Here is a 72,089-nt window from a genome sequence, read left to right as displayed (position 1 = left end):
AGCGCGGCGGCCGAAGCCGAGGACGCGGGGGAAGGCGGCGGCGAGGGGTTTGCGGCGGAGGGGCTTGAAGCTGGTGGGATGGGCGGGGCGGAGGGCAGGGACCAGGACCTGGAAGACGCGGGTCTGGAGGTGCCGGTCATGCCAAGGTCCGACGACCCAGAGGAACGCGGGCGGTGGCGCTTGGCAGACGACGACGAAGGGGGTGCGCGGGGGTGCGTGCACACACGGGCGATGTGGCCGAAGAAACGGTAGCGTTTGCACCGCACGTCCTTCTGGCACTCCGACCTGGGGTGGCCATGGCCAAGGCACCACGGGCACTCAGCTTCTCCGGTGGGGCGCGGCTCTAAGGTGGGAGAGCGCGGGGCGCGTAGACGATGCCGTCGGGGGGGGGTATGGCCGGCGGCTTTGGACGACCACCCAGTCATTGTGCTCCTCTCGCGCGGGGGCCTTGGCGCGGCGGGCGAGTCGGAGGCGAAGGGAGGCGCTCGACGCGGGCATCGCCGGGGAAGAGGAGACCAAGGCGTCGCGGTAGGAGCCACGGCCGCCGGAGGAGCCAGCCGACGAGGGGCTGGATTCGAGCCATCGTGCCTCGCGGGAGCGGCCTCCGACAACAGCAGTGGGGGAGGGCATGGCGGCCAGGGACGGGCGGCGCGGCCTGGGGGCGGGCGCCGCGGCGGGGGGCGATGGACGCCGGGGCCGGAGTGGCCGCCGGCAGGGGCTAGGCGCGGGAGTGGGGAGCGGGAAGCGAGGGAGATTCCTGTGTCTCTAATCTGTTATTGATTTCATTTACTAGTTGATAAATACTACTCCACGCGTTGATGAATACTATTAGTACAGATCGGCACGATACGCACACGACTTGTTAAGTCTAATTGATGAAAAGTGCAAACTAGCTTTGCATTAACCGACGTTTTGTCTGTGTGCCTTCGTCTGCAGTCTTACGAACATTGCATCTGCAAACAAACCTCGGCTCTTAGGCTATATTTCTCTAATTATTATTTACTTTGATTAAATTAATATTTTAAAATTTATTATTAATTATTATTATATTTTAGGCTTGCACTATTTTTTGTGCGTAGGTAATCAGCTTTAACAGGCCAAGGCATCATCTCGGCATGCCGATGTCGTTGTCCCGCTCGCATCGCCAAGTTCTGTCACCACCTTGGCGCACTACCCTGTGTCGGCACCGCCGCGTCGTCACTTCATCAAGTCAATGTCCACCATGCCGACCTGTTTCGACACGTCGGTTGATATGGGTGCTTCGGTGTCGCCCTACCGACCCGCTGCAGCAAGCTCGACTGGACCTGGGACTTCGTTATCGCTTCATCAACTGTTCTCGTCGTATTCCTTGTTCCTATGGTCTAATGGGGCGTTTTCAATTTCATTATCTTTGTCATGTCATTTTCTTCAAGTTTCAACCTCTTAAGGTTCGTGGTTTCGCTCATTTGTCAAAGAAGCAACTTATTTTACCTCTTCCTCTTCTCTCCGTTTTCATCCCTAGATCTCGGGCCGAGATCTCTTATAAGTGGGGGAGAGTTGTGACGACCCGAGACCGACACTCCAGATACCTTTCAGTTATTTCGTTGTTGTCGTGTGTTTTATTTGCTTGTTGCATTCATCACGTCATCATGAGCATTGCACCCACATGTTTTCATAGAACTTGCATCCACTCGTAGTTGCCGCTTCTTCCTTGTCTCTGTTGACCTTCTCTCAGATCAACCGGACCGCTCCGTTCTCTCTCTTCTCTGAGTCCATCAAACCCCCTTATCTCCGTGGCCTTTCGTCAAACCCCTCGCGCGCGTCCGAAAGCTGTCCCGAACCCAAACCGGGCAGTCGTGACAGATGGGACTGGATCATCTCCAAACATCCCTAAAATATCTTCGGTTCATTTTTTGGACTACCTAACCTATTTATATCGGACCGTACGATTTAATCGGAGGGTCCAAATAACCCCTACCCTAACCCACTCGCAATATATACCCGTCCAACCCTAAAATCTAGGAGAGATGTCCCATCCATCCTTTCTCCCCTGCAGCCACCTTCCAAATCCTCCTTGGAGTCTGATAACCCACAAGTATAGGGGATCGCAACAGTTTTCGAGGGTAGAGTATTCAACCCAAATTTATAGATTCGACATAAGGGGAGCCAAAGAATATTTGAAGGCATTAGCACCTGAGTTGTCAATTCAACCACACCCGGAGATTAATTATCTGCACCAAATTGATCAGTAGCAAAGTAGTTTGATACTTTTGATAGTAGTGACAGCAGCAACGGTAACAGTAACAGTGATAGCAGTATTTTTTGTAGCAAGTGTAACAGTGATGATAGCAGTAGTAACTTAGCAGAAACAATATAAGATAAATTCGTAGGCATTGGATCGGTGACTTGTCGGATGATATTCATCATGTGACAGTTATAACCTAGGGCGATACGGCACTAGCTCCAGTTCATCGATATAATGTAGGCATGTATTCTGTAAATAGTCATACGTGCTTTATTAAAAGAACATGCATGACATCTTTTGTCCTACCCTCCCGTGGCAGTGGGGTCCATATTGGAAACTAAGGGATATTAAGGCCTCCTTTTAATAGAGAACCGGAACAAAGCATTAACACATAGTGAATACATGAACTACTTAAACTACGTTCATCACCGAGAGTGGGCCCGGTTGTTGTCACTCCGGGGTTGTCGGATCATAACCGTAGTAGGTGACTATAACTTGCAGGATCGGATCTAAAACATGGATATAATGATGAATTCATAAACGGTTCAGATCTGAGTTCATGGCACCCGGGCCCAAAGTGACAAGCATTAAGCATAGCAAAGTCGTAGCAACATCAATCTAAGAACATAGTGGATACTAGGGATCAGGCCCTAACAAAATTAACTCGATTACATGATGAATCTCATCCAACTCCTCATCGACCAGCGAGCCTACGAAGGAATTACTCACTCCCGGTGGGGAGCATCATGGAATTGGCGATGGAGATTGGTTGATGATGACGAAGAACGAAGATCCCCCTCTCTAGAGCCCCAATAAGACTCCAGATCTGCCCTCGCGAAGAAGAACAGGGCTTGGCGACGGCTCCGTCTTGTGGATCGCAATAATTCTTTCTCCCTGATTTTTTTTCTCTGAAATAGGAATTTATAGTGTCAGGGTTGAGGTCTGCGGGGCCATCAAGTGGGTACAACCCACCTGGGCACGCCAGGAGAGGGGGCGCACCCTGGTGGGTTGTGCCCACCCAGGGGCCCCTCTCTGGTCGGTCTTGGCTCAAGAAATTCTCTTTTATTCCAAAAAAATCCTTGCGAAGTTTCGTTCCATTCCGAGAACTTTTATTTCTGCACAAAAACAACACCATGGTAGTTCTGCTGAAAACAGCGTCAGTCCGGGGTTAGTTTCATTCAAATCATGCAAATTAGAGTCCAAAACAAGAGGAAAAGCGTGAGAAAAAAGTAGATACGTTGGAGATGTATCAATTCCCCCAAGCTTAAACCTTTGCTTGTCCTCAAGCAATTCAGTTGATAAACTGAAAGTGAGAAAGAAAAACTTTTACGAAGTCTTTTGCTCTTGTTTGCATAAATAAGCTTAAACAGCACACAGGTTTTCAGCCAACATTATAACTAACCATGTCAACAATAACTCTTAAAGATTATAATGATTCATATCAATGACATAATCAGCTAGTGAGCAATAATAAGATATCTCAAACAGCAACACGTTGTCAAAACAACCATGATATAATATTTCAATAGTGGTATCTCGCTAGCCCTTTCTGAGACCGCAAAACATAAATGCAGAGCACCTCCAAAGTTCAAGCAGTGACTAAACATTGTAATTCATGGTAGAAAAGATCCAGTCATGAGGCACTCAACATTAGCTACACACAATGCATAAATCATGACAGTTGTGCTCTACTCAGTTTCTGGCGCTTGTTTTTTAGAAGGTGGTGACACAACATAAAAGTAAATAGAAAGTCCCTTCGCAGAGGTAAGCAGTGATTTGCAGAGGTGCCAGAGCTCAATTTTTAAAACATAGATACATGATATTTTGAGACATGCACCCTTCTTATTCAGTTCACGACCATCAGTTATCAACATCTTCCATGCTAAGCACGCTAGTGGCGGTTCCCAAGCGATAAAGTAAAGGTTTACTCGCCTTCCACCATCAATCACACTCCATGGCTTGTCCGAAACAACGGGTGCCGTCCATACCAACATCAGTCCCGGGGGAGTTTTGTTTAACTATTTGCATTTTTTTAGTTCGGAACTGGGAATCCCTATTACCGCCCATTTTCTCGTGCGATGGCGAGTGAATAAACACTCGACCTGAGAATAACCCGCTTAGCACGGAAGATATCGACCACCTCCTGTCGTTCAATGAATGAACCAAGAACACAAAAGGATATTTTTTAGAAGTTTTTAGAGGTGGCACATGCAAATTTACTTAGGACGGCGGGATAATACCGTATATAGGTAGGTATGGTGGACTCATCTGGAATAACTTTGGGTTCAAGGTTTTTGATGTACAAGCAGAGTTCCCGCTTAGTACAGGCTAAGGCTAGCAATTTAGATTGAGAAGCGGCCAGCTAGAGAGCAACAACGATCATAACCATGCACTATGCATAAGTAACATTGGACACTAGCATGAGTAGGATATGAACACCATGAACATAAATATTATAGAGGCTATGTCGGTTTTGATTCAACTACATGCATGAACATGTACCAAGTCAAGCCACTCGAACATTCAGAGGAGGATACCATATCATCATACTACATCACAATCATTTTAACGCTGTGTTGATATCCGAGATAAATCATTATCCACTCCTAGCTACTTATGCATGGCATGAGAAACTATAATCTCTAATTGTCATTGCAAACATGTTTAATTATAATGGGCCTGTTGGGGATCATAGCAGAATTTTAAAATTTTCTACGCATCACCAAGATCCATCTATGGAGTCTACTAGCAACGAGAGGGAAGGAGTGCATCTACATACCCTTGTAGATCGCGAGCGGAAGCGTTCTAGTGAACGGGGTTGATGGAGTCGTACTCGTCGTGATCCAAATCACCGATGACCGAGCGCCGAACGGACGGCACCTCCGCGTTCAACACACGTACGGAGCAGCAACGTCTCCTCCTTCTTGATCCAGCAAGGGGGGAGGAGAGGTTGATGGAGATCCAGCAGCACGACGGCGTGGTGGTGGAAGTAGCGGGGATCCCGGCAGGGCTTCGCCAAGCACAAGCGGGAGGGAGAGGTGTTGCAGGGGGGAGAGGGAGGCGCCAGGGGCTGTGGTCCTGCTGCCCTCCCTCCCCCCCACTATTTATAGGGGCCCTGGGGGGCGCCGGCCCCCTGGAGATCCCATCTGGGGGGGCGGCGGCCAAGGGGGTGGCTTGCCCCCCAAGCCAAGTGGCCCCCCCCCACCCCCAGGGTTTCCAACCCTAGGCGCAGGGGAGGCCCATGGGGGGCGCACCAGCCCACCAGTGGCTGGTTTCCCTCCCCACTTCAGCCCATGGGGCCCTCCGGGATAGGTGGCCCCACCCAATGGACCCCCGGGACCCTTCCGGTGGTCCCGGTACAATACCGATAACCCCCGAAACTTTCCCGGTGGCCGAAACTGGACTTCCTATATATAATTCTTCACCTCGGGACCATTCCGGAACTCCTCGTGACGTCCGGGATCTCATCCGGGACTCTGAACAACTTTCGGGTTTCCGCATACTAATATCTCTACAACCCTAGCGTCACCGAACCTTAAGTGTGTAGACCCTATGGGTTCGGGAGACATGCAGACATGACCGAGACGCTTCTCCGGTCAATAACCAACAGCGGGATCTGGATACCCATGTTGGCTCCCACATGTTCCACGATGATCTCATCGGATGAACCACGATGTCGAGGATTCAATCAATCCTGTATACAATTCCCTTTGTCAATCGGTACGTTACTTGCCCGAGATTCGATCGTCGGTATCCCAATACCTTGTTCAATCTCGTTACCGGCAAGTCACTTTACTCGTACCGTAATGCATGATCCCGTGGCTAACTCCTTAGTCACATTGAGCTCATTATGATGATGCATTACCGAGTGGGCCCAGAGATACCTCTCCGTCATACGGAGTGACAAATCCCAGTCTCGATCCGTGCCAACTCAACAGACACTTTCGGAGATACCCGTAGTGCACCTTTATAGTCACCCAGTTACGTTGTGACGTTTGGTACACCCAAAGCACTCCTACGGTATCCGGGAGTTGCACGATCTCATGGTCTAAGGAAATGATACTTGACATTGGAAAAGCTCTAGCAAACGAACTACACGATCTTTGTGCTATGCTTAGGATTGGGTCTTGTCCATCACATCATTCTCCTAATGATGTGATCCCGTTATCAATGAAATCCAGTGTCCATAGTCAGGAAACCATGACTATCTGTTGATCAACGAGCTAGTCAACTAGAGGCTCACTAGGGACATGTTGTGGTCTATGTATTCACACATGTATTACGATTTCCGGATAACACAATTATAGCATGAACAATAGACAATTATCATGAACAAGGAAATATAATAATAACCATTTTATTATTTCCTCTAGGGCATATTTCCAACAGTCTCCCACTTGCACTAGAGTAAATAATCTAGTTACATTGTGATGAATCGAACACCCATAGAGTTCTGGTGTTGATCATGTTTTGCTCTAGGGAGAGGTTTAGTCAACGGATCTGCTACATTCAGGTCCGTATGTACTTTACAAATATCTATGTCTCCATTTTGAACACTTTCACGAATGGAGTTGAAGCGACGCTTGATATGCCTGGTCTTCCTGTGAAACCTGGGCTCCTTGGCAAGGGCAATAGCTCCAGTGTTGTCACAGAAGAGATTCATCGGGCCCGACGCATTGGGAATCACCCCTAGGTCGGTAATGAACTCCTTCATCCAGATTGCTTCTTGCGCTGCCTCTGAGGCCGCCATGTACTCCGCTTCACATGTAGATCCCGCCACGACGCTTTGCTTGCAACTGCACCAGCTTACTGCCCCTCCATTCAAAATATACACGTATCCGGTTTGTGACTTCGAGTCATCCAGATCCGTGTCGAAGCTAGTGTCGACGTAACCCTTTACGACGAGCTCTTCGTCACCTCCATAAACGAGAAACATATCCTTAGTCCTCTTCAGGTACTTCAGGATATTCTTGACCGCTGTCCAGTGTTCCATGCCGGGATTACTTTGGTACCTTCCTACCAAACTTACGGCAAGGTTTACATCAGGTCTGGTGCACAGCATGGCATACATAATAGACCCTATGGCCGAGGCATAGGGGATGACACTCATCTTTTCTCTATCTTCTGCCGAGGTCGGGCATTGAGCCGTGCTCAATTGCACACCTTGCAATACAGGCAAGAACCCCTTCTTGGACTGATCCATGTTGAACTTCTTCAATATCTTGTCAAGGTACGTACTCTGTGAAAGACCAATGAGGCGTCTTGATCTATCTCTATAGATCTTGATGCCTAATATATAAGCAGCTTCTCCAAGGTCCTTCATTGAAAAACACTTATTCAAATAGGCCTTTATACTTTCCAAGAATTCTATATCATTTCCCATCAATAGTATGTCATCCACATATAATATGAGAAATGCTACAGAGCTCCCACTCACTTTCTTGTAAACACAGGCTTCTCCATAAGTCTGTGTAAACCCAAACGCTTTGATCATCTCATCAAATCGAATGTTCCAACTCTGAGATGCTTGCACCAGCCCATAGATGGAGCGCTGGAGCTTGCAAACCTTGTTAGCATTCTTAGGATCGACAAAACCTTCCGGCTGCATCATATACAATTCTTCCTTAAGAAAGCCGTTAAGGAATGCCATTTTGACGTCCATTTGCCATATCACATAATCATAGAATGCGGCAATTGCTAACATGATTCGGACGGACTTCAGCTTCGCTACGGGTGAGAAAGTCTCATCGTAGTCAACCCCTTGAACTTGTCGATAACCCTTAGCGACAAGTCGAGCCTTATAGATGGTCACGTTACCATCCGCGTCTGTCTTCTTCTTAAAGATCCATTTATTTTCTATGGCTCGCCGATCATCGGGCAAGTCAGTCAAAGTCCATACTTCGTTTTCATACATGGATCCTATCTCGGATTGCATGGCTTCAAGCCATTTGTTGGAATCTGGGCCCGCCATCGCTTCTTCATAGTTCGAAGGTTCACCGTTGTCTAACAACATGATTTCCAGGACAGGGTTGCCGTACCACTCTGGTGCGGAACGTGTCCTTGTGGACCTATGAAGTTCAGCAGTAACTTGATCCGAAGCTTCATGATCATCATCATTAACTTCCTCCCCAGTCGGTGTAGGCACCACAGGAACATCTTCCCGCGCTGCGCTACTTTCCGGTTCGGAAGGGGTGACTATCACCTCATCAAGTTCCACTTTCCTCCCACTCACTTCTTTCGAGAGAAACTCTTTCTCTAGAAAGGACCCGTTCTTGGCAACAAAGATCTTGCCTTCGGATCTGAGGTAGAAGGTATACCCAATGGTTTCCTTAGGGTATCCTATGAAGACGCATTTTTCCGACTTGGGTTCGAGCTTTTCAGGTTGAAGTTTCTTGACATAAGCATCGCATCCCCAAACTTTTAGAAACGACAGCTTAGGTTTCTTCCCAAACCATAATTCATACGGTGTCGTCTCAACGGATTTCGACGGAGCCCTATTTAAAGTGAATGCGGCAGTCTCTAAAGCATAGCCCCAAAATGAGAGCGGTAGATCGGTAAGAGACATCATAGATCGCACCATATCCAATAGAGTGCGATTACGACGTTCGGACACACCATTTCGCTGAGGTGTTCCAGGCGGCGTGAGTTGTGAAACGATTCCACATTTCCTTAAGTGCGTACCAAATTCGTGACTTAAATATTCTCCCCCACGATCTGATCGTAAGAGCTTTATTTTCCTGTCACGTTGATTCTCAACCTCACTCTGAAATTCCTTGAACTTTTCAAAGGTTTCAGACTTGTGTTTCATTAGGTAGACATACCCATATCTACTTAAGTCATCAGTGAGAGTGAGAACATAACGATAGCCACCGCGAGCCTCAACACTCATTGGACCGCACACATCAGTATGTATGATTTCCAATAAGTTGGTTGCTCGCTCCATTGTTCCGGAGAACGGAGTCTTGGTCATCTTACCCATGAGGCATGGTTCGCACGTGTCAAATGATTCGTAATCAAGAGACTCCAAAAGTCCATCTGCATGGAGCTTCTTCATGCGTTTGACACCAATGTGACCAAGGCGGCAGTGCCACAAGTATGTGGGACTATTGTTATCAACTTTACATCTTTTGGTATTCACACTATGAATATGTGTAACATCACGTTCGAGATTCATCAAGCATAAACCATTGACCAGCGGGGCATGACCATAAAACATATCTCTCATATAAATAGAACAACCATTATTCTCGGATTTAAATGAGTAGCCATCTCGAATTAAACGAGATCCAGATACAATGTTCATGCTCAAAGCTGGCACTAAATAACAATTATTGAGGTTTAAAACTAATCCCGTAGGTAAATGCAGAGGTAGCGTGCCGACGGCGATCACATCGACCTTGGAACCATTCCCGACGCGCATCGTCACCTCGTCCTTCGCCAGTCTCCGCTTATTCCGCAGCTCCTGTTTTGAGTTACAAATATGAGCAACCGCACTGGTATCAAATACCCAGGAGCTACTACGAGTACTGGTAAGGTACACATCAATTACATGTATATCACATATACCTTTGGTGTTGCCGGCCTTCTTGTCCGCTAAGTATTTGGGGCAGTTCCGCTTCCAGTGACCACTTCCCTTGCAATAAAAGCACTCAGTCTCAGGCTTGGGTCCATTCCTTGGCTTCTTCCCGGCAACTGGTTTACCGGGCATGGCAACTCCCTTGCCGTCTTTCTTGAAGTTCTTCTTACCCTTGCTTTTCTTGAACTTAGTGGTTTTATTCACCATCAACACTTGATGTTCCTTTTTGATCTCCACCTCCGCTGATTTCAGCATTGAATATACCTCAGGAATGGTCTTTTCCATCCCCTGCATATTGAAGTTCATCACAAAGCTCTTGTAGCTTGGTGGAAGCGACTGAAGGATTCTGTCAATGACCGCGTCATCCGGGAGATTCACTCCCAGCTGAGACAAGCGGTTGTGTAACCCAGACATTCTGAGTATGTGCTCACTGACAGAACTATTTTCCTCCATTTTACAACTGAAGAACTTGTCGGAGACTTCATATCTCTCGACCCGGGCATGAGCTTGGAAAACCATTTTTAGCTCTTCGAACATCTCATATGCTCCATGTTTCTCAAAACGCTTTTGGAGCCCCGGTTCTAAGCTGTAAAGCATGCCGCACTGAACGAGGGAGTAATCATCAGCACGTGATTGCCAAGTGTTCATGACGTCTTGGTTCTCTGGGATGGGTGCTTCACCTAGCGGTGCTTCTAGGACATAATCTTTCTTGGCAGCTATGAGGATGATCCTCAGGTTCCGGACCCAGTCCGTATAGTTGCTGCCATCATCTTTCAGCTTGGTTTTCTCTAGGAACGCGTTGAAGTTGAGGACAACGTGGGCCATTTGATCTACAAGACATATTGTAAAGATTTTAGACTAAGTTCATGATAATTAAGTTCATCTAATCAAATTATTCAATGAACTCCCACTCAGATAGACATCCCTCTAGTCATCTAAGTGAAACATGATCCGAGTTAACTAGGCCGTGTCCGATCATCACGTGAGACGGACTAGTCAAGATCGGTGAACATCTCCATGTTGATCGTATCTTCTATACGACTCATGCTCGACCTTTCGGTCTTCCGTGTTCCGAGGCCATGTCTGTACATGCTAGGCTCGTCAAGTCAACCTAAGTGTATTGCGTGTGTTCCGAGGCCATGTCTGTACATGCTAGGCTCGTCAACACCCGTTGTATGCGAACGTTAGAATCTATCACACCCGATCATCACGTGGTGCTTCGAAACAACGAACCTTCGCAATGGTGCACAGTTAGGGGGAACACTTTCTTGAAATTATTAAAAGGGATCATCTTACTTACTACCGTCGTTCTAAGCAAATAAGATGCAAAACATGATAAACATCACATGTAATCAAATAGTGACATGATATGGCCAATATCATTTTGCTCCTTTGATCTCCATCTTCGGGGCGCCATGATCATCTTCGTCACCGGCATGACACCATGATCTCCATCATCATGATCTCCATCATCGTGTCTTCATGAAGTTGTCACGCCAACGATTACTTCTACTTCTATGGCTAACGCGTTTAGCAATAAAGTAAAGTAATTTACATGGCGTTATTCAATGACACGCAGGTCATACAAAAAATGAAGACAACTCCTATGGCTCCCGCCGGTTGTCATACTCATCGACATGCAAGTCGTGATTCCTATTACAAGAATATGATCAATCTCATTCATCACATCCTTTTGGCCATATCACGTCACAAGGCACATGCTGCAAAAACAAGTTAGACGTCCTCTAATTGTTGTTGCAAGTTTTTACGTGGCTTCTATAGGTTTCTAGCAAGAACATTTCTTACCTACGTAAAACCACAATGTGATATGCCAATTTCTATTTACCCTTCATAAGGACCCTTTTCATCGAATCCGTTCCGACTAAAGTGGGAGAGACAGACACCCGCTAGCCACCTTATGCAACTAGTGCATGTCAGTCGGTGGAACCTGTCTCACGTAAGTGTACGTGTAAGGTCGGTCCGGGCCGCTTCATCCCACAATACCGTCGAAACAAGATAAGACTAGTAGTGACAAGAAAAATTGACAACATCTACGCCCACAACTGCTTTGTGTTCTACTCATGCATAGTAACTACGCATAGGCCTGGCTCATGATGCCACTGTTGGGGATCGTAGCAGAATTTTAAAATTTTCTACGCATCACCAAGATCCATCTATGGAGTCTACTAGCAACGAGAGGGAAGGAGTGCATCTACATACCCTTGTAGATCGCGAGCGGAAGCGTTCTAGTGAACGGGGTTGATGGAGTCGTACTCGTCGTGATCCAAATCACCGATGACCAAGCGCCGAACGGACGGCACCTCCGCGTTCAACACACGTACGGAGCAGCGACGTCTCCTCCTTGTTGATCCAGCAAGGGGGAAGGAGAGGTTGATGGAGATCCAGCAGCACGACGGCGTGGTGGTGGAAGTAGCGGGGATCCCGGCAGGGCTTCGCCAAGCACAAGCGGGAGGGAGAGGTGTTGCAGGGGGAGAGGGAGGCGCCAGGAGCTGTGGTCCTGCTGCCCTCCCTCCCCCCCACTATTTATAGGGGCCCTGGGGGGGCGCCGGCCCCCTGGAGATCCCATCTGGGGGGGCGGCGGCCAAGGGGGTGGCTTGCCCCCCAAGCCAAGTGGGGCGCCCCCCCACCCCCAGGGTTTCCAACCCTAGGCGCAGGGGAGGCCCATGGGGGGCGCACCAGCCCACCAGTGGCTGGTTTCCCTCCCCAATTCATCCCATGGGGCCCTCCGGGATAGGTGGCCCCACCCGGTGGACCCCCGGGACCCTTCCGGTGGTCCCGGTACAATACCGATAACCCCCGAAACTTTCCCGGTGGCCGAAACTGGACTTCCTATATATAATTCTTCACCTCGGGACCATTCCGGAACTCCTCGTGACGTCCGGGATCTCATCCGGGACTCTGAACAACTTTCGGGTTTCCGCATACTAATATCTCTACAACCCTAGCGTCACCGAACCTTAAGTGTGTAGACCCTATGGGTTCGGGAGACATGCAGACATGACCGAGACGCTTCTCCGGTCAATAACCAACAGCGGGATCTGGATACCCATGTTGGCTCCCACATGTTCCACGATGATCTCATCGGATGAACCACGATGTCGAGGATTCAATCAATCCCGTATACAATTCCCTTTGTCAATCGGTACGTTACTTGCCCGAGATTCGATCGTCGGTATCCCAATACCTTGTTCAATCTCGTTACCGGCAAGTCACTTTACTCGTACCGTAATGCATGATCCCGTGGCTAACTCCTTAGTCACATTGAGCTCATTATGATGATGCATTACCGAGTGGGCCCAGAGATACCTCTCCGTCATACGGAGTGACAAATCCCAGTCTCGATCCGTGCCAACTCAACAGACACTTTCGGAGATACCCGTAGTGCACCTTTATAGTCGCCCAGTTACGTTGTGACGTTTGGTACACCCAAAGCACTCCTACGGTATCCGGGAGTTGCACGATCTCATGGTCTAAGGAAATGATACTTGACATTGGAAAAGCTCTAGCAAACGAACTACACGATCTTTGTGCTATGCTTAGGATTGGGTCTTGTCCATCACATCATTCTCCTAATGATGTGATCCCGTTATCAATGAAATCCAGTGTCCATAGTCAGGAAACCATGACTATCTGTTGATCAACGAGCTAGTCAACTAGAGGCTCACTAGGGACACGTTGTGGTCTATGTATTCACACATGTATTACGATTTCCGGATAACACAATTATAGCATGAACAATAGACAATTATCATGAACAAGGAAGTATAATAATAACCATTTTATTATTGCCTCTAGGGCATATTTCCAACAGGGCCGAAGCCTGGATACTAGGTTAAACATATTTACACAAACAGAACAAGTTGAGTTCATACCAGTTTCTCTCTGCCACGGCCAGCTCATCGAATATCGTCATTATTGCCTTTCACTTGCACGACCGAACGATATGAAAATAATAATTGTGCAAGAGTGCCATGGACTAAGTTGGAATCTGCAAGACATTTTATTCAACAGGAGAAGACAAGGTAAAATGTGCTCTTTATTAGTTCAACAATTATTCATATGAGAGCCACTCAACATTTTCATCGTGGTCTTCTCCTCGGTAAGACTCGAATAAAAAATAAAAGAAATTCAGAGAAACACACTAAAATATTTTTGGAGCTTTTGGTTTTCTTTGACAAGCAAATAAAAGGGAAAAGCAAAAATGAGAAAAACTGTTTACACGGGAAAGCTCCCAACAAGCAAAAGAAGAACAAGGAAATCTTTTTGAGTTTTCTTTTTAGTACTACTACTAAGCATGCAAAGAAAGTAAATTACTACAACTAATTTTTTTGGTTTTTCTAAAGTTTTTCAAACACACAAGTAGAAAGCAAGAAAATAAATCTAAGCATGGATAATACAATGAAAAAGTGTGAACGCCGACAAATAGAATGATATGTGAACATGAATATAATGTCGGTGAGAACACATACTCCCCCAAGCTTAGGCTTTTGGCCTAAGTTGGTAATCGATTAGTAGCCTAGAGGGTAGTAGGGATCCTGAGGAGCAGGCATCCACTCATCCCACTGCTGAGGTACCTGCGCAGCCTCTGCAGGAGCGTGAGCGTTCCAGTAGGTGATGATGTCTGCAGGCATAATCCTATATCCGCCCCTGGCAGCAGAATCAAACAAAGCAGGTGCAGGCAAGGGGATGACATCACGAGTTGTAACGCTATAGACCAGGTTATAAGGAATGGCAATATCAGGATGATCATGTGCAAGAAAGTGATGGTGATCCATGGCTGGGTAAACCTTGGTCAGACGGTAATCATGAGGGCGTATCTCAACCTCGAAGTGAGCCTCCAAACGAGTAGCAAAAATCCCACCATGTATTTTACCCTGGGATTTATTAAGGTGCAGGCGACGAACAACGATAGCTCCCAAGCTATACGTGTTGTCGCCCTCAAGTGCACGACGTAAAACAGCAAGGTCCGGTGAACTAAGTGCACCCACCTTCTCCCTAGCAAGCAAGCATTTGGTAATAAAGAGTGCAAAGTAACGAACAGCAGGAAAATGTAAGCCAGCGGCGATGGTGGCTGACACTCTTCTCTCATCACCCACTGTCAAAGTGCGACAAAAGTCCTCAAACTCGGCCGGCCTAGGCTCAGCCAAGCTCCCATCAGACGGGATCATGCATATGTTACAAAATTCAGTAAGTAGTATCTGATGGTTTTCAGCATATAAGTCAAAGCTCGCTTCAGGAGGATCATTTCTAGGAACGAAAGTAAAACTTTGAACAAAGATGTTTGTGAGGATTTGGTGTTGTTCACACTCATCTGCGATGAAGTCCGTGAGGCCAACATTAGCGATGTATTGCATGTCTCATGGATTCCAGCCTCTTGTGGGAACAGGATGTGCGGCCATTCGCACGGCCGTACCTCCGCCAACCTCCGAGGGTGGAGATCACTGTCAGAAGACTCCCCAATAACACCCTTGGAGTTCTTCTTTGAGCCAAACTTCCTGAAGATATTCATGTCCGCGTATAATTTTTCCTATGAACAAAAATCTGAATTTTTAGTTCACAAAATTTTCTCAACAAAACTTCACAAAATTGATAGCAACTACTCATAGGGATATATAGAGGCCATAGCAAGCATTCGAACTACTTAGAACACTAAGAATTCAACATGCAAGCACATCTACAGCAGCACCAAGAGTAGCTAATTATTCAAAGTATATACCACTAAAACAAAAGCTAATTGGACAAATGGTGGAGTCACATACCAAGCAACAATCCCCCGAAACAGTTTCGGAAACGGAGCTTCAAGCAAAGAGATCGATATCTGCGGGTTTGAGCTCAAGAACACGGGAGAGAGAGAGCAATGGGGATTTTTTTTTCTGGAGGTGAGTGATGATGTGGGCTAAAGAGATAAGTGAGGGGGCCCACGTGGGGACCACAACCCACCAGGGCGCGCCTGGGGGCGCGCCAGGTGGGTTGTGCCCACCTGGTGCACCTCCCTATGGTATTATTTGCACCAAAAATTCAGAAATATTCAGAAAAAATAATATAAAATTTTCAGGGCATTCTGAGAACTTTTATTTTTGGGTCATTTTTTATTGCACGGGAAATTCAGAAAACAGACAAAACATGGCATTTTATTTTATTTAACTACTAAAAACAGAACAAAAAAATGTAAGGATAGAAGGTAGTGTTTACTAAATTCATCAACTTCATACCACTAAAAAATGGTTCATTAATAAGGTTGATCAGGTCTTATTAACAACCACTTTCGATTAGCATGAAACCAAAGAACTTTCGTAAATCACTAAGTTACCTCAATGGGGATATGAATGTCCCCAACAATAAGCATTTCATATTTCTTTTTGACAGTAGGTAGAGGTATTTGAAAACTTCCAATAGTGATTGTCGGAGATTTTTCAATAACATTAATACCATTCACTTGGAATTGTTTCTTCGGAAAGTGCACCGTATGCTCATTACCATTAATATGAAAAGTGACCTTGCTTTTATTGCAATCAATAACAGCCCCTACATTATTCAAGAAGGGTCTACCAAGGATAATCGACATGTTGTCGTCCTCGGGCATCTCAAGTATAACAAAGTCAGTCAAAATAGTAACATTAGCAACAACAACAGGCACATCCTCACAAATACTGATAGGTATGGTAGTTGATTTATCAGCCATTTGCAAAGATATTTCAGTAGGTGTGAGTTTATTCAAGTCAAGTCTTTTATATAAAGAAAAAGGCATAACACTAACACCAGCTCCTAAATCACACAAAGCAGTTTTCACATAATTCTTTTTGATAGAGCAAGGTATAGTTGGTATACCCGGATCTCCAAGTTTTTTAGGTACTCCATCTTTAAAAGTATAATTAGCAAGCATAGTGGAGATTTCAGCTTCCGGTATTTTTCTCTTATTAGTGATGATGTCTTTCATATACTTTGCATAAGGAGTCATTTTCAAGATATCAGTCAAGCGAGTACGCAAAAAGACTGGCCACAACATTTCAGCAAAGCGTTCAAATTCTTCATCATCTTTCCTTTTAGTTGACTTGGGTAGAAAAGGCATAGGTTTTTGAACCCACGGTTCTCTTTCTTTACCGTGTTTCCTAGCCACAAAGTCTCTTTTATCATACCTTTTATTTTTGGGTTGTGGGTTATCAAGATCAACTGGTGGTTCTATCTCAACATCATTGTCTGGTTCCTTATCATTATTTGTTTGAGTGTCTTCATGAACCTCATCATTATCTTTTTCATTATCACTAGGTGAATGTTCATTACCAGTTTGAGTTTCAGCATCAGAGATAGAAGTTTCATTTTCATTATCAGGAGGTTTTTCTATTTCAGGTTCACTAGAAGTATGCAAAGTCCTATCGTTTTTGTTTTTATTTTTTTAGAAGGACTAGGTGCACTAATGTTGTTTCTTTGTGAATCTTGTTCAATTCTTTTTAGGTGTCCCTCAGGATAAAGTGGCTCCTGAGTCATTTTACCTCCTCTAGTTGCAACTCTAACAGCAAAGTCATGCATATTATGATTCATTTCATCAAGTAATTCTCTTTGTGATTTAGCAACTTGTTCTAGTTGAGTTTGAACCATAGAAGCATGTTTTACAACACCTCTAACATCATTTGATATTCTAAATAACAAGTCACTCAAGCGAGCAATCATATCAGAATTATATTTCAATTGTTTCATAAGATTTGCATTGAAGTGATCTTGTTTTCTAATGTAGTTTTCAAACTCATAAAGGCATTGACTAGGATGCATGTTATGAGGATTATCATTTTCATTAAACTTCATAAAGGCATTGGTGGTGTATTAAGCCCATGTATTTCTTCAATAGGAGGTAAAATTTTAACATCCTCAGCTTTAATACCTTTTTCCTTCATATATTTCTTTGCCTCTTGCATATCTTCAGGGCTGAGATATAATATACCCCTCTTCTTTGGAGTGGGTTTAGGCGGTGGTTCAGGAATAGTCCAATCATCATAACTTTTTAATATATTATTCAATAATTCTTCAGCTTGAGCAATAGTCTGTTCCCTGAAAACACAACCAGCACAACTATCTAGGAAGTCCCTAGAAGCATCGGTTAGTCCATTATAGAAGATATCAAGTATTTCATTTTTCTTAAGAGGATGATCAGGCAAAGCATTAAGTAACTGGCAAAGCCTCCCCCAAGCTTGTGGGAGACTCTCTTCTTTAGTTTACACAAAGTTAAATATTTCCTGTAAGGCAACTTATTTCTTATGAGGAGGAAAATATTTTTCAAAGAAGTAGTAAATCATATCCTGGGGAACGCACACAACCAGGAGCAAGAGTATTGTACCAAGATTTAGCATCACCCTTTAATGAGAAAGCAAATAACTTGAGAATAAAGTAATAACGAGTTTTCTCATCATGAGTAAAAAGGGTGGCTATATCATTCAACTTAGTAAGATGTGCCACAACAGTTTCAGTTTCATAACCATGAAAAGGATCAGATTCAACCAAAGTAATTAACTCTGGGTCGACAGAGAATTCATAATCCTTATCATCAATAAAAATAGGTGAAGTAGCAAACTTAGGATCACATTTCATTCTAGCATTCTGATATTTTTCTTCATACTTGCATAGTAATTTCTCTAGACCATCTCTATCCTTACAAGCAAGAATATCTCTAGTTGTCTCCTCATTCATAACATAACCTTTCGATACCTTAGGCAATTCATATTTAGGAAGGCTAGTTCTAGCAGGTGTTTCAGGAGTTTCAGTTTCAAGCTCATCATCAGATTCAACAACCTCATGTTGTATTACTCTAGCAATTTATTCATCCAGAAATTCACCAAGTGGCACATCATCATTTTCAAGCAAGGTACTAGCATCATCATAAGCATCATTCGTAGCTGAAGTAGCATCATTAGTAACTTGCGACATATTAGAATTGATAGCATGTGGTGGTGTTGCAAGTTTACTCATAACAGAAGGTGAATCTAAAGCAGAACTGGATGGCAGTTCCTTACCTCCCCTCGTCTTAGAGGGATAAATCTTAGTCTTTGGATCCTTCAGATTCTTCATAGTGATAATTTGATAATAATCCCAAGTGACTCAACAAATATTGCTATGCTCCCCGGCAACGGCGCCAGAAAAAGGTCTTGATAACCCACAAGTATAGGGGATCGCAACAGTTTTCGAGGGTAGAGTATTCAATCCAAATTTATAGATTCGACACAAGGGGAGTCAACGAATATTTGAAGGTATTAGCAGCTGAGTTGTCAATTCAACCACACCTAGAGATTAATTATCTGCACCAAATTGATCAGTAGCAAAGTAGTTTGATGGTTTTGATGTAGTGACAACAGCAACGGTAACAGTAACAGTGATAGCAGTATTTTTTGTAGCAAGTGTAACAGTGATGATAGCAGTAGTAACTTAGCAGAAACAATATAAGATAAATTCGTAGGCATTGGATCAGTGACTTGTTGGATGATATTCATCATGTGATAGTTATAACCTAGGGCGATACGGCACTAGCTCCAGTTCATCGATATAATGTAGGCATGTATTCCGTAAATAGTCATACGTGCTTTATTAAAAGAACATGCATGACATCTTTTGTCCTACCCTCCTATGGCAACGGGGTCCATATTGATAGTTCTGCACAAAAACAACACCATGGTAGTTTTGCTGAAAACAGCGTCAGTCTGGCGTTAGTTTCATTCAAATCATGCAAATTAGAGTCCAAAACAAGAGGAAAAGCATGAGAAAAAGTAGATACGTTGGAGACTCATGATCCCTCTAGATCCAGCCACCTACCTCCATCGTTTTCCCCAGTGGACCAACCAGTGCCCCGCTGCCTTCTCCTCCCTGTTCGATCCGGAGGAGAGAGCTCCTCCACGCCCCACCTCGTGCCGATGGCCGCCGGCCATCCAAGCAGCAGCAGCAGATGAGCACCGCCGGCCTCGTCCCGCTCATCTCCTCCCCTGTCTCCCTTCCTCCCCGTGCTTCTCTCTCTTTCTCACATCTCTCTCTCACGGGGAACCGCCATGGCCGACGGCCTCCTCAAGCTCCGTCGCCGCCTCTCCAGTGATGCCCCGCGCCGCCCCGTCGCGCCTCCCTCTATCTCTTCCCTTCTTTTTTCCTCTCTGGTGATCTCTCTCTCTCGCTCATGATCTCTCTCTCTCCTTTGCCTCGAATAGGGAGACCCCCCGCCATGGATGGCTGAGCCCAACGCCATGAGCTCTGTCGCGTCGTCGACCACATGGGGCCCAGCGCCCTCGTTCGTCGCCGGATCCGGGGACGCCATGCCCGGATCCATCCATTCCCGGCCTCCCCCCCGCCGAGCTCGCCGCCTGCAGCATTCAGCCGTGCTCCTGCCTTGCCATGGACGCGCCTCCCTGCTGTCGAGGCCCCACACCAAGTCCCAGCAAGCCATCGTCCCCTGAACCTGGTCGTCTTCCTCTGCATCGAGCCAAAACGCTCGTCCGCATCGACCAAGGCCCCGCGTTGACCTGCCGCCCCGCCAAGTCCATGGAGCCGCCTTGCCTGCTGTTGCTTCCTGCAACGCCAGCCACCGCACGCTTCGCTCGCCAAGTCCCGGCCTCCTCTGCTTCGAGCCGCGTTCTGCATCGAGCGAAGGCCAAATTCACTGTTTTGACCCTTTTTAAAAACTTTAGCGCGATCTGACCCCGATCTGATTTTTTTTCGTAATCTGACCCTTTTCCTACCGCCATTGTCCTTGGCGGTAGGGTAACACAGCCTACCGCCGAGGGCTATGGCGGTAGGACTTGACTGCCCCGTCACGGCCGTTTGAGGTTGAAAATACCCTACCGCCATAGTCCTTGGCGGTAGGGTCTGGAATATATATATTTGGCGTGGCGGCCATTAGATCTGAAGCACTTTGGTGGTGAGCTGGCTAGCGCGTGCACGAATACTTGGGTTGGTCTTGAGTTCGAGCCTTGCTCAAGCCATTTTTGTTTATTTTTCTTTTGCCCAATAAACTATAAACAATTTGTATAATTAATATTAGGATATGAATTATTGATAAAAATCTAGTTTTACTTATCTGTAAATGTTTTATAAAATCCCTGCAAAGATATAAAAGAATATGATGTGATAAAAAAATTGTCCAATTAATGTTAAGGTATGGATTATCTATAAAAATATTTTTTACTTATATGTAACTGTTTTATAAAATTCCCGCAAAGATTTGTTTTTCTGCAGTCTTTTTGCGGCTTATATCTGTAACATAAATGGGAGAGAGCATTTTTACTCTTTGCTCATCATGAAGATTACGCGCTCATCATACTTTACTTTGTTTAACTCTATTGTTGTCTGTCTCTGACTAGCTATGTTAATTATGAGTATTCTTTCATGTTGTTTTGCCAAAAGAGCTACATATGGTGTGTAATTAATAATTGTTTGCAACAAATTATCGGAATAAAAGCACTTTATGCTTGATTTTGAACTGTTTAATTAAAAGTAAATGTTTATTCTGAGCAGCAAGATTGGCCGGCTCTGCGCTCAAACCACTACACACACGCACCTCCAAGTCCTCCAGTTTAGTTGCTACTATGTTATAAATTTTGCGATACAAAGATGAGCTCTCCAGTAAGATCAAATACGATGTAAGTTCGTTCTCAGTATTATCATCCAAACACTGATACAAATCGTGGTGTGCAATGGTCTTCCGAACTTTAAACCAACTAAGAAATATAGCAGGAAGTAGTACAACCACTAGGTAAGCAAATTATTTTTGTTTAACTCTATTGTTGTCTGTCTCTGACTAGCTATGTTAATTATGAGTATTCTTTCATGTTGTTTTGCCAAAAGAGCTACATATGGTGTGTAATTAATAATTGTTTGCAACAAATTATCGGAATAAAAGCACTTTATGCTTGATTTTGAACTGTTTAATTAAAAGTAAATGTTTATTCTGAGCAGCAAGATTGGCCGGCTCTGCGCTCAAACCACTACACACACGCACCTCCAAGTCCTCCAGTTTAGTTGCTACTATGTTATAAATTTTGCGATACAAAGATGAGCTCTCCAGTAAGATCAAATACGATGTAAGTTCGTTCTCAGTATTATCATCCAAACACTGATACAAATCGTGGTGTGCAATGGTCTTCCGAACTTTAAACCAACTAAGAAATATAGCAGGAAGTAGTACAACCACTAGGTAAGCAAATTATTTTTGTTTAACTCTATTGTTGTCTGTCTCTGACTAGCTATGTTAATTATGAGTATTCTTTCATGTTGTTTTGCCAAAAGAGCTACATATGGTGTGTAATTAATAATTGTTTGCAACAAATTATCGGAATAAAAGCACTTTATGCTTGATTTTGAACTGTTTAATTAAAAGTAAATGTTTATTCTGAGCAGCAAGATTGGCCGGCTCTACGCTCAAACCACTACACACACGCACCTCCAAGTCCTCCAGTTTAGTTGCTACTATGTTATAAATTTTGCGATACAAAGATGAGCTCTCCAGTAAGATCAAATACGATGTAAGTTCGTTCTCAGTATTATCATCCAAACACTGATACAAATCGTGGTGTGCAATGGTCTTCCGAACTTTAAACCAACTAAGAAATATAGCAGGAAGTAGTACAACCACTAGGTAAGCAAATTATTTCTTGATATGGAAGAGGATAAATAAATGGTCATAGAGCCGTATTTCATCCTTTTTTGGGTTCCGGTGTCAGAACACAAGTTTCAAAAGAACATATACAAACTGCAAATTAGACGTCCGACTGATTCAAAAAGTGTTGAGCAGTTTCAAAAAAATATTTTTATAAATAATCCATACCTTAACATTAATTGAACACATTTTTATCACATCATATTTTTTTATATCTTTGGGGGGATTTTATAAAACATTTACAGGTAAGTAAAACAATATTTTTATCAATAATTCATGAACTAATATTAGTTGTACAAATTGTTTATTGTTTACTGGCCAAAATAAAAATAAACAAAAAATGCCCTTAGTAAGGCTCGAACCCAAGACCAGCCTAGTAAACCTGCACGTGCTAGCCAACTCGCCACCACAATGCTTCAGATCTAATAGGCGCCACGCCTAATATATACATTTCGGACCCTACCGCCAAGGACTATAGCGGTAGCGTATTTTCAACTCAAACGACCGTGACGGCGCAGTCAAGTCCTACCGGTAAGGAAGATGGTGGTAGGAAAAGGGTCAGATCATGAAAAAATTTCAGATCGAGGTCAGATCGCGCTAAAGTTTAGAAAAAGGTTCAAAACCGTGAATTCGGCCTCGAGCGAACGCTCGTCCCCGAGCGTTGACCGCACCCCTCTCTACTCGTCGGCCTCCCAGCCCGCAGCCCCGCGAGGCCTGCCTCCGACTGGGCCTTTAGCCCATGGTGAGCCGCGCGTGTACCTGTAGCTCAAGTTTCGGCCCGTATAGTTTTTTTCGGGTTCTGTGAATTTGCTAATTATCCAGAGAACGCCAGATTTGCAGAAAACCCCTCATTGTTCATGCATATAATAACTTCATAACCGTGCATCGGATTAAAATGTTTTGTATATGTAAAATGCTTAGAATTTCATCTGGTTTTATAATATGCAACTTTCATCCCTGTTTAAAATATTGTTTGCATTTAATTTGCTTAAATGACATGCTAAGTGGTTTAATTCATAACTAAATAACCGTAGCTCCGAATTAAATAAACTTTATATATAAATGAGGTAGAAAATGCATAGATTAATTTGGTGCACTTTACTTTGCATGTGTAGCAACTAAAAAATTGTGTTTAGGGCAGAACAGTACCAAATTCGAAATATGCATATGAGGATTTTCTAGAATTGTTGTTTGTTGTTCCGGCCTCATTTAAACTTGCCTAGATAGGTAGTTTTATCATGCACCTCTTGCCATGTTAACCAACATTTAATATTGTTAAGTAGATTAAACAGGAGCGAACTAAATAGTCGAATGTGGTGTTTCGTCAATATGCAACTCATTGTAAAGTGGGCTCCACTTAACTTGTAGTATTGTTTGTGCACTTTGCCATGCCATGCCTCATTAAACCGGACATGCATCATACTTGATTGTGCATCATGCCATGTTTATGTGATGGTTGTTTACCATGTTGTTTGCTTCTTTCCGGTCATGCCTCTTCTCGATAGTTTTAGTTTCGTTGCGATTGTGAGGATTCGTTCGACTACGTTGGTTCGTCTACTTCATGGATTCGGTCTTCTTCCTAGCGGGATTCCAGGCAAGATGATCATTACCCTGGATACCACTACTATCTTTGCCATGCTAGTTGTCTCGATGCTATCACTATGTCGCGCTACCTACCACTTATTTATCAAGCCTCCCAAATTGACATGATAAGCCTTTAACATTTTCCATCATCCCAGCAAAACGTTGTTTGGCTATGTTACCGCTTTGCTCAGTCCCTCTTATAGCGTTGCTAGTTGCAGGTTGTTCCATGTTGGGACATGGATATCATGGGATATCACAATATCTTTTATTTAATTAATGCATCTATATACTTGGTAAAGGGTGGAAGGCTTGGCCTTTTGCTTTGTGTTTTGTTCCACTCTTGCCGCCTTAGTTTCCATCATACCGGTGTTATGTTCCTTGATTTTGTGTTCCTAACACGGTTGGGGTTTATGGGCCCCCCTTGACAGTTCGCTTTGAATAAAATTCTTCCAGCAAGGCCCAACATTGGTTTTACCATTTGCCTAATAACAACTAAAACTTGCATAGGGACCGGCTAGCACCCGAGGATTCTTAATTAACAACCCGGGCCAGTGCTCCTCATGAGTGTTGGTCCAAAACAGAGTCGTTTGCGGCTTCCCCCGGGGCAACTCGGGTCTCAGTTGATGTACGCTGTGCTCATTTGATCACGACCTGATTTCGAGATACGCGCGGCCCCAATCGGGGTGTCGGCACGTCGGATGTCTTGCTATTTTTTTACCATTGTCAAAATGTCTTGTGAACCGGGATCCCGAGCTTGATAGGGTTGTTCCGGGAGGAGGATTTTCCTCCGTTGACCGTGAGAGTTTGTGATGGACTAAGTTGGGACACCACTGCAGGGTTTAAACTTTCTAAAGCCGTGCCCGCGGTTATGTGGCAGATGGGAAATTTTAATATCCGGTTGTAGAGAACATGACACCAAATCTGAATTAAAATACACCAACCGCGTGTGTAACCGTGATCGTCTCTTTTCGATGAAGTTCGGGAAGAGAAAACAGCGGGGTTATGTTTGAATGTAAGTAGTTCAGGATCACTTCTTGATCATTACTAGTTTGCGAACATTTGCGTAGTTTCTCATCTTATTCTTGTACTCGTAAGTTAGCCACCATACAATTCTTACTGCTTGCTGCAACCTCACCACTTATCCATTCCATACCCATTAAGCTTTGCTAGTCTTGATACCCATGGTACTGGGATTGTTGAGTCCTCATGGCTCACAGGTTACTACAACGACAGGTGCAGGTACAGGTAATGCGATGATCTGACATGAGAGCGATGCTTGCTTGTTTTGGAGTTCTTCTTCTTCTTCTTCGATCAAGGGATAGGTTTCAGGTCGGGGGCCTGGGATTAGTAGGGTGGATGTCGTTCTTCTTTTTCGTTTGATTACATCCGTAGTCGGATCCTGCTCTTTTGTATGATGATTGCTATGTATTGATGTATGCATGTGTAGCTTGTGGCGAGTGTAAGCCTTTATCTTGTATTCTCATCTATTCAGTACATGGTATGTTGTAATGATATCCACCTTGCTATGTGCTCGAAATGCGGTTGTGCCCCAATCATGAATTCATCACATGATTGGGATAGAATCGCATCTTGGGCGCTACATGTGGGATGTCTATTTAAGTGGGATTTCTTTAGTACTTTGATTAACTGAACTTAATTTATGATGAACTTAGTCTTATAGTTTTGCATATCTATGTTGTAGACCAATGGCCCGAGCTACCGTTCCCCTGAATTTTAATGCGTTCCTAGAGAAAGCTGAGTTGAAAGATGATGGTAGCAACTACACGGACTGGGTCCGTAACTTGAGGATTATCCTCATTGCTGCAGAGAAGAATTATGTCCTTGATGCACCACTAGGTGAAAGGCCTGCTGCAGGAGCAGAAGCTGATGTTTTGAACGTATAGCAAGCTCGATCTGATGACTACTCGATAGTTCAGTGTGCCATGCTTTACGGCTTAGAACCGGGACTTCAAAGACATTTGGAACGTCATGGAGCATATGAGATGTTTCAAGAGTTGAAGTTAATATTTCAAGCAAATGCCCGGGTTGAGAGATATGAAGTCTCCAACAAGTTCTATAGCTGCAAGATGGAGGAGAATAGTTCTGTCAGTGAACACATACTCAAAATGTCTGGGGTATTATAATCACTTGACTCAGCTGGGAGTTGATCTTCTAGTTGATTGTGTCATTGATAGAGTTCTTCAATCACTGCCACCAAGCTACAAAGGCTTCGTGATGAACTATAATATGCAAGGGATGAACAAAACAATTCCCGAGCTCTTCGCAATGCTTAAGGCCGCGGAGGTAGAAATCAAGAAGGAGCATCAAGTGTTGATGGTTAACAAGACCACTAGTTTCAAGAAAAGGGGCAAGGGAAAGAAAAGGAACTTCAAGAAGAATGGAAAGCAAGTTGCCACTCCCGGGAAGAAGCCCAAAGATGGACCCAAGCCTGAAACTGAGTGCTTCTACTGCAAAGGGATTGGTCACTGGAAGCGGAACTGCCCCAAATACTTGGCGGATAAGAAGGATGGCAAAGTGAACAAAGGTATGTTTGATATACATGTTATTGATGCGTACCTTACTAATGCTCGTAGTAGCGCCTGAGTATTTGATACTGGTCCGGTTGCTCATATTTGTAAGTCGAAACAGAAGCTACGGATTAAACGAAGATTGGCTAAGGACGAGGTGACGATGCACGTCGGGAATGGTTCCAAGGTCGATGTGATCGTCGTCGGCACACTACCTCTACATCTACCTTCGAGATTAGTTTTAGACCTGAATAATTGTTATATGGTGCCAACGTTGAGCATGAACATTATATCTGAATCTTGTTTAGTGCGAGACGGTTATTCATTTAAATCAGTGAATAATGGTTGTTCTATTTATATGAGTAATATCTTTTATGGTCATGCATCCTTGAAGAGTGGTCTATTTTTGTTGAATCGATTGTAGTGATACACATATTCATAATATTGATGCCAAAAGATGTAAAGTTGATAATGATAGTGCAACATATTTGTGGCACTGCCGTTTAGGTCATATTGGTGTAAAGCGCATGAAGAAACTCCATACAGATGGACTTTTGGAATCACTTGATTATGAATCATGTGATACTTGCGAACCATGCCTCATGGGCAAGATGACTAAAACTCCGTTCTCCGGAACAATGGGGCAAGCTAATGACTTATTAGAAATAATACATACCGATGTATGTGGTCTGATGAGTGTTAAGGCACGCGGCAGGTATCGTTATTTTCTGACCTTCATAGATGATTTGAGCAGATATGGGTATAACTACTTAATGAAACACAAGTCTGAAACATTTGAAAAGTTCAAAGAATTTCAGAGTGAAGTGGAGAATCATCATAACAAGAAAATAAAGTTTCTATGATCTGATCGCGAAGGCGAATATTTGAGTTACGAGTTTGGCCTTCATTTAAAACAATGTGGAATTGTTTCACAACTCACGCCACCTGGAACACCACAGCATAATGGTGTGTCCGAACATCGTCACTGTACTTTATTAGATATGGTGCGATCTATGATGTCTCTTACCGATTTACCACTATCATTTTGGGGTTATGCATTAGAGATAGCTACATTCACGTTAAATAGGGCACCATCTAAATCAATTGAGACCACACCGTATGAACCGTGGTTTGGCAAGAAACCTAAGCTGTCGTTTCTTAAAGTTTGGGGTTGTGACACTTTTGTCAAAAGGCTTCAGCCTGATAAGCTCAAACCCAAATCAGAAAAGTGCGTCTTCATAGGATACCCTAAGGAAACAATAGGGTACACCTTCTACCACAGATCTGAAGGCAAGATCTTTGTTGCCAAGAATGGAAGCTTTCTACAGAAGGAGTTTCTCTCGAAAGAAGTGAGTGGGAGGAAAGTAGAACTTGATGAGGTAATTGTACCTTCTCTTGAATTGGAAAGTAGCACATCACAGAAAACCATTCCCGTGATGCCTACACCAACTAGAGAGGAAGATAATGATAATGATCATGAAACTTCAGAACAAGTTGCTATTGAACCTCGTAGGTCAACTAGAGCACGACCCGCACCAGAGTGGTACGGTAATCCTGTCCTCGAAGTCATGTTACTAGACCAAGGCGAACTTACGAACTATGAAGAAGCTACGATGAGCCCAGATTCCGACAGATGGCTTGAGGCCATGAAAGCTGAGATAGGATCCATGTATGAGAACAAAGTGTGGACTTTGGTGGACTTGCCCGATGATCGGCAAGCCATAGAGAATAAATGGATCTTCAAGAAGAAGACAAACGCTGGCGGTAATGTTACTATCTACAAAGCTCGACTTGTCGCAAAAGGTTTTCGACAAGTTCAAGGGGTTGACTAGATGAGTCTCACCCGTAGCGATGCTTAAGTCCGTCCGAATCATGTTAGCAATTGCCGCATTTTATGATTATGAAATCTGGCAAATGGACATCAAAACTGCATTTCTTAATGGATTTCTTAGAGAAGAGTTGTATATGATGCAACCAGAAGGTTTTGTCGGTCCTAAAGGTACTAAAAAAGTGTGCAAACTCCGGCGATCCATTTATGGATTGGTGCAAGCATCTTGGAGTTGGAATATACGCTTTGATGAGGTGATCAAAGCATACGGTTTTATACAGCTTTTCGGTGAAGCCTGTATTTACAAGAAAGTGAGTGGGAGCTGTGTAGCATTTCTGATATTATATGTAGATGACACATTGTTGATTGGAAATGATATAGAATTTCTGGATAGCATAAAAGGATACCTGAATAAGAGTTTTTCAATGAAAGACCTAGGTGAAGCTTCTTATATATTGGGCATCAAGATCTATAGAGATAGATCAAGACGCTTAATAGGACTTTCACAAAGCACATACCTTGACAAAGTTTTGAAGAAGTTTAAAATGGATCAGTCAAAGAAAGGGTTCTTGCCTGTGTTACAAGGTGTGAAGTTGAGTCAGACTCAAAGCCCGACCACTGCAGAAGATAGAGAGAAAATGAAAGTCATTCCCTATGCCTTAGCCATAGGTTCTATCATGTATGCTATATTGTGTACCAGACCTGATGTGTGCCTTGCCATAAGTCTGGCAGGGAGGTACCAAAGTAATCCAGGAGTGGATCACTGGACAACGGCCAAGAACATCCTGAAGTACCTGAAAAGGACCAAGGATATGTTTCTCGTTTATGGAGGTGACAAAGAGCTCGTCGTAAATGGTTACGTCGATGCTAGCTTTGACACTGATCCGGATGACTCTAAGTCACAAACCGAATACGTATTTATATTGAATGGTGGAGCTGTCAGTTGGTGCAGTTCCAAGCATAGCGTCGTGGCGGGATCTACGTGTGAAGCGGAGTACATAGCTGCTTCGGAAGCAGCAAATGAAGGAGTCTGGATGAAGGAGTTCATATCTGATCTGGGTGTAATACCTAGTGCATCAGGTCCAATGAAAATCTTTTGTGACAACACTGGAGCAATTGCCTTGGCGAAGGAATCTAGGTTTCACAACAGAACCAAACACATCAGAGACGCTTCAACTCCACTCGTGAATAAGTCAAGGATGAAGACATAGACATATGCAAAATACATACGGATCTGAATGTAGCAGACCCGTTGACTAAGCCTCTTCCACGAGCAAAACATGATCAGCACCAAGACTCCACGGGTGTTAGATTCATTACAATCTAGATTATTGACTCTAGTGCAAGTGGGAGACTGAAGGAAATATGCCCTAGAGGCAATAATAAAGTTGTTATTTTATATTTCCTTATTCATGATAAAAGTTTATTATTCATGCTAGAATTGTATTGATTGGAAACCTAAATACATGTGTGAATACATAAACAAATACCATGTCCCTAGTAAGCCTCTACTAGACTAGCTCGTTGATCAAAGATGGTTAGGGTTTCCTAACCACAGACATGCGTTGTCATGTGATAACGGGATCACATCATTAGGAGAATGATGTGATGGACAAGACCCATCCGTTAGCTTAGCATATTGATCGTTCAGTTTATTGTTATTGCTTTCTTCATGTCAAATACATATTCCTTCGACTATGAGATTATGCAACTCCCGGATACCGGAGGAATACCTTGTGTGCTATCAAACGTCACAAAGTAACTGGGTGATCATAAAGATGCTCTACATGTATCTCCGAAGGTGTTTGTTGAGTTGGCATAGAACGATATTAGGGTTTGTCACTCCAAGTATCGGAGAGGTATCTCTGGGCCCTCTCGGTAATACACATCATAAGCTTGCAAGCAAATGACTAAGGAGTTAGTCACAAGGTGATGTATTACGGAACGAGTAAAGAGACTTGCCGGTAACGAGATTGAACTAGGTATAGAGATACCGACGATTGAATCTCGGCAAGTACCGATGGACAAAGGGAATTACATATGTTGTCATAACGGTTCGACCGATAAAGATCTTCGTAGAATATGTAGGAGCCAATATGGGCATCCAGGTTCCGCTATTGGTTATTGAACAGAGAGGTGTCTTGGTCATGTCTACATAGTTCTCGAACCCGTAGGGTCCGCACGATTAACGTTCGTTGACGATGTAGTGTTATATGAGTTATGTGATTTGGTTACCGAATGTTGTTTGGAGTCCCGGATGAGATCACGGACATGACAAGGTGTAACGCCCACGATGCGGCTATATCTCCCACGTGTCGAGGCACGACTTAGAGGCATAACCGCATTGTGGTTTTGTCGCAAGAAGGGTCATCTTCACACAATCCCATGTAATGAACAAGAATGGGATAAAGAGTTGGCTTACAATCGCCACTTCACACAATACATAAATAAATCATACATCATTCAGAGTACACACATAGGTCCGACTACGGAACCAAAAGAAAAGAAGACAACCCAACTGCTAGATCCCTAATCGTCCCAACTGGGCACCACTACTGATCAACATGAAAAGAAACAACACAACGAACAAGATCTTCATCGAGCTCCCACTTGAGCTCGGTTGTGTCACCTGCACTGGCATCGTCGGCACCTGCAACTGTTTTGGAAGTATCTGTGAGTCACGAGGACTCAGCAATCTCACACCCGCGAGGTCAAGACTATTTAAGCTTATAGGAAAAGATGGGGTAATGAGGTGGAGCTGCAGCAAGCACTAAGCATATATGGTGGCTAACATACGCAAATAAGAGCGAGAAGAGAAGCAACGGAACGATCGTGAACTAGCAATGATCAAGAAGTGATCCTGAACTCCTACTTACGTCAAACATAACCCAGAAACCGTGTTCACTTCCCGGACTCCGCCGAGAAGAGACCGTCACGGCTACACACGCGGTTGATGCGTTTTAATTAAGGTCAAGTGTCAAGTTCTCTACAACCGGATATTAACAAATTCCCATCTGCCACATAACCGCGGGCACGGCTTTCGAAAGATAATACCCTGCAGGGGTGTCCCAACTTAGCCCATTATAAGCTCTCACGGTCAACGAAGGATAAACCTTCTCCCGGGAAGACCCGATCAGTCTCGGAATCCCGGTTTACAAGACATTTCGATAATGGTAAAACAAGACCAGCAAAGCCGCCCGAATGTGCCGACAAATCCTGATAGGAGCTGCACATATCTCGTTCTCAGGGCACACCGGATGAACACTACGTACAACTAAAACCAGACCTCGAGTTTCCCCGAGGTGGCGCTGGAAGTGGCTCTAGTTTGGACCAACACTCAGAGGAACACTGGCCCGGGGGTTTAAAATAAAGATGACCCTTGAGTCTGCAGAACCCAAGGGAAAAAGGCTTAGGTAGGCGAATGGTAAAACCAAGGTTGGGCCTTGCTGGAGGAGTTTTATTCAAAGCGAACTGTCAAGGGGGTCCCATAAATCACCCAACCGCGTAAGGAACGCAAAATCAAAGAACATAACACCGGTATGACGGAAACTAGGGGTGGCAAGAGTGGAATAAAACACCAGGCAAACGGCCGAGCCTTCCACCCTTTACCAAGATATATAGATGCATTAATTAAATAAGAGATATTGCGATATCCCAACAGAGTTCATAAAATCCATGGTCCAACAAGGAACAAACTTAATCTTCACCTGCAACTAGCAACGCTATAAGAAGGGGCTGAGCAAAAGCGGTAACATAGCCAAACAACGGTTTGCTAGGAAGGGTGAAAAGGTTAGAGGCTGACATGGCAATAAGGGAGGTATGATATAGCAAGTGGTAGGTAGCGCGGCATGTCAATAGAACGGACAACTAGCAAGCAAAGATATAAGTGATTTCGAGGGTATGTTCATCTTGCCTGAGATCCCGCAAGGAAGAAGAACGAGTCCATGAAGAAGACAAGCGGACGTAGTCGAACGAATCCTCACAACTCCGGAACGAAACCTAAGGTAACGAGAGAAGCAACCCGGAAAGAAACAAACAACATAGTAAACAACCACCACATACACATGGCATGATGCAAAAAACAAATATGATGCATGTCCGGTTTAATGAGGCATGTCATGGCAAAGTGCAACAAACAACACTACAAGTTAAGTGGAGCTCAATATGCAACGAGTTGCATATTGAAGAAACACCACATTTAATTATTTAGTTCTCTCTCGTTTATGGACCCAACAATATTAAATGTTATTAACCATGGCAAGAGGTGAAGCATATGGAAACTACCTATTTTAGGCAATTTAAATGAGGCCGGAACAACAAACAACAATTCCGGAAAAACCCCATAAGCATATTTTTGATTTGGTACTGTTCTGCCCTAAACACAATTTTAATGTTGTTAAACAGCAAAATGAAGTGCACCATGTTAAACTAGGCATTTTTCTACCCCATTTACATATAAAGTTTATTAAAATCCGAGTTACGGTTATTTAGTTAAGAATTAAATCATTAGCATGGCATTTATGCAAATTTAAACAACCATCATTTTAAACAATTTTAAACATGGATGAGAGTGGCATATTATTAAACTACACAAATTTCTGAGCATTTTACATGTTAAAATCATTTTAATCCGATGCACCATTTGTGAGTTATTATATGCATGAAGTTCAAGGGTTTTTCTGCAAATCTGTAATCTCCTGGATAAATGCGAAAATCACCGCAGCAGAAAAAAAACACTACAGGCCGAAACTTGCTGGCCCAACATGCACAGGAGAGGGGCTGGGCGCTGCTCACCATGGGCTTCGGCCCAGCTGGTGGGGAGGAGGCCGGGCAGGCCGGATCTGGCAGGAGCTGGGTCTAGGAGGCCGTTGGCCCAGGCGCTAGAGGCGCGGTCAACGCGAGCGGGCGCGGGACGAGCGACCTGCTCGTTGCTGCTCGATGCAGCCGGCGGCGGCGGAGATGGAAGCAGGGGGCAGCAGAACTTGGCGACGGCGGAAGGAGGTCCGGCGGGGCGCGGGTCTCCAGGGCGTCGGATCCGGCCGGCGTCGAGGAGCTCCGGGCGGCCGGACTCGTCTGTAGGCAACCCAAGAGGGAGGGGAGCGAGGCAGGAGGCGCACGAGGTCGGGCTCCAGGCGGTGCTCGGGCACCGCGGACGAGGCGAAGGCCTCCGGCGAAGAAAACTCCGGGCGGCGGCGCAGCAAGAAGACGAACTTGGCGCGGGGTGCTGGTTCGGTCAGCCGGCGGCGGGGCTGCAACTGCTGGGCATGGAGGACGCCGGCTGCGGGCGAAGACGGCTGCTGGAGGAGCTCCTCTCCTCGGCACTTGGGCGACGGGGATAGCTTGGCTTGTGGTGTCCCCGAGCTGCAGCGGCAGTCGGGCAGAGGCAAGGCGGTGGTGGCAAGATCCGGGCGCGGGGTTTCCGTTCCCGGCGCCGGAATGGAGGGGGGGCGCACCAGCGAGGAGAGGAGCACTCGAGCGCTGCTACTACTTGGGGGTGGAGCGCCGGGCAGGGCCGAGGAAGGAGGTGGCCGAGGTGCTGGGCTGCTGGATCGAGCGAGGGGATTGGCTCGAGGAAGAAAACAAGGAGGGAGATGCTACGCGATCTGGTTGGGCGGCGTTGAAAGCAAGGTGGTTGGTCGGGGAAGGATCTCGAGGAACAGGGTGAGTGTGTGGTGGCGGTGGAATGGGAAGGATGGGACAGGATCCCTAGATCCTAGGGTTGGACCTATATATATCTCATGGGATTAGATTAGAGGATATTTGGGCCCTCCGATTTAAATCGGACGATCGAGGAAAATAGGCTAGGAGAGTCCAACAAAGAAAACGGTGATGTTTTGTAGACGTTAGGGGATGATCCGGACTCAACGGTAACAACAACCCGGGTCGGGTACGGGACAACTTTCGGACGCGCCGGAGGGGATCGCGGGCTGACGAGAGAGGTTAGTTGGTTTGACAAGAGGGAACCGAAAATACGGTTGGTCTCGGAACGGTCAACAAAGACAAGGGGGGAACGCGGCAACTATGAACGAATGCAAAATTTTCAAAACATGACGGCAACGGAGTGCCGATGCAATGCAAATGATGCGATGATGAAAGCAACACACAAAAAAATAACACAGCTGACTCGCAAAACAAGGAAGGGAACTAGAGCATCGGTCTCGGGGCGTTACAACACTCCACCACTACAAGAGGATCTCGTCCCGAGATCTAGGATGGCACCGGAGAAAAAGCAGAATAGGAAGAGGTAAAACAAATTGCTTCTTTGATAAACGAGTGAAACCACGAACCTTGAGAGATTGAACGAATTAAAAGAGAGAAAACAACGAAGATGAACAAAGTTGAAAACAATCCGTTAGGAAAAAGGAACAAGGAACATCACGAGAACCTTGTAGGAAAGACATGAATGGAAAAATCAATGAACGAGAAATACATGCAAGCACTCCGGTTGAAACAAGATGTACAAGGAATGATAATGATCAATTACGATAACGCTCCGGTTGGAAATGGAAGGGGTACAATATGGACTTGGCAAAATGAAAGCACTTGGATGAAACTCCGGTTAGGAGAGGAATGATAGACATCAACACTCCGGTTAAAACAAGATAAAGAAGGAATGAGAATGATCTAATTTGGGCAGCACCCCGACTGTAAATGGAAGGAATTGAACATGATCTTGACAAGATGAGAGGATACTCGATGAAATTAACAACACATTGCCTCCGGTACTAATGAAAGAATGGCACAAGGGGTAAGAAAGATTTCAGACAGCACTCCGGTTGAGGGAGGAGACAAAACTTGACAGAATGGGAAGAACTTGAAAAGAGGGCACGACACTCCGGTTGGAAAAGGATAAGCACGAAAAGAACACGGTCCTCACAAACCGAGAAGATGAGTGAAGAGAGCAACATCACAATGCCTCCGGAAGATAGATCCTTAGAATAAAGAATGTAGAAGAAAATGACAACTTCTGCCACAAATGAGCTTCGAAAACATCCTTCCAAGAAGGTAATAACGGAGTTGTTGGGAAATCAACAACGAAAAGAACAAGCTTGTAGTGGGCTTATGGAACACATCTCAAAATTATGAGGTGACGAACGGCCACTAAAGGAAGCCAATGGTTTGAGTGAGAGCACCAAGGCGATGAAAAGCTTCTTTCACCAAGAGGATAGGAGAAAACTTGGATCATTGATAAGCACCACAAATAGCTACATTCCTTAGGGAAGGCTTTAGGTGAATTATAACCCAATATAACTCCAACAAAAAGATTGATTGGTTGAAAAGATCTCTTGAATGAAACATAACACGATGGATTTAAATATGTCACCCTTGAAAACTTGTGAATCATGAAACGCGAAGGGAAATTATCAAGAATGACATAACACCGTCTCAAAAGATAAGATAGAGAGAATTGCACTTCGGAATGCAAGATGAAGAATGCTTGAACTCCTCAAAACAAAACATGTGTTGAACACCATGTTTATTTTAGAGTATAGCTTGGCGGGTCTTGACTCCGAGAGAAATCTTGAAGAACAATTGAAGAATGAAACGAATCCTTGATGAGCCACCATGTAGAGCCTCGATGAAGAACTCCGGTAATAAAAGAATGATCAAACGAAATGGAAACTTGAAAAGAACTCCTGGAGAAACCTTGCAATTATTTAGATGGAGCTTTGAAATGATATAATTGAAATAACTTGGAGCTCCGGAAAGAAAAGATGAACAACTTGGGCCCGAAAATTTGATATCATGAACGAACTCCGGAAGAAGGAATTAATCACTTGGATGAAACAAGAATAAGAATTACATTACGCGTATCCTTCACCAATTTAGATTGATGACAAGCAATGGATTTTTGCATACTACTTATTCTCGTAGAAAGGATTAAGATAGATATTGCGCAAACTTGGGAAGGTCTTCATCGAACCACCGGTAGGATTGAAACAACGAATAAATTAATATGCGGACATAGGAAAAGGAATCTTGAACGAACCACCGTAAGAATTTAAAATGAATGAAAAAAAAATGAATCACCGTAAAAATTAAAGAGCGCGCGAAAATACTCAAGGGAATTTGATACACGAGAACGAAGAGATCACGAGTTGATTAGATGATACTTGAATGATGCACCGGTAAGATTTGGAGAACAAGAGCTGAATGTTGAAAACGAATAAATCTTCTGAAATGATGGCCTTCGGAGAATCAAACTAAAAAGACTCATGAAATGCTCCGGATGGGTATGAAAAGAATTCTCACAATCGAAAACAACTATGAGAGGATGGCATAAGCTAGAACTATGAATCTTCAAGAGAACGGATAAGATTTGGAGGAAAAACTCTTCTTCGGTCTTCAAATGTTGAGAATGATGACGAGAAACACCACCATGAATTTATGAGGCACTCCGGAACCATGAAGAATAGAAAGGTTGAATCAACAATGAAAAGAGTTTGAAAGATCTTGGAGAAAGACATATGACTGATGAAAATTTATTCTTACGTCAAACTTCGAAAAGAATTTAGGAATAGCTCCGAAAAGAATTAGAAGAGTCAGGTAAGATCCTGGAAAAAGACCTGTGGGTTAGGGCCCACTCAAAAGAAACACCGTTGAAATGATTACTTAAAAAGGAGATTGCACCGGTTGAATTAAATGGCTTGAATAAGGTAAGACCTCGAAATAGCTTGAAAGGATTTCGAATAGAAACTTGAATCTTCTGGGATAACTTCAGCACTCCAGAACAATTGAATAGCAAACGGGGAATGATTAAGAGATGAACCAACATACGAAAACACTTGAAACGATGAAGGCAATATGATCAACACCGAAAGCTTGAATTGAATCCACCGGAGAAGAAAAAGAATGAAGAATGAAAAACTTGAAGAACATCTTCATGAGAACCACCGGGTAAGAACATTGATGGAAAAGAATGAAGAAACTTCACATCCATAATATGGATGCATGATTAAGAAATTTGATCCCTTGAAGGAAAAGGGTGGGAGGGCGGGAAAAACAAAGGCAACTTGGGACGGATGAAGCAAACACCGTTGCAAAGAACTAAGAATTGATCTCGCGAATGTTGAAATGATCGGATCCACTTGAAGAGAAGCACACCGGTTGGAAAAGAATTTAACATGACGACCTCGATGATCAAGAATGATTAGTATCCATGTAGAAGTATGAGAACACCGCTTAGGAAAGGTATGGAATCCACATTTGACTTCGAAGCAACTCGAATACCACAAATAAAACAAAACAAAGGATTGGCTCGCAGAATAAGCCGGAACAAACATATGATAGAGATTTCGTCCGAAGTTTTCGTGGTGGGGCCCACACGGGCTCGATCGTACAGCACCATCATGTACAAGGCAGTGCACATGACATACGAAGCGTCCCCGAGTCGGCATAGCCAAGGACTCTTTAAGACACTACGAGACCACTGTAAAACCAACCGTGGAAAGGCGGACCACTAGACGTCGAACCCCAATCTCATATCATGCATCTGTGGGAAAGATATCCTAGGAGCTACTTGAATTCCCACTTATAAACTCCCGAAACTTTCTGGTTATGCAATCAGGTGTTGGGGATACAGGGGACACAAAATATATCACCCAAACTAACAATACCTAGATCCAGCAGTATCCATCCGTCAACACATAACCAAGAAACCTTCGGAAATCATTTACCTCAACCTTCGAAAAGCATCCGTTATACGAGTTATGGCAATACTCCCGAACTCCCGCCCCAGTACTGGGTGGCGTCGAGGTGATCTCACCAACAACTGCATAAAAGAGATTTCGATGTCGGCGAAACTCAGGTATTCCAGAACTGCAACGATAAAATTGTGACAACAACACCTCGGAGCTCAACTCCCCGGGACACTGCCACAACCCCTAAATGTCAGGAGGCACCAAGAACAATGTTCTCGTCACAAAACCATCGGAACGATTCCAAGATACCCGCGTGATCCTAAATTTTTTTTTAGTGAAATTTGAGGAGAGAAGAGTCAAAACTTCTACGTCAGGAGTCCTCACCAGAGCGACGAAGGGACTGAGGAGTAAAAAGAATCCCACTCTCCAATATATATAATCCTAAGACTCAAAACATTTTTGTTCTAGACTCAACAACGACGGCGATTCGATTAAGCAGGGGGCTCCTAAGTCGGGGATGGCTCTGATTACCAACTTGTAACGCCCACGATGCGGCTATATCTCCCACGTGTCGAGGAACGACTTAGAGGCATAACCGCATTGTGGTTTTGTCGCAAGAAGGGTCATCTTCACACAATCCCATGTAATGAACAAGAATGGGATAAAGAGTTGGCTTACAATCGCCACTTCACACAATACATAAATAAATCATACATCATTCAGAGTACACACATAGGTCCGACTACGGAACCAAAAGAAAAGAAGACAACTCAACTGCTAGATCCCTGATCGTCCCAACTGGGCACCACTACTGATCAACATGAAAAGAAACAACACAACGAACAAGATCTTCATCGAGCTCCCACTTGAGCTCGGTTGTGTCACCTGCACTGGCATCGTCGGCACCTGCAACTATTTTGGAAGTATCCGTGAGTCACGAGGACTCAGCAATCTCACGCCCGCGAGGTCAAGACTATTTAAGCTTATAGGAAAAGATGGGGTAATGAGGTGGAGCTGCAGCAAGCACTAAGCATATATGGTGGCTAACATACGCAAATAAGAGCGAGAAGAGAAGCAACGGAACGGTCGTGAACTAGTAATGATCAAGAAGTGATCCTGAACTCCTACTTACGTCAAACATAACCCAGAAACCGTGTTCACTTCCCGGACTCCGCCGAGAAGAGACCATCACGGCTACACACGCGGTTGATGCGTTTTAATTAAGGTCAAGTGTCAAGTTCTCTACAACCGGATATTAACAAATTCCCATCTGCCACATAACCGCGGGCACGGCTTTCGAAAGATAATACCCTGCAGGGGTGTCCCAACTTAGCCCATTATAAGCTCTCACGGTCAACGAAGGATAAACCTTCTCCCGGGAAGACCCGATCAGTCTCGGAATCCCGGTTTACAAGACATTTCGACAATGGTAAAACAAGGCCAGCAAAGCCGCCCGAATGTGCCGACAAATCCTGATAGGAGCTGCACATATCTCGTTCTCAGGGCACACCGGATGAACACTACGTACAACTAAAACCAGACCTCGAGTTTCCCCGAGGTGGCGCTGCAAGTGGCTCTAGTTTGGACCAGCACTCAGAGGAACACTGGCCCGGGGGTTTAAAATAAAGATGACCCTTGAGTCTGCAGAACCCAAGGGAAAAAGGCTTAGGTAGGCGAATGGTAAAACCAAGGTTGGGCCTTGCTGGAGGAGTTTTATTCAAAGCGAACTGTCAAGGGGGTCCCATAAATCACCCAACCGCGTAAGGAACGCAAAATCAAAGAACATAACACCGGTATGACGGAAACTAGGGGCGGCAAGAGTGGAATAAAACACCAGGCAAACGGCCGAGCCTTCCACCCTTTACCAAGATATATAGATGCATTAATTAAATAAGAGATATTGTGATATCCCAACAGAGTTCATAAAATCCATGGTCCAACAAGGAACAAACTTAATCTTCACCTGCAACTAGCAACACTATAAGAAGGGGCTGAGCAAAAGCGGTAACATAGCCAAGCAACGGTTTGCTAGGAAGGGTGAAAAGGTTAGAGGCTGACATGGCAATAAGGGAGGCATGATATAGCAAGTGGTAGGTAGCGCGGCATGTCAATAGAACGGACAACTAGCAAGCAAAGATAGAAGTGATTTCGAGGGTATGGTCATCTTGCCTGAGATCCCGCAAGGAAGAAGAACGAGTCCATGAAGAAGACAAGCGGACGTAGTCGAACGAATCCTCACAACTCTGGAACGAAACCGAAGGTAACGAGAGAAGCAACCCGGAAAGAAACAAACAACATAGTAAACAACCACCACATACACATGGCATGATGCAAAAAAACAAATATGATGCATGTCCGGTTTAATGAGGCATGGCATGGCAAAGTGCAACAAACAACACTACAAGTTAAGTGGAGCTCAATATGCAACGAGTTGCATATTGAAGAAACACCACATTTAATTATTTAGTTCTCTCTCGTTTATGGACCCAACAATATTAAATGTTATTAACCATGGCAAGTGGTGAAGCATATGGAAACTACCTATTTTAGGCAATTTAAATGAGGCCGGAACAACAAACAACAATTCCGGAAAAACCCCATAAGCATATTTTTGATTTGGTACTGTTCTGCCCTAAACACAATTTTAATGTTGTTAAACAGCAAAATGAAGTGCACCATGTTAAACTAGGCATTTTTCTACCCCATTTACATATAAAGTTTATTAAAATCCGAGTTACGGTTATTTAGTTAAGAATTAAATCATTTTAACATGGCATTTATGCAAATTTAAACAACCATCATTTTAAAAAATTTTAAACCTGGATGAGAGTGGCATATTATTAAACTACACAAATTTCTAAGCATTTTACATGTTAAAATCATTTTAATCCGATGCACCATTTGTGAGTTATTATATGCATGAAGTTCAAGGGTTTTTCTGCAAATCTGTAATCTCCTGGATAAATGCGAAAATCACCGCAGCAAAAAAAAACACTACGGGCCGAAACTTGCTGGCCCAACATGCACATGAGAGGGGCTGGGCACTGCTCACCATGGGCTTCGGCCCAGCTGGTGGGGAGGAGGCCGGGCAGGCCGGATCTGGCAGGAGCCGGGTCTAGGAGGCCGCTGGCCCAGGCGCTAGAGGCGCGGTCAACGCGAGCGGGCGCGGGACGAGCGACCTGCTCGTTGCTGCTCGATGCAGCCGGCAGCGGCGGAGATGGAAGCAGGGGGCAGCAGAACTTGGCGACGGCGGAAGGAGGTCCGGCGGGGCGCGGGTCTCCAGGGCGTCCGATCCGGCCGGCATCGAGGAGCTTCGGGCGGCCGGACTCGTCTGTAGGCAACCCAAGAGGGAGGGGAGCGAGGCGGGAGGCGCACGAGGTCGGGCTCCAGGCGGTGCTCGGGCGCCGCGGACGAGGCGAAGGCCTCCGGCGAAGAAAACTCCGGGCGGCGGCGCAGCAAGAAGACGAACTTGGCGCGGGGTGCTGGTTCGGTCAGCCGGCGGCGGGGCTGCAACTGCTGGGCACGGAGGACGCCGGCTGCGGGCGAAGACGGCTGTTGGAGGAGCTCCTCTCCTCGGCACTTGGGCGACGGGGATAGCTTGGCTTGTGGTGTCCCCGAGCTGCAGCGGCAGTCGGGCAGAGGCAAGGCGGTGGTGGCGAGATCCGGGCGCAGGGTTTCCGTTCCCGGCGCCGGAATGGAGGGGGGGGCGCACCGGCGAGGAGAGGAGCGCTCGGGCGCTGCTGCTACTTGGGGGTGGAGCGCTGGGCAGGGCCGAGGAAGGAGGTGGCCGAGGTGCTGGGCTGCTGGATCGAGCGAGGGGATTGGCTCGAGGAAGAAAACAAGGAGGGAGATGCTACGCGATCTGGTTGGGCGGCGTTGAAAGCAAGGTGGTTGGTGGGGGAAGGATCTCGAGGAACAGGGTGAGTGTGTGGTGGCGGCGGAATGGGAAGGATGGGACAGGATCCCTAGATCCTAGGGTTGGACCTATATATATCTCATGGGATTAGATTAGAGGATATTTGGGCCCTCCGATTTAAATCGGACAATCGAGGAAAATAGGCTAGGAGAGTCCAACAAAGAAAACGGTGATGTTTTGTAGACGTTAGGGGATGACCCGGACTCAACGGTAACAACAACCCGGGTCGGGTACGGGACAACTTTCGGACGCGCCGGAGGGGATCGCGGGCTGACGAGAGAGGTTAGTTGGTTTGACAAGAGGGAACCGAAAACACGGTTGGTCTCGGAACGGTCAACGAAGACAAGGGGGGAACGCGGCAACTACGAACGAATGCAAAATTTTCAAAACATGACGGCAACGGAGTGCCGATGCAATGCAAATGATGCAATGACGAAAGCAACACACAAAAAAATAACACAGCTGACTCGCAAAACAAGGAAGGGAACTAGAGCATCGGTCTCGGGGCGTTACACAAGGAGTCTCGAAATGGTCGAGAGGTAAAGATTGATATATAGGACGATGGTATTCGGACACCGAAAGTGTTTCGGAGGGTACCAGGTACTTATTGGATCATCGGAAAGGAGTTTTGGGCACCCCTGGCAAAGATATGGGCCTTATGGGCCAAGAAAGGGAACACACCAGCCCACAAGGGGCTGGTGCGCCCCTATAGAGGCCGACCCTATGAGGAGGAGAAGGAAAGATGGGAGGGAAAGGAATGTGTGGAGTAGGACTCCCCCCTTCCTTCCCTCTCCCCCTCTTTCCTTCCCCTTCTTCATACAAGGAAAAGGGGGGGGGCACAAGAGGGCAGGAACCCTAGGGCCGGCGGCCAGCCCCTTGGGGCGCGCCCTGGCTGCCCTAGGCTCCCTCCTCCCCCCTCCCACCTATATATATGTGGGGAGGGGGCGCCACACAAGCACACAACATTGTCTCAGCCGTGTGCGGCACCCCCGTCCATCGTTTACTCCCTCGGTCATATTTTCGTAGTGCTTAGGCGAAGCCCTGCGGAGATCACATCACCATCACTGTCACCACGTCGTCGTGCTGTCGGAACTCATCTACTACCTTGCCGTCTTGCTGGATCAAGAAGGCGGAGGACGTCCCCGAGTTGAGCGTGTCCAGAACGCGAGGTGTCGTGCGTTCGGTACTTGATCGGTTGGAGCGCGAAGAAGTTCGACTACATCAACCGCGTTGTCAAATGCTTCCGCTTACGGTCTACGAGGGTACGTAGACATACTCTCCCCCTCGTTGTTATGCATCTCCATGGATAGATCATTGCGTGTGCATAGAAAATTTGTTGTTTTCCATGCAACAAGGGGGAGAGTATGTTTTGGTGTCAAATATTAGAGAGGTGACTCAGAAAAACACAAGTGCTTGATTGTTTTCGGAATACACAAAATTACCACATATTTAAATTCAATTGACCTCACAACATGAACCTCGAAAAGCGTGGTATGCATGATAGCCTTGCGAATTTTCTTTTATGCTTTATCTTTAGCAACCCTGATTAGAACTCAACTTGCGGAAGAACTACCTGTCCTCCACCTTCTGTTCATTCAACTTCTCCTTGTTTCTCCAACTCTCTAGCTTCTCAGCTCTTTCTTTCACCTGCACATCATCACACATGAGTTCTATGCGTATTTTCCTCTTGTACATATCTCATACAACTTTACGTGCACACCACACCTTACACAATGTAAAGCTGAAAAACATGAGGAAATGAACACGGGGGTGGTTGGATTATGAGGGCATGACGAAATCGAGCTTGAAGGCTCAATGACCTAGGTCTATGTCTCTGTGCAAACATAATCATGAGAAGGAGTAAACATAATCCCAACCAAGTGACCAGCCGCAAACATACCTATCTAATATCGCCCAAAATAATTGCACTGCAAAAGCAATCTTTGCACTACAATTTGTAAATACTATAACTCTCATATGCTTTGTTATTTGCCATGGAGTTTTATTTAGCTAATTAGTTCAAGCTCGATGATAATACATGACAATCATTAATGTCTCTAATCAGTTTTTGGGACTCTGAATTTTTGTATGCGTAGGCATAGAGGATGATCCAGAGATAGGGGTTGATGCTTCAGTTATGATTCTGCGTATTAGTATTATTCTTACACAGTTACACCCACACGTGCTTTCAATCTCATGTGCACCCACTCGTGTTCTAGTTGGACCACGTAGGTGTCCAAATGGGAATAATAATGCAGAAAAAAAGTTGAGGAAGAGAAGATTATGTGTTTGGGGCTTGAACTGTGACTTGGGGGCGTCTTGTCAGTCGGGGCGGGTGGGGTAGATGGTGTCCGGATCAATGAGCATATCCACATTGTTATAGCAGCATGTCAAGAACATCACCCCGCTTATTCGTCCTGATCCCTATCGGCCAAATCAAAGAAGATTGATCCAGACATCGACAATTAATTGCAGCTGGCCGGGATATCGGACCGGATGAATGTTAATAACCAGGTAGAGACAAATCATGATCGAGATGCTCTGATTCCTCTCCTCCTTTACCCGTGTGATGTGTTTCTCTCTCTCTCTCACTGGGCGTGTGTGTGAGAGAAAGGAATTACGACGCAACATGAAGAGACATACAAAAATTAGCACTGTTGTTGTGCTCTCATTCTTAGGTGACTGCTTCCCTGGCATTTCCTAATGACCGCTCCTCTCTCGAGACATGTGTAGGGGCTTGCGCTGGGCGAGGGCGACGACATGTGTTGGTGGACCATGTATTGGCGATTCACGCAAGTGATGGCCAACTCGAGAGTACTTGCGCCTCCTCGGTGCTAGGAGGTCCTCCAAGTTGCACACCTCTAGTGACTCTGGCTTGCCGGGGCTTGCAATCTGCACTCGTCGCGTCGATCGATCCCCCTTGTGGAGACGGAGGAGTCAAGAAAGACCGTCCGCAAGAGGGAAGAAACAAAGGTCAGGGTGCGAGTGTGTGACTGATGGAGAAGGGGAATCAACGATGAAGACGATGGAGCAGTTGTTTTCTCGCTTATTTCTTCATTATTAGTACGTGAGGAGTTAAAATCAAATCGTGCGTGAATCGTCACGCACGGGGAAGAGAAGGTTGAACCATTACCCCTAGAAATCAGTTTTTGAAACGAGTCCATTGTTCAGACTTTATTTTTTATTTTAACAACACAAGTGAGCAAATAATTCGACCCATCGCCATCTGCCCTCGTCGCCAAAAGTAACAGCGCCCCTCAGCTCCAATCCCCCATCTCCCAAGCCAAATCAAACCCAAGGAAAGCCCAAATAGAAAAGCGTGCTGTTTTTTCCTCCTCTCGTGCGCCTCCCACCCCCCGCGATCCCAATTCGATCCGCTCGCCCCTCTCCCGATCCACCCTCCTCCCCCGGCCGCCCAATCCGGCCGCCGCCGCCCGGATTCGCGCGGATTCGGCCGCGGACTCGCGCTCCCCGGGGTCGGAAACCCTAGATCCACCGCCGCCGCCACCATGTTCTGGCGCATGACCGGTCTCTCCGCGGCCTCACCCGTGAGTTCCCTGCTCGTAGCTCCCCCCAATCTCCCTCCGCTCTCTCAGATTGGTTCGTCCATCCGTCCCTATGTGCTGCGGTGGCTGCGAGCTTGGTCGTGGACCCGTTTGTTTAGATTGACACTGTGGATTGGGTGCGGCACTTGTTTGTGGGTTGTAATGCTCGCTTGCTCTTATTTTGTTCCCGGCTGCGCTGCGACTGCGAGTTGTGTTATTTTGCATTGGCGAGCTCGTGCATGTGCTGTTCTCGTGATTGGGGCGGGTTGCAGGGATGGAGTAAATGCCTTGGGTTCGGATTTGGTTATGTTTTGCATGCAAGTTAGCCCTGGGGATGACTCGGATCGTTGTGTAGACGGGGATGCATATGGCAAAGCTGCTGTGTTTCTAAAGCTGAATCTCTGATCTGATGTGTGATACTATTTGATTAGCATCCTAAACTGAAGATTCATATGAGTTGGGTACTTACGCTGTTTTATGAAGAACTTAGCTGGAACAGTGTGCCAGTGTAGCTGTTCCTCCTTTTCCCCCCCCATTCTTATGAGTTACTTGGTCTCTACTGATTTTCTTCTGAGATAATACCATGTTTGAGCAAAACGAAGTACCTTTCTAATTCCAATTCCATTCGTTGATATTGTGTTCAGTTGCCTTCAAAAAAATCTTGTGTTCAATCATCCAAACTCAGCTGTATCCGGAATTGTCTGATAATTTTAAGTGGCTCCGTTATTCCATCTCATGGCCCACATGAATCATGAATAATAATGATAATTATAATATTATTCCATAGTCAATGTAAATAAATTTTATAACCTCAATGATATCTTAATATATTTTCATAGTATTGTAGAAACAAAGGTTATGAATCAACTTATACCTAACTTAATATATTATTATTTCAGGTGGATACAATCCTAGACAAGGAAAATTTTACACTTGAAGAACTTCTTGATGAGGATGAAATTATTCAAGAGTGCAAAGCACTGAACACCCGACTCATAAATTTGTAATTTCCTTGAGCTTCTGTTATTAGCTTGAGGTTTACATGGGTGGCATGTTTAATATTGTATAACCTTACTATTCATTTTCATCCTGTGCACTAGAGTAACAATGAAGAATTTTATACTTTTCTCTTGAGATAGCTGCAACTGTTGTAAAGGAAACACAGTCGCTTATTAAGTTAAGGAAATTATGAACCAGTCTACATATATCATACAAGTACAATTGTTTTTGCACTTAATAGTTGCTGTTTTAATCCCATCATAGGAAGAAAATCTGCCCAGAATTTGTAGTTTGTTTTTGGCAGTAATGCTGGCAGTAATGCTTTCTTCTAAATAGATGGTTCACATAGTTCTTTTGTTTATAAGCAAGGATAACTGTTTCTATTCCCCCTTTCCTTTTCCTCTCCAAATAGATTCCTAGTTTTATTTATATTAACCTGCAAAGAAGTGAATCTGATGCCTTTTTGAGCAAATACAAGTTATTACACTAGTATTTTGTACTGTTAAACCAAATTGGCACGTTGAGTTTTCTTGATAGATCATCTGGTTGAATGAATGAGTGATATAGTAAATACCTATGTTGGCCTTCATTTTCTTGACTGTTGGCATCCAGTGTTCCTTGAACTTATACTGTTGTATTTCCCAGCCTATAATGCTTGAAATATTTTGTGTAGCCTCCGTGACAAGGCCCAGGTGGAACAATTGCTTCGTTATGTTGTTGAAGAAGTTCCAGATGACGCTGAAAAAAAGCGCTCTTTCAAGTATGCCATTGGCCATTAACATTCATTGCCTGTAGATGTTACGGACTGAGTTTCCTCCTTTGTATAAATTCATCCATTCCTTGCAGGTTCCCTTTCATTGCTTGTGAGATATTTACTTGTGAAATAGATGTCATTTTGAGGACCCTAGTAGAGGATGAAGAGGTTAGAGTAAAAGCTTTCTTGTCCTTTTGACATCTTTGTCAGATATGTTTCATTACAACCATTCTAGCTAATTTTACTTCTCTTAATCTTCTGCATTGCAGTTAATGGATTTGCTTTTCTCATTTGTGAAACCTGATCATCCACACAGCACATTATTATCTGGTTACTTCAGTAAGGTATTTCATTTTATTTGGATTATTTATATCCGAATCATGGCATAAATTCGTTGTAGAAGTTCCCTGCTGAAGTTTGGTCTTGCCTTTTGTTAATCTGATGTTGAGACTTCATCTTGTGGTTGCTGTCATATTTATTACAAGGCTGAAGTATGTTTGATTACTTATTTGTTGTAGGTGGTAATTTGTTTGATGCTGCGGAAGACTGCCCCACTAATGAATTATGTTCAGGTATTCCTTGTCCTTGTATAAACAAGGAACATTTTATTAACACACTTAAACTTATGGGGTATATGTTCATTTAGTGTACTTTCTTTGAATATTTGGGCGGTTTGGTTAATCAAGGCAAGCTAATATTTTGCACTGGGTCTAGCTTTCATGCGAACAATTTTCTTCTGTGGTCACAAATTTCATCCCACAAGCTTGATTCTTGAGTATTTCAATGGATTACAACACTCATTTTTTATTAGGAGCATCCAGAGATCGTTGTCCAACTTGTCGACCTGATTGGCATCACATCTGTAATGGAGGTAAGATGTTATTGATAATTATTGCATTTAGTGGATTGATGTTTTGGCTGCTACAGTTGGTTGACGCTTTTGCCCCTGGAATTCTTCAGGTGCTGATACGCCTGATTGGTGCTGATGAGACCATATATTCAAACTATGCTGATACAATGCAGTGGTTAGAAAATACAGATGTTCTTGGAATGATCGCAGATAAGTTTAGCTCATCGGTGAGTTGGGGAAATATATAACACTAGGGAAATGCATTTATTTGTTTATCTTGCCTTGTCGCCTTTGCATATATCTGCTTGTATTTTTGAGACATAATTGCATACAAACCTAGCATTTCATTTGAGAAACATTTTGTCTTGAGATATTTTTTACCTATATAAACATAGCCTCCTAAATAACAATATTCAGTTTCTCACTGAAAAACTTCAATTGAAATGTTTCTAGCAGAAATTTGACATACTGCGATATTGCCAAGCAGGACTCTCCTGAAGTGCATGCCAATGCTGCCGAAATTCTTTGTGCTGTGACTCGATGTGCACCTCCATCTCTCGCTGCAAAGATATGCAGTCCAAGGTCTCAATCTTACAACGTTATTGCCTTCACATTTTTAATCTTTATTGGGCAGGGGAAAACCTTTCAGCAGGGAAGTCCATTATTTTTTTTTTTTGGTAGTGGTGAGAATCACAGAAAGAATATCCGTGCATTTCTTCTAATCCTTTACTTGTAAAGAGTCCATGTCCAATTTATGCTTGTAAAGAGTCCATGTCTAATTTTATCTAAAGAGGCTTCACATAGATGGTTACAAAGCCCTACATTTACAAGTAGGTTTCCTTGTTGGTTTTCCTTTTTGGATCTGACATATTTATGCTCCGTTCTATGCAATTGCAGTTTTGTTGGGAGGTTGTTCTGCCATGCTCTTGAAGGATCAAGACCCAAGTCTGTGCTGGTTCATTCATTGTCAGTGTGCATATCTTTGCTGGACCCAAAAAGATTGGCATCAGCTTCCTATCAAGCATTCAGAAGCAACGTAAGTCATGGGGCATTGGTCACTGCCAGTCCTGAGACAGTTGATGGTATGCTCGAGAGTCTAGGTGAGTGTTGGGTATTTTGTGCAAGATTTTGTTAGGAAAACCTTCTTCCTTAATCAATTCTAGACTTTTTGTCTACACTACACTGTGTGTCATGGTTTGCTAGATCTTTTTTTTTGAGATTTATTGTTATAGCTGACATACTTTTGTAGGTAATTTGCTCAACTTATTGGACACCTCTACCGCTGAAAATGTTTTGCCTACAACTTACGGATGTTTACGCCCACCTCTGGGGAAACATCGACTGAAGGTACTGGATGATGCAAATCCTTTCGGTTGACCATTTGGTCATTTCTATCTTGTAGTGATTATTGTTGAGCCTTGAGCTCTTTGTTTCCTGTCCAGATGGACTTACTTTATTTGTATTTTGTAAAGGTGCATAGTGTTGTCTGGACTGACCTACTATAATTTTGGTGTGGTTACCTGGGGTTGAGACGTAGACGAGATGCATGCATGCTTGGATCCTAGTGTGATCAAATGCTATTTGTATATCATTTCTTTCTACCTAGCCATATAGAACGTATTAGTGTTATTTAGCACTGCATGCTCTTAAATTTCGGCAATGTTGTAGTGTCTTGGTAATTTCCTGCTCGCTTGTGTTAAGCTGGATATACCCTTTTTTACAGATTGTGGAGTTCATCTCTGTTTTGCTGACAGTTGGTAGTGAAACTGCTGAACAAGAGCTAATCAGCCAATCGGCAATAAAGCGCTCCATTGACTTATTCTTTGAGTAAGATGGATATATTATTTTCTTTTGCTTCATCATCGTTTAAAGGGCTATCTCATATGTTTGTTAAACAACAGGTACCCGTATAACAACTTTTTGCACCATCATGTCGAGAATATAATTGTTTCTTGCCTGGAGGGTAAAAGAACAGAACTTGTCGAACATGTTCTTAATGAATGTGACATTGTTGGTAAAATTCTTGCTGCCGACAAGCTTTCTTCTTTGTCAACAGAGTCTAATGGGGTAAGTTATATTTATGCTATAACAGCTTTGACTTAATACTACCAAGAATACCCCATCATGCTTTGCCTCTTGTGTGCAGCCTACTGTGCCGTCTGAAGGGAAAACCCCTTCAAAAATTGGGAATGTTGGTCACATGACAAGAATAGCCAATAAACTCATTCAGTTGGGAAATAGTAACAGCACAATCCAGACTCACCTGCAGGTATCTTTCCTATTTGTGCGTCCACTCAATACTTTGTCTGTAAGTATGATTTTTCTATAGTTTTGTATGCCTTACTTTGACCTGGAATCTTTTGTTTGAGTAGGGTAACAGTGAATGGGTTGAATGGCAGACAGATGTTCTGGTCAGGCGAAATGAGGTGGAGAATGTTTATCATTGGGCTTGTGGGTAGGTTTTCTTTCCTTGTTTAGCATGCTATATCTTGCTTTCATTTTCTCTAAGTATCGGTGGACTTGTATGCTGCAGACGCCCAACCTCGCTTCATGACCGTGGTAGGGATAGTGATGATGATGACTTCCGAGACAGGGATTATGATGTTGCAGCTCTGGCCAATAACTTGAGCCAGGCATTCCGCTATGGGATATACAGCAATGATGACATTGAAGAGGTATGCTAATGTGCTAGTTCGCTACTATCAAAATATTTATTCCCTGCATCTTGCTATTGTTTCTGCTGCTGTATTGTATATTCAGACATATTAATGATACACGCTGATCATTTGAATGCAGGCACAAGGGTCACTTGAACGTGATGATGAGGTACATTTAAGTAACATATTGTTCTCTTGTTATTTGCACACGATTCTAGCATTCACTGCGATTAAATGCTGAGGCTTTCCTAAAAAAATGTTTACTGCAATGTACAAAAAGCCGACTATAAAGTATGAACTGCTATGTAGTTTTAAGTTTGTTTGGAAACATATAACATTATGGTTGGTTTATCCATGGAATGTATAATGCACCGACAAGTATATTGCTTTCTTTTGAGTCTAATAATCTCTTATATTTGCCTTTCAGGATGTCTATTTTGATGACGAATCAGCTGAGGTGGTAATATCTTCCCTGCGTCTGGGAGATGATCCGGACGGGTAATTTGCTATCTTAAATCGTACTACAGCACCCTTGATTTTTCTCTCTTGATGGAGGTAACTGATTGGCAATGTATCATGTGTTTAAAAGCAGTTCCCTCTTTACAAATTCAAATTGGTTCACGTTTGATGGAGAGAGAGGTATCAATGACCGTTTAGCTGCCTCTGTTCCTTCTTCCTCTCCCAACTCCGAGGAGGCTTCCCCAGACATGGAGGAAGCTGATGATGGTGAAGCAATTGGCACTGAGGATCAAATGGAAACTTTGGGTCATGGAAATGGCCCTGCTAAGGAGGCAGAAGATGCTGCAGAATGTACCAAACAGACAAATTTTAGCACTGAGAATGAGCAACTAGAAAGTGCAGAAGGTACCGAGCGGCATCCAGATGTTTCAATTGGTCGTACTGAAGCTAGCACAGACGAAGCTGCCTCTGAAGCAGCTGAATCTTCAGCCCCAGCTACTGAGACACAGGCAGAGAGAACAGTTGATAAACCAGCTGTCTCATCTGATTTGGACAATCCTATCTCTGAAGCTTCACCCGATCCCGATGTCAATGTGAGTGATTTGGCTGGCTCGGCATTATCTTCTGAGCAAGCTGTCCGTCACGATTATGTGGAGGTACCGATCAAGACTGATGCAGTTGTGGATACTGAAAAGAAAACTGATACAGTTGTGGAAACTGATGCAGTCGGGGATGTTGGAGTGAAAGCTGATGCAGTCGTGGAGGTACCAAGCAAGGAAGTATCTGCCGTGGATGTTGAAGCTAAAACTGGCGCAGCAGAAGCAAAAGAGTGAATTGGCAGCGTATCTCATGGACTGAAATGGCATAGCTGACGAGCAATTATTAGTCAGACCCCTCAGAAGACAGGCAATCATCTTTGCTTCAAGTGCTCATCAGCCACAAGCAACTTCGAAGCAAACTGCTGTACAATAAGCAAGTGTACTATTTTGCCTTCCATTGTGGCCAATCACTGTACAAATGAGCACCATTGTCTAACTGCACGCGCACACTTCATCAGAAATTGGTCAATTTGCTTCAAAATTTACCCTCCGTTTCATGGGGGACAATTGGTTGATGCGAAATGTCATTTGGCGGTAGTCTCGTGTCTTGCGATATGTGAAAGCACAATTCTTTTTGGATGGCAACTGTTTTGTCTACTTTAGTCTTTTGTTTCATTATTAGGTTAATTTGGAACTATAATATTTCACATGGTATTATTTCTAGTTTAGCTATTGTAATTCTTTCTGACTCGATGTGCTTCAGTTCAAATAGAGAATGCTATTTTTTTTATGAAAATATTTGTGCTCGTTGCTTTAAATTGTTTCAGATCCAGCTTGTTAAACACGTCTGTTTCTTGACCAGCTATTCCCCAACTATGTTGTTCCGATGCAAAATTTAGTGGAAAACACTTGATGTCAGCCGGATGATTTCTTTCCGTAAATCAGCCGCGTCCCTGGCTTGCCACGCGTACGTGGTCCCTTCCCTCACTTTACGTTTCTGTAGCGATTGACCTTCTAGCGGTCTGATCCGGCCCGAGCGTGGAGCACAGCGCTCCCAGGTTTACATGCCTTTTTTACGTGTGTGGACATCTTACACTCCTATCATATCACATCACATAGCTACTAGGGATGTGTACCGCTGCAACTCAGTTGTTACTAGCCGACCGAACCCAGCTGGTTTTGTCAAAATAAATACTAAATAATTTGTTGACATGTTGCAATCTGGGCGCCTACAAGGCTTGGGCAACGATGTTACAAACCCGGACACGTGACGTTATAAGGTAAGGCCAATCGTCGTTGTTGCAAGGCTCATTGTTGTTGCTGCAAGTTGGGACGCTGCAAGGGTTGACTGCCATTGCAATGTGGTCTATTGTTACTGCAACACGGGATGTGTACCGTTGCAAGGATCGACCGCCGTTGCAATAAGACATGTCATTGCAGTAACATGGGACACATGACGCCGCAAGGGTCGTCCGTCATTGTTGTGAGCGAGATGTTGGACGTTGCAAGGGTCAACCCCGCTGCATCAAGCGGCACACATGATGCTTCAATGGACAACACCGCTATTGCAAGGCGATAAGCGGGACGTTGCATGGGTCGATCACCATTGCTGCATGAGGGATGCTCGATGTTGCAAGGGTCGACTCTGTTGCTGCAAGAGGGACACACAATGTCGCAATGGCTAGTATAACTGTTGCAAGGCGAGACACAGGTCGCGTGAATTACAAGGGTCGTCTTTCGTTGCTGCAAGGGCTAACCACCATTTCTGCAAGCGGGACGTGTGACGCTTCAAGGGTTGACCGCCATTGCTGCAAGAGCTGACTGTCATTGTTGCAAGCGGGATGCGTGATGCTGTAAGGGTCGACCGCAACTTACACTAAATAATTTCCGTTGCATGTTTTTGAGTGTTGCAATGATTTTTTTAATCATTTTTTGTGTAGTGACAAAACATTGTTGCAATGATCAGCAAGTCAATTACACTTGATGTGTTCTGTTTTTAAAAAATGCTTCCTTCAACTGCGGGATTAAACAAGAAACTCTGTCGCATCGCCTGCATGCCACATGCCCCTGACTGAGATGCCTGCAACATGACCCTTGTTGCAAGACGCACGGGTGCAACACGAACTACGTTGCACACCGCAAAGGAAAAAACAAAAGTTATTCAAGGGATTGTAACAAGGTTCCTGTTGCAGAATGCTGAGTGCAACACGAGGCTTGTTGCAAAGCCTCAATGAGCAGTTCAGACACCCTTTATTTTTCTCATTTAAGCTTGTGCCTTCTTGTGCTTTGGCTGCATGTTGATGGCAGGGTACAGGAAGCAAGCAAACGCAGTGCTAACACACTAGTCAACGAGATGCGGAAGAGGTACCACCAGGTGGCAAATTTGACAAATTTGACCTATGGACGAAATCAAATCACAAAATGAACTGTCCATGAAACTATTTCACGCGGCTGACCTTTTTGTGTGACGCCCGACACGAAGGCGCCACACTACACTGTGCAACGCCTCACAGATAGGCGCTACACGGCCAGCGTCGCACCCGTGTGATCCGAAAATTACTAAGTCAATGTGCAGCGCCTGAGAGCTAGGCGCCACACTATACAGTGTAGCGCCTAGCTCCTAGGCGTTGCACTAGTGCAGCGCCTAGCTCCTAGGCGTTGCACTAGTGCAGCGCCTGAGAGCTAGGCGCCAAGGGTCAGCTGCGTGAAATAGTTTCACGTACAGTTCATTCTGTGATTTGATTTCGTCTATAGGTCAAATTTGTCAAATTTGCCCCACCAGGTTGGCAGGTTGCGTGCGTAGCAGTGCAGATCACGAGAGCAAGGCGATGTACAATCATATCATCGGACTGGACCGAGCGCCGTACCACGAAAGCTGGCTGTTGACAGACGTCAGATTAAGTGTGATCGGACGGCGGCTGACCCGACTAATCCGCGCGAGGGATTAGCCGGATAATCGCCTAGCACGCCCCAAATTTAGTTGAACTAGGTGGACTACTAAAAAATCCATGCATGATTGTTACTTTCTCCGTTCCTAAATATTTGTCTTTTTAGAGATTTCAACAAGTGATTACATACGAAGCAAAATGAATGAATCTACACTTTAAAATATGTCTATATACATCCGTATATGGTAGTTCATTTGAAATCTTAAAAAAAACAAATATTTAGGAACGGAAGGAGTACATACGATCTTAATTTCATGACAGGTCTAGCTCATGTCCTCTAGCGCGAGAAGCATATTCATGCATGTATGCAAGTGAGAATGGTGGAATTTTTTTTGATTTGCAGATTAAATCGCTTGGTCGACTTTAAACATTTTCACCATTAGCTTTGTATTGTTGAGGACTTCGTAAAAAGTTGGAAAACGCTTAAATTAAGCCGGCTGATCCCTCCTTGCTGTAAGCCGCTCCCTCCGCCTGACACGTATCTCGTGCGGGCCCAGCGACCGCACCTCCTCCTGACCGAACTGGGATTAGGTGACATGCCTACAGCATGTCACGCTGCAACATGCGGCCTTCCATCCGCCCTCCAATCTCCATCCAACGTTCCACATCGATCCAAGGCAAAAAAATATTCCCAGGCGATCAAACTACACAGGTGAAATGCATCAGACTACTGTTTTCAGAGTTTGTTCAATAGAATCACTAACTTTTCAGTCATTATACAGTACAAACATCAGCTATTTTTTTTACCGAATTTGCATAAATTAAATTTCAAACTTAGCTATACAAAAAAACTGTATGCAAACAACAGTCATATAGCAACAAAAACAACAGTAATTTAACAATACAAATTAAGTACCACTTGATTGAAATTCAGTACCACTTGCTTGTAATTGAAAAGCTCGATACATTCAAATTCTCCACCAAACGGCCATTTCACTTGTACACTTAGGCTTTAAAATGATATAGTTAACCCCATACTACTATAGTTAACCATGTCCAAAATACTATCTAACAAGTTCCATGCTAGAACAAATAATCATCATCATCACCACCATGTACAAAATATTATCTAAGGAGCTTCCATGCTAGAACAGATTATCATGGTCAGCCGTCAAGAGCTGGGTGAAACTCATAATATTATTGCACTCTTGAAGCACCAAATTTATTTCTTTGTTGTTGTCATACTTCTCCACTTCTACTTGAGGCTGCACACCATCTTTTTTCTTTTGTTGCACACCATCCTTCTTCCTTTGTGGCTGAGAACAAAAATCACTGTAATTAGTTAACAAATGAGCAATAACAACATATCATGTACCAATTGCAACATACCTTTTCTCCCTGTTTTGTTGGTCCTTTAGTTACTCTATGCTTCCCCTTGAGTAACTTATCAAGCCATGTTTTCTTTCTCCTTAAGTTCTTTGACTGAACCTCTTTTTTCTTCAGCCATGCAGATCTAAGCAACTCATCTACTTGCTGCACATTTGGGTCAACATTCTCTTTGTCTTTACATAGTTCATTCATGGCACTAGTGGATGCATTGAGTAAATCATGTATATGCGGAGCGACGGAATCAAGTGCATTATCCAATAGAATACAACATTGTGGAGAGTTGGCTGCTTTTTGTGCCATTTTGTGAAATTTATGAGACAAATCCTTGTATCAAAGTTCAGCTTCCATTTTTGGATTTTCTACCACATTCCTTCCTTGTCTATCTTGTATACTTCCATTGCGAGCTTCTCTAGTCCACCTCTTCAAAACATAATGTGCCGGCAATGTCTTTATGTTCATCAAATCAAGCACTTTTAGACCATGTGCACACAAGATTCCTGTCCTATTGGACATCCCACAACTACATGAAACCGTTTTGGTCAAAGGATCACCTATCACTATGCGCTCCTCCTCAAACTGTAAATCTCCATGCAACCTCGCAATAGCAAAAACAAATCTGTTATTTCCATCCAATACTCTACAACATGCAGCCGTTGATCTTTCATACTCACCTTGGAAAGCCTAAAAAATAATCGGAGTGTATACTTCGCTTGCTTCCACCAACATAGGAGTCTTCATCTTAATTATTGGTATATTATTTATTGCATCGAATTCAGATTCTAATTCAGCTCTTCTTTTTACTGCCACTGTCCTCTCAAAATGCATCAAGAATCAAAGAATATGAAAATCTGATTTCAAATGATTTTCCAATGCATTGTTTTGGTGCAGCGGTAATATTGATGCAAACTCATAGAACTACACATATTATCAGCTAATTCTGAAACCAAAACTAAACCCAAACCGTGCTAACTCTGAACCCAAACTGCACAAGCATCAAACTGATGTGAAGGAAAAGGAGAGGCGACCTGGGAAACCGGACGTGGCGGTCAGGGTGGCGCTCCTCCGTGGACCGCGGCGGCACGTCGCTGCTTCCCGGCGCACGACGTCCCTCTTCTGGTTCCCCGGCGACTCGACGGAGCTGGTTCCCGCGGGGGCTCGGCGGCGTTGATTACCGCCGCGGCGAGGCGGAGCGCTTCACTGGGGCGGCGGCGGTGCGACCCTGCGGGTCCTCCTCGGCGGCGGCGCTGCCCTGCCTGTCCTCTGCGGTGGCAACGCTCAGCGCCAATCTCCCCTTTTTGCTGAAATTTGAGATGGGCTCTAGGCCCATGTAGCAATTTCTGAAAAATCTCTAAGGGCCCATGTGAGTTATATGGTATTAGGTGTAGTGGGAAGTTTAGTTCCACCCCGGAAGTGGAAGAGGAGTTGGACCTCCTTATAAGGGTTTCTCTTCTACATGCTATTGGAGCTTGAGAAGAGAAGATGCCCTCGCGCACTCCTCCTCCGCCGCCCGCCGCGACGCGGGATCGAGCCGAGCTTACACCTATGCGCTTATTTTTGCCACGTCTCTCCACGCGGTTGCGCCTATATAAGTGTGCGGTGTCTCCTAACCCTAGACGCCAGCACGCCCACCGTCGTTCCCTTGCTGCTGCTGCCGCCGGTGACTCCATCCCGTCCGCCGCGTACACGGTCGACGGGAGAGCAGGTCTCCGAAACCACGCCCTTCTGGTTCCTGTACGGGTGAGGGGCGAATAGGTTTTTGGGCAGCGATTACGCGACTGCTCACTTCCAATCGTCTACTTCCTCTACGTCCGCGTCGCCTTCATCATCACCATGTCCACCGCCGTCGAGAAAGCTGAAGCTGACAAGAAGGCCGCCGAGGACGCCGCTGCTGCCACCAAAGCCGCGGCCTCTGCATGGCCTACTGGAGGGTATAACTCGTTTATCCCGCTTCTACTGTTTTCTGTTTTAGCCATGCTAGCGTTATACGTAGATCTTTCTGCAATTAGCGTAGTATGTGCTAGTTTGACTGAATATCAGTATGCGATTATATGTGTCAATGCCATGCTAGTGATTTACTCGTGGATTAATTTAATCGAGAAATTGCCTATTTACTCAACACTTTTCCCCGCCACAAATTGGTTTCGAGCGGGCAACCCACCATGATTTGGTCCAAGCCTGTGTAGTTTATCGCCTGGGAATATTTTTTTGCCTTGGATCGTGTGGAACGTTGGATGGAGATTGGAGGGCGGATGGGAGGCCGCATGTTGCAGCGTGACATGCTATAGGCATGTCACCTGATCCCAGTCCGTCTTGTACTAGTTCTCTCGTGACCGGCGGTCGCCGTAGGAGCTGCGACTCGCCACGCACTGCTGCAGGCCGCCAACAGCTGCTTCAAGCACCTTTATCTCTCTTCCACCCTGCTTCTCTCCTCTCTAGATGCAAGAATACCACCAACACAACATCCAACAGGTGCCAACGGTTTTTGGGCAGCGATTACGCGACTGCTCACTTCCGATCGTCTACTTCCTCTACGTCCGCGTCGCCTTCATCATCACCATGTCCACCGCCGCCGAGAAAGTTGAAGCTGACAAGAAGGCCGCCGAGGACGCCGCTGCTGCCACCAAAGCCGCGGCCTCTGCATGGCCTACTGGAGGGTATAACTCGTTTATCCCGCTTCTACTGTTTTCTGTTTTAGCCATGCTAGCGTTATACGTAGATCTTTCTGCAATTAGCGTAGTATGTGCTAGTTTGACTGAATATCAGTATGCGATTATATGTGTTAATGCCATGCTAGTGATTTACTCGTGGATTAATTTAATCGAGAAATTGCCTATTTACTCAACACTTTTCCCCGCCACAAATTGGTTTCGAGCGGGCAACCCACCATGATTTGGTCCAAGCCTGTGTAGTTTATCGCCTGGGAATATTTTTTTGCCTTGGATCGTGTGGAACGTTGGATGGAGATTGGAGGGCGGATGGGAGGCCGCATGTTGCAGCGTGACATGCTATAGGCATGTCACCTGATCCCAGTCCGTCTTGTACTAGTTCTCTCGTGACCGGCGGTCGCCGTAGGAGCTGCGACTCGCCACGCACTGCTGCAGGCCGCCAACAGCTGCTTCAAGCACCTTTATCTCTCTTCCACCCTGCTTCTCTCCTCTCTAGATGCAAGAATACCACCAACACAACACCCAACAGGTGCCAACGGCTTCACTTGCAGATCTTGCCGGTGGCGGGTTGCTTCCATGCAACACGCACGATGCTGCAACCTGCGGATCTCGGCCGACGGAGCTTCAATGCAACGAGTTTGCTGCTGCGATCCGAATCTTGCAGGCGGCGGGTTGCTGAAGGAAATATGCCCTAGAGGCAATAATAAAGTTGTTATTTATATTTTCTTATATCATGATAAATGTTTATTATTCATGCTAGAATTGTATTAACCGGAAACTTAGTGCATGTGTGAATACATAGACAAACAGAGTGTCCCTAGTATGCCTATACTTGACTAGCTCGTTAATCAAAGATGGTTAAGTTTCCTGACCATAGACATGTGTTGTCATTTGATGAACGGGATCACATCATTAGAGAATGATGTGATGGACAAGACCCATCCGTTAGCTTAGCATTATGATCGTTTAGTTTTATTGCTATTGCTTTCTTCATGACTTATACATATTCCTCTGACTATGAGATTATGCAATTCCCGAATACCGGAGGAACACCTTGTGTCCTATCAAACGTCACAACATAATTGGGTGATTATAAAGATGCTCTACAGGTGTCTTCGAAGGTGTTTGTTGAGTTGGCATAGATCAAGATTAGGATTTGTCACTCCGTGTATCGGAGAGGTATCTCTGGGCCCTCTCGGTAATGCACATCACTATAAGCCTTGCAAGCAATGTGACTAATGAGTTAGTTGCGGGATGATGCATTACGGAACGAGTAAAGAGACTTGCCGGTAACGAGATTGAACTAGGTATGAGGATACCGACAATCGAATCTCGGGCAAGTAACATACCGATGACAAAGGGAATAACGTATGTTGTTATGCGGTTTGACCGATAAAGATCTTCGTAGAATATGTAGGAACCAATGTGAGCATCCAGGTTCCACTATTGGTTATTGACTGGAGACGTGTCTCGGTCATGTCTACATAGTTCTCGAACCCGTAGGGTCCGCACGCTTACCGTTCGATGACGATTTGTATTATGAGTTATGTGTTTTGGTGACTAAAGTTTGTTCAGAGTCCCGGATGAGATCACGGACATGACGAGGAGTCTCGAAATGGTTGAGAGGTAAATATTCATATATTGCCGAATATGTTCCGAGTGATTCGGGTATTTTTCCGGAGTACCGAGGGGTTACCGGAACCCCCGGGGAAGCGTTGGGCCTACATGGGCCTAAGGGAGAGAGAGGGAAGCTCGCAGGGGGTGGCCGTGCCCCCCCTCCTAGGGAGTCCGAATAGGACAAGGAGGAGGGGGTGACGCCCCCCTTCCGTTTCCCTCCCCCTCTCCTTCCTATTCCCTGCGGTGGAGAAAGGAGGGGGGGGCGAATCCTACTTGGACTAGGAGTCCAAGTAGGACTCCTCCCATGGTGCAGCCCTCCTGGCCGCCAGCCTCTCTCCCCCTTCTTTATATACGTGGGCAGGGGGCACCCCAAAGGCACACCAATAATTCTCTTAGCCGTGTGCGGTGCCCCCCTCCACAGTTTACTCCTTCGGTCATAGCGTCGTAGTGCTTAGGCGAAGCCCTGCATGGATCACATCACCAACACCGTCACCACGCCGTCATTCTGACGGAACTCTCCCTCGACCCTCTACTGGATCAAGAGCTCGAGGGACGTCATCGAGCTGAACGTGTGCTGAACACGGAGGTGTCGTACGTTCGGTACATGGATCAGTTGGATCGTGAAGACGTTCGACTAGATCAACCGCGTTAATCTAACGCTTCCGTTTTTGGTCTACGAGGGTACGTGGACACAGTCTCCCCTCTCATTGCTATGCATCTCCTAGATAGATCTTGCATGATCGTAGGATTTTTTTTGAAATTGCATGCTACGTTACCAATAGTGGCATCCGAGCCAGGTCTATGCGTACATGCTATGCATGAGTAGAACACAAAGAGTTGTTCGCGATAATAGTCATACTGCTTACCACTAATGTCTTACTTTGATTCAGCGGTATTGTTGGATGAAGCGGCCCGGACCGACATTACATGACCGCGTTCATGAGACTGGTTCTACCGACGTGCTTCATACACAGGTGGCTGGCGGGTTTCTGTTTCTCCAACTTTAGTTGAATCGAGTTTGACTACGACCGGTCCTTGTTGAAGGTTAAAACAACACACTTGACGAAAAATCGTTGTGGTTTTGATGCGTAGGTAAGAACGGTTCTTGCTAGAAGCCCGTAGTAGCCACATAAAACTTGCAACAACAAAGTAGAGGACGTCTAACTTGTTTTTGCAGGGCATGTTGTGATGTGATATGGTCAAGACGTGATGAGATATAAATTGTTGTATGAGATGATCATGTTTTGTAAAAGTTATCGGCAACTGGCAGGAGCCTTATGGCTGTCGCTTTATTGTATGAAATGCAATTGCCATGTAATTGCTTTACTTTATCACTAAGCGGTATCGATAGTTGTAGAAGCAATAGTTGGCGAGACGACAACGATGCTACAATGGAGATCAAGGTGTCTAGCTGGTGACGATCGAGATCATGACAGTGCTTTGGAGATGGAGATCAAAGGCACAAGATTACGATGGCCATATCATGTCACATATTTTGATTGCATGTGATGTTTATCTTTTATGCATCTTATTTTGTCAGTACGGCGGTAGCATTATAAGAATGATCCCTCACTAAATTTCAAGGTATAAGTGTTCTCCCTGAGTATGCACCATTGCTACAGTTCGTCGTGCCGAGACACCACGTGATGATCGGGTGTGATAAGCTCTATGTTCACATACAACGGGTGCAAGCCATTTTTGCACGTGCAGAATACTCGGGTTAAACTTGACGAGCCTAGCATATGCAGATATGGCCTCGGAACACTGAGACCGAAAGGTCGAACGTGAATCATATAGTAGATATGATCAACATAGAGATGTTCACCATTGAAAACTACTCCAGCTCACGTGATGATTGGACATGGTTTAGTTGATATGGATCACGTGATCATTTAGATGACTAGAGGGATATCTATCTAAGTGGGAGTTCTTAAGTAATATGATTAATTGAACTTTAATTTATCATGAACTTAGTACCTGATAGTTTTTGCATATCTATGTTGTTGTAGATCAATGGCCATGCTACCATTCCCTTGAATTTTAATGCGTTCCTAGAGAAAGCTAAGTTGAAAGATGATGGTAGCAACTACACGGAATGGGTCCGTAACTTGAGGATTATCCTCATTGCTGCACAGAAGAATTACGTCCTGGAAGCACCGCTAGGTGCAAGACCCGCTGCGGGAGCAACTCCGGACGATATGAACGTCTGGCAGAGCAAAGATGATGACTACTCAGTAGTTCAGTGTGCCATGCTTTATGGCTTAGAATCGGGACTTCAAAGACGTTTTGAACGTCATGGAGCATATGAGATGTTCCAGGAGTTGAAGTTAATATTTCAAGCAAATGCATGAGTTGAGAGATATGAAGTCTCCAATAAGTTCTATAGCTGCAAGATGGAGGATAATAGTTTTGTCAGTGAACATATACTCAAAATGTCCGGGTATCACAACCACTTGACTCAGCTGGGAGTTAATCTTCGTGATGGTAGTGTCATTGATAGAGTTCTTCAATCACTGCCACCAAGCTATAAAGGCTTCGTGATGAACTATAATATGCAAGGGATGGAAAAGACAATTCCCGAGCTCTTCGCAATGCTAAAGGCTGCGGATGTAGAAATCAAGAAGGAGCATCAAGTGTTGATGGTTAACAAGACCACTAGTTTCAAGAAAAAGGGCAAAGGGAAGAAGGGGAACTTCAAGAAGAATAGGAAGCAAGTTGCCGCTCAAGGGAAGAAGCCCAAGTCTGGACCTAAGCCTGAAACTGAGTGCTTCTACTGCAAAGGGACTAGTCACTTGAAGCGGAACTGCCCCAAGTATTTGGCGGATAAGAAGGATGGCAAAGTAAAATGTATATTTGATATACATGTTATTGATGTGTACCTTACTAATGCTCATAGTAGCGCCTGGGTATTTGATACTGGTTCTGTTGCTCATATTTGCAACTCAAAACAGGGGCTACAGATTAAACGAAGATTGGCTAAGGACGAGGTGACGATGCGCGTGGCAAATGGTTCCAAAGTCCGATGTGATCACCGTCAGCACGCTACCTCTACATCTACCTTCGGGATTAGTTTTAGACCTGAATTATTGTTATTTGGTGCTAGCGTTGAGCATGAACATTATATCTGGATTTTGATGCAACACATTTATTCATTTAAATCAGAGAATAATGGTTGTTCTATTTATATGAGTAATATCTTTTATGGTCATGCACCCTTGATGAATGGTCTATTTTTGTTGAATCTCGATAGTAGTGATACACATATTCATAATATTGAAGCCAAAAGATGCAAAGTTAATAATGATAGTGCAACTTATTTGTGGCACTGCCGTTTAGGTCATATTGGTGTAAAGCGCATGAAGAAACTCCATGCTGATGGGATTTTGGAATCACTTGATGCTTGCGAACCATGCCTCATGGGCAAGATGACTAAAACTCCATTCTCCGGAACAATGGAGCGAGCAACTGACTTATCGGAAATAATACATACTGATGTATGCGGTCCGATGAGTGTTGAGGCTCGCGGCGGGTATCGTTATTTTCTAGCCTTCACAGATGATATGAGCAAATATGGGTATATCTACTTAATGAAACATAAGTCTGAAACATTTGAAAAGTTCAAAGAATTTCAGAGTGAAGTGGAAAATCATCATAACAAGAAAATAAAGTTTCTACGATCCAATCGTGGAAGTGAATATTTGAGTTATGAGTTTGGTCTTCATTTGAAACAATGTGGAATAGTTTCACAACTCACGCCACCTGGAACACCACAGCGTAATGGTGTGTTGGAATGTCGTAACCGTACTTTATTAGATATGGTGCGATCTATGATGTCTCTTACCGATTTACCACTATCGTTTTGGGGTTATGCTTTAGAGACGGCTGCATTCACGTTAAATAGGGAACCATCTAAATCCATTGAGACGACACCATATGAACTGTGGTTTGGCAAGAAACGTAAGCTGTCGTTTCTTAAAGTTTGGGGCTGTGATGCTTATGTGAAAAAGCTTCAACCTGATAAGCTCGAACCCAAATCGGAGAAATGTGTCTTCATAGGATACCCAAAGGAAACTGTTGGGTACACCTTCTATCACAGATCCGAAAGCAAGATATTCGTTGCTAAGAATGGATCCTTTCTAGAGAAGGAGTTTTCTCTCGAAAGAAGTGAGTGGGAGGAAAGTAGAACTTGATGAGGTAATTGTACCTTCTCTCGAATTGGAAAGTAGTTCATCACAGAAATCAGTTCCAGTGATTCCTACACCAATTAGTGAGGAAGTTAATGATGATGATCATGAAACTTCAGATCAAGTTACTACCGAACCTCGTAGGTCAACCAGAGTACGTTCTGCACCAGAGTGGTACGGTAATCCTGTTCTGGAAGTCATGTTACTAGACCATGATGAACCTACGAACTATGAGGAAGCGATGATGAGCCCAGATTCCGCAAAATGGCTTCAGGCCATGAAATCTGAGATGGGATCCATGTATGAGAACAAAGTGTGGACTTTGGTTGACTTGCCCGATGATCGGCAAGCCATAGAGAATATGTGACGCCCGTATAGTTAAGCTACAGTAATCCCCGGCTAATGGTGTCATGTCATCACATTACTGTTGCTATCCTTACTTGATCCAAATCATGATTCAAATTCAAATTAAAGTGCAAAATTCAAATTTCTCAAACATGCAAAATTAAATGTTCAAAGTGTGGCAAATAATCCTTGATATTTGTCATGTTGGAACCAACCTCCTTTGAATTCCCAAAATGCCCCTGGGAATTAAATTTTGATCCAGCAACAAATTATTTGGCCTTTTCAGTTTCTAAAAATGGTTAGACAACTCCTTTTGACCCCATACTTTTTGTTCCGTCTCAATATATTGTGTTAGATTTATGTGCCAAGTTTTGTTTAAAACAAAACTCATTTGGTACAAAAAGAAAATGGAAAAGAAAAGGAGAAATTGGAAAACAGAAAAGTAAAAAGTAAAAAGAATAGGCCCTTCCCCACTGGGCCTCGGTCCAACTGCCCCCCTCCAAGCAGGCCGGCCCACTCCCCACACCCCCTGGCCTATAACCCCAACTCCCCCCAACCGAACCCTAGAAGCAACCCCCCACTCCCCCACGATCTCCACCCGCTCCCTCCAGCACTGCCAGGGGAGAGCCCCGCACGCGACTCCCCACGCCACTCCCTCGCCCCTCCTCTGCCTCCCCCGATATGGATCAGGGGGATCGGTGCCCCTTTGCCGCTCGTAGTCTCCGCCACCTCGTCGCCATCGCTGGACCCCGTCGAAGCTACCTCACCCCCGTCGCCGACCGCGCCGACGCCACCTCGTCCGCGACCGCGCCGTCGCCGGACTGCCTCGTCCCCGTTGCCGTCGTCCGCCTCGTCCTCTCCCTCGCCGAACCACCCCAAGCCGCCTCGAGCCCACTGCCCGAACCCCTACAGCCCCGCGATGAGGCCCCGGCCTCTTCCCTCTCCCCTCTGCCCCGCGGTGCTGCGCCCGCCTTCACCTTCTGCCGCCCCGCTCCGGTCTGCGCGCTAATCGCTATGGCCGCGCTCGGCCGCCGCGAACCCCGCAGCCTGCGCCCCGTTCCTCGGCGACCGCTGCCGGCCCCTGTTGCGGCTCTGCTTCGGCCAAGCCGCTGCACGCCGACGTTCGCACCCCGCCTCTGTAGCCCGGCGCCTCGACCCGCTCTGGCTCCGGCCTGCCGTGCCTCGCCGGCGCCCAGGCGGCCTGGCCCCGCACCTGGGTGGGTTCGGCCTCCGCCCGGGGCAGCGCCCGCACCGTTAACCACCCGCTCCAGTGGCCTAATGGGCCACTGAGCAGTGGGGCCCATCCCCCTGTTTTAAAAAAGAGAATTAAATAAATAAAAATAATTAATGGTAAAATTAATTAGTGAATTAATTAATTACTTAATTAATCAGTTAAAAAGTTAATTAACTTAATTATCAAAATGTTTAATCTGTAGTTAGTAAATGAGCCAATGATAGGGGCCCCACCCCCTATTGACCAGTCAAACGTTGACTGGTCAACTGGGACCCCCTGGCCCACCTGTCAGCCACTGGGTACAGTTTTGTGTACCCTGTGCTGGGTGCGCTTAGCATTTTAGCAATTATCTTCGAATTAATATTAATTTCAGAAAATGTTTAAAACTTTGAAAAATCATATAAATTAATCCGTAACTCGGATGAAAATGTTTTCTACATGAAAGTTGCTCAGAACGACGAGACGAATCCGAATACGTGGTCCGTTCGTTCACCACATATCCCTAGCATGGAGAACATGCAACCGCCCCCCTCCGGTTCGTCTGTCCGAAAATGCTAAACTTCGGGGAAACATTCTCGGATGTTCTCCCCCTTCGCCGGCATCGTGTAGCACCGCGTTAGAACACGTCTAGCTCTGCCTGTTGTCCTGTTATGCTCTTGCTTGCTATGTATTTACTGTTTCTCCCCCCTCTTCTCTCCGGTAGACCCCGAGACTGCCGCTGATGCCGCTGTGATTGACTACGTCGACGACGACCCCTTCTTCCCGTTCATCGGAGCTTCCAGGCAAGCCCCCCCTTTGATCATCCCTATATCGCCCATTCCATTCTCTCATGCTAGCATTAGATTTTGCTACTGTATTTGATTGCTCCTATTCTGATGCATAGCCTGCTTTTGTACCTGCTATTGTTACCTACCTGCTTCTCCTAAACTGCTTAGTATAGGTTGGTTAGTGATCCATCAGTGACCCCCACTTGTCCTTGTTGCCCCTGCACCATCATCGACGACTCGATCTATGTGATCGACGACCAGAGCCCGACACCTCACATCACATCACGCCCCTTTTGTTGCTCGACTCTGCAGAGCTACTATCGAGTGCCGAGGGTGATCCCTCATAACGCACTCCTGATGATAATTCTGTAGTGTAGCTATTCGGTCGTGGTCATCGAGGGTGATTTCCTCTTTCACCATTCCCGATACGGCTTTGTCATTCAACACCTCAAGTGTGAACCTCGAGGGTGGTCCCTCTTACGTTCACCTTGATGATTACATTGAGTGGAATCCTCCGGGGTGATTCCTCGGGTTTTCCCCTTGATGTCTGGACACACAGTTACCTTGACTTTACTTGAGACCTTTGGGAAAGTCGAGCGGGCCCGGAGAGCACCCGCAAGATGGTTACGAGGCACAGCCGGGCCAGCAGGCCGCCCCCGAGTGGGCTGCGCTAGCCCTTGCCGTATTTCCTCGAGCGGGGCGACGGGGTCACATTATCGTGAGTCTCTGCTCATCTCCGCAAGCTAATAATACACTATGGTTTGGGTATTTGTTCTGAGTTGGCCTTTGGCCTTTACGCACTAACCACCACGCGAGAATAGTTATGGGTCGAAACCTGACTCTCCTTGTTTTCAAAGTTGTCCCTCGCGCTTGGCTTCGTATGTAATTCACGAGCCACCATCCTTGTGATCTGTTCTGGTATCAGACGCAATACTTATTCCCATTGCTCTTGAACCCCTTTCACTCTCTGTTTCAGGCAACGAACGATTGCCTACCCGCTTGAAACTTCTTATTGCACCTTGCTTTGCTCTCGATGTCTTTCTTAAATTTCAACTCGAGAGATAGCCCCAGTTACCTATCTTGTGTTGAGGTCCGTCCTTTCCGAGTCTTTCCCCCTACTACACCCCTTAAATCTCGGGACGAGATTTCTTGTAGTGGAGGAGAATTGTGACGCCCGGCTAATTAAGCTACAGTAATCCCCCGCTAATGGTGCCATGTCATCACATTACTGTTGCTATCCTCACTTGATCCAAATCATGATTCAAATTCAAATTAAAGTGCAAAATTCAAATTTCTCAAACATGCAAAATTAAATGTTCAAAGTGTGGCAAATAATCCATTGATATTTTTCATGTTGGAACCAACCTCTTTTGAATTCCCAAAATGCCCCTGGGAATTAAATTTTGATCCAGCAACAAATTATTTGGCCTTTTCAGTTTCTAAAAATGATTAGACAACTCCTTTTGACCCCATACGTGTTCCATCTCAATATATTGTGTTAGATTTATGTGCCAAGTTTTGTTTAAAACAAAACTCATTTGGTACAAAAAGAAAATGCAAAAGAAAAAGAGAAATTGGAAAATAGAAAAGTTAAAAGCAAAAAGAATAGGCCCTTCCCCACTGGGCCTCGGTCCAACTGCCCCCTCCAGGCAGGCCGGCCCACTCCCCACACCCCCTGGCCTATAACCCCAACTCCCCCAACTGAACCCTAGAAGCAACCCCCCACTCCCCCACGATCTCCACCCGCTCCCTCCAGCGCCGCTAGGGGAGAGCCCCGCACGCAACTCCCCACGCCACTCCCTCGCCCCTCCTCTGCCTCCCCCGATCTGGATCGGGGGGATCGGCGCCCCTTCACCGCTCGTAGTCTCCGCCACCTCGTCGCCATCACTGGACCCCGTCGAAGATACCTCGCCCCCGTCGCCGACCGCGCCGTCGCCGGACTGCCTCGTCCCCGTTGCCGTCGTCCGCCTCGTCCTCTCCCTCGCCGGACCACCCCAAGCCGCCTCGAGCCCACTGCCCGAACCCCTACAGCCCCGCGGTGAGGCCCCGGCCTCTTCCCTCTCCTCTCTGCCCCGCGGTGCGCGCCCGCCTTCACCTTCTGCCGCCCCGCTCCGGTCTGCGCGCTAACCGCTGTGGCCGCGCTCGGCCGCCGCGAACCCCGCAGCCTGCACCCCGTTCCTCGGCGACCGCTGTCGGCCCCTGCTGCGGCTCTGCTCCGGCCAAGCCGCTGCACGCCGACGTTCGCACCCCGCCTCTGCAACCCGGCGCCTCGACCCGCTCTGGCTTCGGCCTGCCGTGCCTCGCCGGCGCCCGCGGCGCCCCGCCGGCCTGGCCCCGCACCTGGGCGGGTTCGGCCTCCGCCCGGGGCAGCGCCCGCACCGTTAACCACCGCTCCAGTGGCCTAATGGGCCACTGAGCAGTGGGGCCCATCCCCCTGTTTAAAAAAAAGAGAATTAAATAAATAAAAACAATTAATGGTAAAATTAATTAGTGAATTACTTAATTAATCAGTTAAAAAGTTAATTAACTTAATTAACAAAATGTTTAATCTGTAGTTAGTAAATGAGCCAATGACAGGGGCCCCACCCCCTATTGACCAGTCAAACGTTGACTGGTCAACTGGGACCCCCTGGCCCACCTGTCAACCACTGGGTACAGTTTTGTGTACCCTGTGCTGGGTGCGCTTAGCATTTTAGCAATTATCTTCGAATTAATATTAATTTCAAAAAATGTTTAAAACTTTGAAAAATCATATAAATTAATCCGTAACTCGGATGAAAATGTTTTCTACATGAAAGTTGCTCAGAATGACGAGACGAATCCGAATACGTGGTCCGTTTGTCCGCCACATATCCCTAGCATGGAGAACATGCAACCGCCCCCCTCCGGCTCGTCTGTCCGAAAATGCCAAACTTCGGGGAAACATTCCCGGATGTTCTCCCCCTTCGCCGGTATCGTATAGCACTGCGTTAGAACACATCTAGCTCTGCATGTTGTCCTGGTATGCTCTTGCTTGCCATGTATTTACTGTTTCTCCCCCCTCTTCTCTCCGGTAGACCCCGAGACTGCCGCTGATGCCGTTGTGATCGACTACGTTGACGACGACCCCTTCTTCCCGTTCATCGGAGCTTCCAGGCAAGCCCCCCCTTTGATCATCCCTATATCGCCCATTCCATTCTGTCACGCTTGCATTAGATTTTGCTACTGTATTTGATTGCTCCTATTCTGATGCATAGCCTGCTTTTGTACCTGCTATTGTTACCTACCTGCTTCTCCTAAACTGCTTAGTATAGGTTGGTTAGTGATCCATCAGTGACCCCCACTTGTCCTTGTTGCCCCTGCTTCATCATCGACGACTCGACCTACGTGATCAACGACCAGAGCCCGACACCTCACATATATCACGCCCCTTTAGTTGCTCGACTCTGCAGAGCTACTATCGAGTGCCGAGGGTGATCCCTCATAACGCACTCCTGATGATAATTTTGTAGTGTAGCTATTCGGTCGTGGTCATCGAGGGTGATTTCCTCTTTCACCATTCCCGATACGGCTCTGTCGTTCAACACCTCAAGTGTGAACCTCGAGGGTGGTCCCTCTTACGTTCACCTTGATGATTACATTGAGTGGAATCCTCCGGGGGTGATTCCTCAGGTTTTCCCCTTGATGTCTGGACACACGGTTACCTTGACTTTACTTGAGACCTTTGGGAAAGTCGGGCGGGCCTAGAGAGCACCCGCAAGATGGTTACGAGGCACGGCCGGGCCGGCAGGCCGCCCCCAAGTGGGCTGGGCTAGCCCTTGCCGTATTTCCTCGAGACGGGCCAACGGGGTCACATTATCGTGAGTCTCTGCTCGTCTCCGCAAGCTAATAATACAGTATGGTTTGGGTATTTGTTCTGAGTTGGCCTTTGGCCTTTACACACTAACCACCACGCGAGAATAGTTATGGGCCTCGGCGTCGCAGTATCAGCCGAAGCTTTGTCAGACGTCCAGTTCAGCATGGCGGCACGGCCGGGCCGGCACCATCCTATAGTGGTGGAGCCTGGACCCGCCCTGCGCGCAACGACCCGGAGTGCACCGGGCGAGGGCCCAAGACCCCGGAGTGCTTAGGATATAGACCGGCGGGGACCTCTCTGCTGAGCCTAGGTAGGGCTGCGACGTGTTGATCTTCCGAGGCCGGGCATTGACCCAGAAAAGTGTGTCCGGCCAGAGTAATCAAGCGTGTTGGAAAACGTGGTTCACCCCTGCAGGGAAGATTATCTATTAATAGCCGTGTCCACGGTAATGGACGTTCAGACTTATATCTTGATCTAATACAACTAGAAATGGATACTTAAGTTATGTGGCTCCGGGATTGCTTTCTCGCAGGGAGTTGAGGAAGGATCTCTGGGCATTATTGCTACAACATGCTTGATAATTAAACTGTTATTCTTTACTCTTCTTTATGCTGCAAGATACTTGCATCTGCTTGAAGATGCTAGTCTTTGATAGGCTAGGACTTCCCCCCTATTCTGGCATCCTGCAGTTCAGTCCACAGATACAGCCCTTTCATTTGATACCAATGCATACTTAGTTTAGATCTGATGGTTGCGAGTACTTTGGATGAGTACTCATGGTTGCTTTGCTTCCCCTTTTCCCCTTATTTCTTCTTTCTGGTTGTTGCAACCAGATGGTGGATCCCTGGAGCCAGATGCCACCGCCGACGGATACTACTACATGGAGGCCACCGCAGACCAGGAGTAGTTAGGAGGTCCCAGGCAGGAGGCCTTGCCTCTTCGATCGTGTTGCTTTTGTGCTAGCCTTCTTAAGGCATCCTTGCTTAACTTATGTCTATACTCAGATATTGTTGCTTCCGCCGACTCTTGTGTATCGAGCTTGTATTCGAGCCCTCGAGGCCCCTGGCTTGTAATATGAAGCTTGTATTATTTTGATTTGTGTCTAGAGTTGTGTTGTGATATCTTCCCGTGAGTCCCTGATCTTGGTCGTACACATTTGCGTGTATGATTAGTGTACGGTCGAATCGGGGGCGTCACAGAATAAATGGATCTTCAATAAGAAGACTGACGCTGACGGTAATGTTACTGTCTACAAAGCTCGACTTGTTGCGAAAGGTTTTCGACAAGTTCAAGGAGTTGACTACGATGCGACCTTCTCACCCGTAACGATGATTAAGTTTGTCCGAATCATGTTAGCAATTGCCGCATTTTATGATTATGAAATTTGGCAAATGGATGTCAAAACTGCATTCCTTAATGGA

General features: G+C 45.3%; 1 protein-coding gene and 1 long non-coding RNA gene across 3 annotated transcripts; one reads left to right on the top strand and one right to left on the bottom strand.

Annotated features, from left to right (window-relative positions):
* The first annotated feature begins 45,192 nt into the window (after window positions 1–45,192).
* Window positions 45,193–52,539, top strand: LOC109752646 (uncharacterized). 2 transcript variants are annotated; one of them, XM_020311546.4, is made up of 19 exons: window positions 45,193–45,488; window positions 46,385–46,488; window positions 47,158–47,244; window positions 47,331–47,406; window positions 47,508–47,582; window positions 47,757–47,810; window positions 48,050–48,109; window positions 48,199–48,315; window positions 48,576–48,670; window positions 48,986–49,188; window positions 49,338–49,435; window positions 49,812–49,915; window positions 49,990–50,155; window positions 50,235–50,357; window positions 50,461–50,543; window positions 50,622–50,763; window positions 50,885–50,914; window positions 51,173–51,243; window positions 51,335–52,539. In XM_020311546.4, the coding sequence occupies exons 1-19, from the start codon at window positions 45,450–45,452 to the stop codon at window positions 52,035–52,037; spliced, it is 2,430 nt and encodes an 809-aa protein (XP_020167135.1). In that variant the 5' UTR covers window positions 45,193–45,449; the 3' UTR covers window positions 52,038–52,539. The 2 variants fall into 2 exon arrangements, with proteins under 2 accessions (XP_020167135.1, XP_020167136.1); XM_020311547.4 differs by having other exon boundaries at window positions 45,203–45,488; window positions 51,338–52,539.
* Window positions 52,540–55,550: 3,011 nt separating this feature from the next.
* Window positions 55,551–57,039, bottom strand: LOC109752644 (uncharacterized). Its single transcript, XR_012204940.1, has 2 exons — window positions 56,021–57,039; window positions 55,551–55,947 (listed from the first exon to the last, which is right to left on the bottom strand). It is a non-coding gene; the product is annotated as an uncharacterized lncRNA (long non-coding RNA).
* Window positions 57,040–72,089: the final 15,050 nt, after the last annotated feature.

Source organism: Aegilops tauschii, chromosome 3, assembly GCF_002575655.3.
Source record: "Aegilops tauschii subsp. strangulata cultivar AL8/78 chromosome 3, Aet v6.0, whole genome shotgun sequence".
Classification (NCBI taxonomy): Eukaryota; Viridiplantae; Streptophyta; class Magnoliopsida; order Poales; family Poaceae; genus Aegilops; species Aegilops tauschii.
This window is presented reverse-complemented; position numbering and strand designations above follow the sequence as displayed.

Bases quoted from the DNA above. Each gene is read 5' to 3' on its own strand.
- LOC109752646 (XM_020311546.4), top strand. From the start codon at position 45,450: ATGTTCTGGCGCATGACCGGTCTCTCCGCGGCCTCACCC. The intron at 46,489-47,157 runs GTAATTTCCTTG...TATTTTGTGTAG, and splicing joins AACACCCGACTCATAAATTT to CCTCCGTGACAAGGCCCAGG. The intron at 50,915-51,172 runs GTACATTTAAGT...TTTGCCTTTCAG, and splicing joins CACTTGAACGTGATGATGAG to GATGTCTATTTTGATGACGA.